This window comes from Colletes gigas, unplaced genomic scaffold, assembly GCF_013123115.1.
Source record: "Colletes gigas isolate AHSC1104 unplaced genomic scaffold, ASM1312311v1 Colletes_gigas_Sc00088, whole genome shotgun sequence".
Classification (NCBI taxonomy): Eukaryota; Metazoa; Arthropoda; class Insecta; order Hymenoptera; family Colletidae; genus Colletes; species Colletes gigas.
In genome coordinates, this window is record NW_025106716.1 from 1 (window position 1) to 50,986 (window position 50,986).

Consider the following 50,986-nt stretch of genomic DNA (forward strand, 5'->3'; position numbering starts at 1 on the left):
AATAGCCTGACCACCGCCGACAGCCGCTAAACTCGTGATTTACGCGCGTAACTTTGGGATGCTCGGTCGAACGATATTCATAAAAGGTGTTCGCGCGTACGCCCGTATTCGCAAACGGTAAACCAGTGAGAAAGGAAGAGGATGTCGTCGTGAGTTCAAGGTAGAAAAATGTATTCCTTGAATGCGCAGGTGGTTGGCTTGAAGAGCGTCGGTAGCAACAGCGACATTTGGCCGCTGGAAAGGCCAGAGGGAATGCCAGCCATACAATCCCTCGAAGTGATGTGCGGAAAGGATCATATGGACGTGCATCTTTCGTTCTCTCAACCCTTTGAAGGCATCGTATCGTCCAAGGGCCAGCACGCCGATCCGCGATGCGTCTACGTTCCACCTTCCACCGGGCAAACTTTCTTCTCCTTTCGGATAGCCTACGCGAGGTAAGACCGTGAGATTTCTCGATGATCCGTCGGGATGCGCCTATCTATGGAAATATCTTTATGGCCATGCTGTCTCTAACTCTGCACCTTAACACAATCGAAAGATTCATGGCACGCGGAAACGCTAATGGCTCGAGATCCGTTGCGCCGAGCAATTTACCCATGGAGAATCGCTAACTTGTAATTTCAGACAAAGGGTAGTTGGATGACTAGAAATGGTTTTATTAATTTTATCATTCATCCTGCCGCCTACACTAATTTCTCTTCGCTTACATTTAACTCTGGCTCTTCACTATACCTGCCGCTTTGACCCCTAACCACTATGCACAACTATGCACGTCGTTCTTGACGTTTAACCCTCGCACGACGAAGACTTTGCTCTCCGGCGATTCAATCGACGTTTCTATTTGAGAGAGAAGAATCAGTATTTCTTATGACTAATTTAATTAATTATATTACATTTTTCTCGACTCTGGTTTTAATATTATCGGTACAAAATCTTCCACAAGAATCCTAACTTGGGCAACGGTTAACGAATGCGATACAAATCGAGCACAGGTCGTCCGTTTGTTTAAATTTTGATCTAAAAACGTGGGAATTGGATCTCTTCAGACGTTGAATTCCTCTAGCATCGCACGCGATATCACATACGAATCGATAGCAATGAGTTCACACAGTTTTTGCAGGAGTTCTTTACTGTTCGTCGACTCGAACGACTGTTCGTCATCGTTCAAATCCTCTCGGCCGTCTTTGAAGTATCTACAGCACTCAAATACTTCTATAAGGGACATACATACAATACTACCATAAACTTCTTTCAGCGTCTCAAGGATTTGTGCGACCGTTTCCTCAAGTTTAAAACAGAGTTTAATATTTGCTTTTTACTCCGTCGTGTTTTCGAGACAAAGTCCACCAAAGTACCGCCGCTAAAATGTCAATAACTTCTGGATGCGTTCGTTTTTGTTGAAATTTTAAGAGTCGAGAGAGTTCGTTCGTTCCTTTTCTAGTAATGGATTTTGAATACATTCGATGTAAGAATACGGACGTTTGTATTTCATTTCTCAAAATTATATTTTCCAAATTTCTTAAGTTCCTGTTGTAATATATTAAAGAAAGGCTTCAACGTGGTCTGAAACATTAGTGAATAAATTTACATACGTAAAAATTGTTCTCCCTATCAAAAAGTATCTATGTGTATCGAATATATACAGGGTGTTCGGCCACCTCTAGCAAAAATTTTAATGAGCGACAGTAGAGGCCAAAATAAGACGAAAATCAAGAATACTAATTTGTTGATGGAAGCTTCGTTAAAAAGTTATTAACAATTAAATTCAAAAATTTCAAATCGTTCTGGAAAAATTATTTTCGGTTGCGGGGGTCAACTACAATCATTTTTGGTGAGTACACATACCTCCGAAATCCTATCTACTTTCGAGAAAAAAAATCGAGTAGGTGCTGAAATTTTTCGGCGAAAAAAAATTTTTCAAATCGTTCTAAAAAAATTATTTTCGTTTGCGGGGATCAATTACAATCATTTTTTATCATTACACATACCTCCGAAATTGTACGCACTTTCGAGAAAAAAATTCCTTACTGAAAATCCAATTAGGTGCCTAAATTTTTCAACGGAGAAACAAAATTGCAAATCGTTGTGAAAAAATTATTTTCGGTTGCGGGGGTCAATTACAATCAGTTTTTGTCATTAGACATACCCACGAAATCCTGCCCACTTTCGAGAAAAAAAATAGAGAAGGTGTGAAATTATTCGAGAAAATTAAAAAATTGCAAATCGTTGTGAAAAAATTATTTTCGGTTGTAGGGTTCAATTACAGTCATTTTTGGTGAATAGACATAACCCCGAAATCTTGCGCATTTTCGAGAAAAAAATTCAGTAAGGGCGGCACTTTAAACGTTAATAACTTTTTAACGAAGCTTCCATCAACAAATTGGTATTCTTGATTTTCGTCTTATTTTGGCCTCTACTATCGCTCATTAAAATTTTTGCTAGAGGTGGCCGAACACCCTGTATATAGAGGAAACATATATTTAATTCTAAAATTTTTATAATTAAATATAATACCATCGGTACGAAGACTGAAGGAACCGATAATGTAGTGAAAAAGACTAGACTCTGTTCGTTTGATCGTAGATGCGGCACCAAGCCAGACATGCACGGACAGTTCTACGAGAATACCGTTGTCGTTCAGTACGACAAAGATCTGCTCGAGGTCTGGGACGAGGCCAAACGATTGCGATGTGAATGGTTCAACGATTACGAAAAGACCGCCTCGAAACCACCGATGGTCATCGCGGATCTCGACGTGATACAATTGGATTTCAGAGGTACAGTTTCCGATCTTATGCATGCAAATTCCAGCGTCGACGGTCCTTGGAGGATAAATAATATTCGGAATACCTTAACGTTATTGTGACACACGAGTTTCTTAAACGTTCGCGTGAGACTGAGGAAATGAACCGTAGAGTACTTTAAGCTCCGTGAAACGGAACTGCGGATATATCGACACGACAGAGCAATTGCAAGGTACTCCGAGCCCGATGTACGTACGGGCGGTTTACGTCAGCCACATTTTACCGTGTACGAGTCTACGGATATGTAGCGGATAGGAGAAACGATGATCCCTTGGTACAAAGAGTTTAATACGAGGTAAATGATGGTACCGTATACGGTAACTCGTGCACTCGCGGTTGACCACAGGTGGAACCGCAGCCACGCCACTTAATTTCAATTTATGCAACATGTATAAATTGCACCTGGCACGTCGCGCCTAGAAAGCGACCGCCTACCTCTGGGTCGCACAAATACGAGCGTGTCGTTCTATTGATATTGCAGGCGACAACGTAGATTGTTGGATGGAAATTCAACACGGCAAGGGACCATGGGCGCCACCGGTCTCCGGAATAGTGCCGCTCGGCTCCACCCTCACTCTAGTCGTCGCTATAAACGATTACCGAGGTAACGACCAACACACCTTTCGAACCCATACTTGCTGGAACAAACGTAGCGATCTCGTGAAAACTGCTGAATTAATAACAACTCAACGATACCCCCTTTTTTATTGCCTGGCAGAATATTACTACTCTTATCCTATAAAATTACTTACACCATCGATCCTACAGATATCGCTAAATGCACTCTGAACAATTACCCCGTACTCTGAATACTTTAATAAACTTCGCGCAAAATGCAAGACAAGTTGCGGAATGCAAAGGGTTAAAGACCCGAAACAAAACAAGCAAACGCTACAACCAGTAAACAGTACATACGATCCTGCAGCCAAGAGACCGCTATCGCGCAGGGAAAAACCTATTTAGCGGTTTGTACCCAACAAGGGTATCGCTTAACTCTGTGCTGCACAGTGGCTAACTCGGGTGACCATCTAGAAAATGTCCGTTCAAGCACAGTGGTTAGCATCGGTGCTTGCTACAGAATGTACTCAACGCATTTGCATCGCCTCACAGAAGCACCATATATTTATGGTTGATCTAAAAAATTCTACAAACGTTGAGTCTCCAAAAATATATCTTAAGCCAACGTTTTGCACCTAGGCACACAAATTTCTCATGTGCATTTCGTATCGACTCACGGACTACAGTTAAATGGATCGCTACGTTTGTTCCGTCGACTTTTGTGAATTCTTAGCAAAGGAACGTCCGTTAACGTAACTTTCCCCGACGCAGGGGAATTCGACATGCGGGTCAAGTCGTGCGTGGCCTCCGACGGCGGTGGACACACGATACAGCTTAGCGACGAGTTCGGATGCGTGCTCAGGCCGAAGATGATCAGCCGATTCCTGAAGGCGCGGGGCTCCGACGATCGAGCGACAGTCATCACTTACGCCTTCTTCCACGCTTTCAAGTTCCCAGACGCGCTGAGCGTGCACATCAAGTGCAAGGTAAACGACGCTCGGCCGATGTACGATTCGATCGGGAACGAAATCACTGACAGCTAAATTTATTATTATTACGTGCCGCGAAGGTGCCGCGTTAGCTTCGAGAGTCGTCTCGCTAAACTATAGGACAAATATTTACCATCGAACCGCTGAAAGAGTGGTTCGAACGACTCGTCGCACATTATGCAAATTCGCGCGTTACAAACAAAAAATGAACGATGACTAGGAGCATCGAGATGATAGGTTGTTTTGGTAATGTCAAGGTCGAGATCTGCCGTCACGGGTGTTTGGATCACTGTCAACTGAGTGGGTCTGTTGGCCACTACATTCAAGAGCGCAAGGATCAGATACGACCGCAGTACTCGCAGACCACAGCACCGCCCACCGTTCATAATGACGACAATAACAGCGCTGACAAGGATAACGAAAACGGAGGAGGAGGGGCCGAGCAACCAGACGGCTCCCTTTACGACGACATCATTCAAGATGGTGACGAGATGACCTCGATAGGCGGTCACTTCTTGGGGGTCGAGAAGTCAGTTCCAAAGGCGCAGGCGCAGATGAGCAACCGATTACCGGCGCCGGTAGTCGAGACACCCGACGAAGAGATCCATCCAGACGACGGTGATCTCTCGAGGCCATTTTTGGTAAACACGAACACTACATCGACGCTCGATAATTAAATTAAATTCTGTAATTGCGAAAATCATTGTAGATGCAGCCTAAAAATTGCAATTTGTTTTAATTTGAAAACTGATGACAGTTGTTCTAAAGCTTGAATCTCTGTTTTAAGGATCCATCGAGAGTGACGCGATACAAGAGCGACCAAGATCAGTTCCCGCACGGGCCACGTAATCTCGAGGGAGACAACACCGCGGCACCAGTGACACCTCTCTCGTCTCCGAACGGCAGACGAAAGAGGTCGGTCGTAGTGTCCGACAGGAAAATCCGTAGCGCCGACGTTGGTGTGAGCGGTTTGTACGAAGTGATTTCCGAGGCCGATCTGGCCTTCAGCCCGGACACTCACGCGGAAGCGGTAACGGTCTTCCAAGGTAGAATACGCGAGGAGGTGGTTTATGGTATCTGCCTGCCTATGCCCGGTTTCAGCGCGTTGTTCATCGTCGTGGCACTGTCCGCGGTCATTTCTGCGCTGGTTGCCGGGGCGATGCTGCACCGGCTGCAAGCGCAACGCGAGGCGGTCGACAGCAGAAAGAACAACAGAGCTGTGCACACGACCAACGGCTGGTTGCCGTACGGGTTGCTGCGCGTGCGTTGCACGATGAGACCAACTCATCCCGAGCAAATCCAACAAAAACAAACGAGTCCAGTCGCCGCGAGTCCCTCGGTGGAGAGAGGTTGACGATTCGTGACTGTTGTGTGCGTGACGGGAGGCGCGTCTACGCTCCTCGAAAGACAATGTGCAATAATATGCTGTACAAATTATTTTAAGTGCGTAAAAGCGCGCGCGAGTTTCTCACGAACTGTTCCGAGACGATCCTTCGGTGTTTACTTAGAGCGAGAGAGAGAGAGAGCGCGAGAGAATGAGAGCGAACGAGAGAGAGAGAGAAAGAGAGAGAGTTCAACGGTGCGCTTTAAACCGAGCTCCTTCTAGAGCAGTGGTTCTTAACCCCTTTTTTTCCACAGACCCTCCCCGCCAACCCTCCATCCCGTTGGCAGTCTGCTGTTTTTAAATATTAGTTGAATCAATGGTCATCGATCAGTGCTCCATTTTAATAAATTTTTATTCAATAAAAGAAATCTATTAACTTGTATTAAATATATTTATAAAATATAAAATAACTATAAAATAAATATAATAAAATATTAATATTAGTTAAATTATTATTTGTATAGATTTATATTATTGTTTCCATTGAATATATTAATATTTAAATGTAGACTATTACGCGTAAGTCTTCCGATAATTTTCTTAGCTTGTAAAAGGTGTTTCGCTGCTCGAGAGGAGCCGACAAACACTGATTTAACTGCACAAAATAAAATTCATTTCATTGAAACGATAACTAATTTTACTGGAATACAAAGTACAATACAGGTATATGAAGGAATATAAATTTATTATATAATTGCTATTGTACATGATGTATCTGAGTCGAATAAGGACATTGAACTGTGGAGTGTCGGGCATTCAATCTACTTCGATGGCCGCAAATGTTAAAAATCCTGAGTCACGCAGATATCTAATGCCAAACAGGATTAAAGCTTGTATAGATCATTCTGTAAGACGAGAATAGGCTTTTAGAATTCAAGACTTTACGAGTTAAATCCCAATTCTAACAATGTTTTGGTCTTAAATCGAGTTCACTCGTGGATAGGCCCGCACCTTCGATCAAATTTATATTAGATAGAAAAATATTTCATTAATTCCTATACTGTTCCCAGACGTTCATAAATTCCATTTTAATCTTGGTAAATTACTTCCGTCAGCATTTGAAAGATTGCAAAGGTGCGAGCCCTCAACCTTTTCCTCCATATTGGCAACTTAGCCAAGAAATTAATTCCTCGGTATAAAAGACAATGGTGACTTTAGGATATTGAATCGAAACGTTCATCATAGTCTACTGTCTATCGTAATTATGAAACATCAAAAGAATAAAATTGATATTTTAAGATATGATGTATGCACCGACAATAAATATTTAGTATTCCCCTCTGTGGACCCCGGGTTAAGAACCACTATTCTGGGGACTAAGTTTTCGATAGGCGTTCTCATTTTTGTGAATTCACGAATGAAAGCATTATAGATGATTATTTTTGCAAAGTTGGTATTGGGTAAGTAAGCAGTATACTTGGAGAGAATAGTTGATATATAGAACGAATTAAAGAAATTCGCGAAAAGGGAAATCAAAAGGTACGACGTGACGGCTTTCGCTGTGAATATCGTAAACGTGTCACTTTGTCCTTGAGATTACGAATGATATTGTTAGCAACTATGTTCTTGTTGTTTTTTTGTTCGATATTACATTGAGTCAAAGACGATGGGAGCGAAATGACGCCGCTTTCGATGGCTGCATCTCTTTCCTTAGATAATTCATAAACGGAAGGAAGTATATCCGTGGAATATAAACTCATGCGGTTTACGAGATTCTTCTTCTGTATGTAAATCATCGCGTTTGTATGCCGTATAGCATTGCGCGTCTATTATCTACATATTTAATGATCGATTTGCTAGAGATGCTGCTATGAATTGTACTTAGACAATTACAATCGAAGTCAAACGACGGCAAACAATAATTAAAACAACGTTCTATCGTTGGAAGCAATCGTGTTTTTCAACTTGTTGTTCGAAATATTTTTTCACTTCGTGGCCCTTGTATTCGTTATCGAAAGAATTGTTACTTGCGAGATATCGATTACGATTGATCTTCGATGCTAGCTTAAGTTTAAATCTTTTAGTAGTCGTCAAACAAGAAATAATTTAATTTAAAAATAAATGCTTCTCACAGAGAGATTATTATACTATATTAGCATAATTATGTACACAACGCGAGATTTACTTGCACGAAGATTAAATTGAATCGAAGCGGTCAACATTCTTTCGTGTAAAAGAAGAACTTTGTTCTCCATTTTCACTAAAATCATTGAGAAAAATTGCAACGCGTTCGATTATCGAAACTTCGATCGACTACGACAACTGTCGATCCATAGCGATAATAACTTCGAAATAACAGCACCTCTAGATCAAGCCCCAAAGAGGCTGACAATAACACCTAGTTGATGGTAGGAAAGCAATCGTAAATATTATCGAAAAAATTGAAAAACGCTGCTAAGAAGCTCAAATCTCTTTTATTTTAAAATATGTATATCGTTACGTTAGTATAATACGAAAACTCAATATTTTTAGTGACATTTAACCTTCCGTTGACACGCCTCAGTAGCAATTGCAACGATCATAGAAATGATTTTATAGACCTGGATATTCCAAACGAGAATCATTTTTATTTTTATAAACTTCTTTGAAAATTATTCACCACATTAGAATTTTCCTTTCTTTCGTTTTACGTTCTTATCCTAGGCCGCGTCAACCGAAGGTTAATAATCGAATAGAAATCGATTGGAAGATCGATTGCCTTCGCGGGCCTTTTGAATTACGCGACTAGAGCATAGGAAGAATTATTTAAGAAATCCCTAAAGCGTAATACGCATTTAAAACGTCCAGGAAGACGTTTGGTTTATCATGGATGCTGATCCTGAAATACCAGACATACGTAATTACACATATAAGTAGGAAGTGTGTATCCGGAGAACATTATAGGAGAAAAGGGCTTGTCACTTTGGAGCACATGTACGAGTATAAAAAAAAAAAGATACAAAAAAGGGGGGAAGCTCTTTGTACAGGAAAACGAAGCTTCCTCGTGTTTCCTTTGTCTTTGTAATAAAGAAAAAAATGCCTGTTGTTTTCCTTCTCCAAAAGAAAAACAAATTAATTAACGATGCGGTGGTACGGATGAATATTTGTTTTATTTCCTCGCTCGTCCAAACGTTTTGGGAAACGCCAGAACAATTTTAGCTCGTTAGATTATTTCCTAGAAATAGTCTGAAAGATACTGTCGTACAGCAAGTGGCAAAGAGGATGTTAGAAATAAAGACCAAGCAACCACCAATTGCTAGCACAACGGCGTCTAGTAATGGATGAATGCTGCTGCCTCGCGCAAAAGGAACAAAAAAGTTAAGTCGTTTTTTTTTTTAATCGAGAGGTTGTGTGTTTATTTAACATAAATCAATGATAATGCCAATAAATGTATTTACAGCACCTTAACCGATTTCCACAGACCCGACGGTTTACTTTTTTCCTGTGTTATCGTTCCCTGACGTGCAGACACCCGAGCACAATGATAAAGTTTCTCACGTCTCCACTACACGATAAAATTGAGAATGTTCGTACAAAGAAGATGGCAAATGTAATTATAAATTTATTATCCATATATAAAAGTTTAAGTACTAACGTTCTTGTAAAAAGTACATTATTTCATCGATGAAGAATAATTTATAAACGTCCTTATGTCTACGTGCTTACGTTAACATTAAATATTATATTATAACCTTTTATATACCATTACAAGCTACTGACTATTGCTTTATACATTTGATCTTGGTATCTTGTATATTTCTCCACCAATTGTATTTATGAAAAATTTGGCGTTTATTACTTAGAATTTTACATGTATTGATTTCTTACGTTAAAACAAAAATAATTTCTTTAACAATTTGAACTCGCATGTTTACAAGTGCACAAGATACATCGTATAAAGCTGAAGAAATTTGGAACATTCTATGCAACAAATAAATAACAATATGACGACAGTGTTGTCAAGATATTAAAAAGAAACGCTTTTCTTTAAAAAAATATATACTATTAGCTCGCAGTATTTCAGCCTTAGTCGTGCCGAGTTACGTATTGTTCGTACGCAACGGGCAACAGTTAAAAAAAAAAAAAAGAAAACCCAAATACCATGGCCCCGAAGTAATTGTAACAAGGAAATCGCGAGCGCATTGTTTGATTATCTTTGACTAAATTTCCGGGAGGGGGAGGAGTGACTATACACAGTCGCCTGTAAGGGTTTGAGCGTAAGTTTTATCATGACGAAGCACAAATCCATATCGGTTTATCGTTCTGATAGAACAGACACGATACACGTAGCAGAGAGTATCTAATTTATTTTATTACGAACTATACTCTGTCTGGTACGTGCTGGTATACAGAATCGTGCTTACGACATTCTGTAGCCTCTACAATACCTGGAATGGAACGACCAGGAAGACCGGTTTGTGCAAGATTCAATGAATAAAACTTAAGTGTTTTCCGCGATCACGAAGATTCGAAAATGATCGCGAAACGATAACCTGGCTACCAGAATTTCTACTTTGTACCATTTGAAATTCGATAACCTTCATTGAGCAACTCTATATCGAAGTAGACTTTATATTTCGTCTACATCCTGAAAGGAAGAAACCAACTACACTGACAATGATTCGTCGTTCGTGTTTACTTCGATAAATAATTTAATACTACGAAAATCGTCGAACCAGTCTCGAGGAAAAAACCCGCTTAGTTAAAAGATAAATAATACAGCCCACGACAAAACGATAGCACATCCCAAACTTTGTTCATAACGTGAAAAGAATTAAGAAACTCTATTCGTCGAATTCATTCGCTATTAAAGATTTGTTTCAGATATTCTGACAGCTAGAGTTTGTCAAATTGTCCAGCATTCGCTAGCAAAAATTTGAATGCAACGTCAATTTACTTTTGTAAACACTTTTATTTTGAAATTTCAAAGATTATGCTTACGGGGTTAGTGTAGTAGAACCTCGTTTATTGCACGAGAGGATACACTGAGTGTGATTACTTCTCATTAAATTGATTACCTTGATTATCGCAGAAGTTTCCAGCTCCGACTTTCTGCAATAATCGAGATTCTACCGTGCAATTCTTGAGGCATAAATTAATAAAGGTGCTCAAAAATAAACAGTCTATGGAATATAAAATTAAGAACAACTCTTTATATTCGTAAACACCACCAAGGCAAATGTTTGAAAGCGTGTGCTATCATTTTGTCGGGCACGATCTTCAGGTTTTCATTGTGATTATTAGTAAATTTTTGTTCGTGTAAGAAACAGTGGGTTTTATGTTTTTGTTATTATTAATGAAATCTGTACAAAGTGTTCGAATAAATTAGATTAAAATTAAAATTAAATTGAAAGTATGGTATGTGCTATATTTTAATCGTGAACTCTATAACCGATCGACGACCAGGGATGAGCACATTCGAATAACTTTTTAACCGGAATACGTCTAAAATACTAAATATATAGATTCGATATTCGGAACAAGTGACGGACAAACTGACATATTGTATTTTGCAGTGGTGAAATATCAACGTTCACTTGCATTTTGTACTCGTTCAGGTTGTCGAATATTAAATACTCTTGTAACTTATATTCGACGATATCGTTGAATATCGAATACACTATTTTGTATGTTTCACTGACAAGGAAAGAATATATCTGTGTTTTAGGTCACGTAAATCTGGTATTAGTCTGATGTTTGTTCCTCAATCTTTTCATAAATAAATAGATATACTTAAAATAATGTGAATTCTTTACAATTTTTTTATAAATCGTAAAGGCTACTAAAGATATAAAAAATAATCATTAATATTAAAAATACCATGATCGTATTACTAATGATACAGGAAGTGATCGTTAACGCGTTGAAGACCGAGTTATTCTGCTTCGAATTATACAAATTATTATGCAAAAACTGGAAACATTGAATACTCAAATGTGCTTTTTATTTTACAGTATTCCCAATGGCATTAATGTTACGAGTCTTCAGAAAGCGATGTATAGGTCATCCGGTGACTGACGCGACCTGAACGAAAAGGCTAGCGGCGGACACCGGTGCCCGCCACGGTAATCAACGCGTTAATAATGCAGAAAAGAGGCATTACTATAATGCATTTACATAGCTACCGAATACAACACGAGAAAACTTATAAGCATTCGACTACAAAACAGAATACAAATTGGTAAGGTCGTCGTTCGAGTAGTTTTTGAAATACATTTTGCCCATACCTGGTCGACAACAATAACCTGTACCTCTTTCAGAATGCTATGTCCGTTTGTACTTATGAATAGAAACACGTCCTCGTCGATTTTTTAGGAGCATTCTGTTCGCCGGAATAATACATGGCCGCCTTCCTAGCTTTTCCTGAGAACGGTCTTAGACGTAGGCAGAGGTAGGTAGAAAGTATACACGAGGAAAGTAACACAGCGAGAAGTACTATGAGAGTAACAGCGAACCCTGGTGTGGTCATGCAGATCATAGCCGAACTCGCGGTGTTCTCGTTTCGGACAGGAAACACCATAGTCGGTCCATTGGATTCCCCATTGTTGGAGTCGTCGATGGAGAACGTTAAATCGCCGGTCGAAACCACGCGTATTATTCGATTTACTCCGACCGCCTTCTGCGGAGACGGTACTATTTCTCGAGACTTCCTCCGCCTCTCATCCCGAGGACGACCAGCGGTCGCTTGCAAGTACGCTTCCAAAGGAAGCGGAATAGGCGGTGGGAGACCGTAGCTAGAATCGAGATGACTGCTGGACGAATGATGATGATTCTCGAGAAGACCCTGAGACTCCAGCAATAAAGGCGACTCGGAGCACTGTTCGGGACATTGGTACCGACAGATCTGTATGGTGCACTGGAAATGCACCTCCATCGAGTCCGGGAATTTGAATGCCTGGAAATGGGCGTAGGAGAGGACCGACGCCGAGGCGCCGAAGTTTTTGATCTTGGTGAACCGCGACATGAGCTTGGGCCTCGTGATGCATCCCCTTTGATCCACCAACTGTATCGGGGCCCGTTTGCCGTCGTGAGCCATGCAGTTCCTCACGAGCATATCGAACTTGGAGTCGTCGTCCTTTATTGCTAGCACCATCGTCATCGTTTGACCGATCTTAACCAGCCCGGAGACCTCGGAGGCCCATGGACCCTTCCCCACCTGTATTTGCATCCAACAACCGACGTTATCGCCGGCAAAATCGGCTCGTACCACGTCCAACATGTCCACGGGGAACGGACGGAACGTAACCGACTTCTCGTACAGATCGTGCCAAGTGCAGCGCAGCTTGCGCGCCTGGTCCCAAACTTCTTGAACTTGAGGATCGTATTGAACCACGATGATGTTCTCGAAGTACGTCCCCGATCCTGATTCGGCGCCGTAACCGTACAAGCCATTCTCCGTATTTCCAGCCGTGCCACACGCGTGTATGCTGATCTCGAAGTTGACCGACGTTCGCCCCAAACCCGCCGGCAAGTGTACGCAATTAACGTTGCTGTAATGGCCCTTGCTGAAGACTATGCCGTAGAAAGGTTTATCGAAACCGAGGTAGACCTTCATCAGATTCTTCTCGCACTTCACGTCCAGCGAAATGATCTTGGGCATGTCGGGCGTAGGCGCTGGCCAGGGTTCTGCGCCTACCGCTGTGCTGATACCGCCGCCCGTCGTGTAGATCTTGTCGATGGCCTCCGATGGCGTCTTCGAAGGCGGCAAGGGCGGCGGCGGACCATGATAAGCAACATTATGGTGCGGTCTCGGATGAGGCAGTCCCAGACCACCTCGACTCGGAGGCAGAGGAAGGGGATGTCCTCGCAGACCACCCTGTTTGTAATGATTGCTACCGGTGTCTTTCTCGCCTAATGACTCCAATGCCAACTGGTCGGAACTATTGATGTCGTTGTCCTGACGGTTCAGGGCCGAATTGTCGTTTCGATTGTCCTCCCCTGGGATCGCCTCGACCACCTCCACATCCTCCGTTCGAGCCAGCTGCGAACAAAAAGACAAAACGCGATGTTGACAGGAAGGTTCAACGAATTATGTCCAAACGTCACTGCATTGACACTGCGACAAAGAGATATAGAAAAGTTTAATTGCTCTTATCTATATTCGGGGAAGAAATGAATAAGAGCAACAAAATCAATTTCTGAATAGTGGTAGAGTACAATTTGCATTAAAATCCACAATCTGCTCGTTAGTAACTCGAGTGACCGTCAGTCGCTCGACAAAGGTGACGCCAAAGTTCACTCCGTGCCAATAAATCCAGGAAACGGCAAGAATAACTCAGGGACGTTACGTCAGTGAAAAATTGTGACACTTTGAGAGGATCCCCCTTATATTACCTCGCAGAAGACGTAGCGAAATATTTTGTAGACCTTCCGTTAAGGGGAAAGGGATAAACGGCGAGAAAGTGTGAAAGTAGATTGACGTTGTCAGGCTACATAATTTGCAAGACGCGCGACTTCTTTAGGAACGGGCCGCCTTTATCCCGAACGAGCTCACCAGTGCAATCATCGAATGTCCGTACACGCATACTCACCTAAATTATCGTGTAACGATCCATGAATCGCCGTACGATCCCGACGAAAGAATTACCGTAAATCAGGCATGCCAACGATGGGGCGCGTCAAACGCACGGAAACACAATACTCTTCCGTCGAACAGTCTTGTTTAAAATGGAATTTCGCTCTTGGAAAACGCGTTATCACGATGTTAATCAAACGCAATTCGCAAGATTCTCTACTTGAGTTCAGGAAAACGAGTTTTACTATTAGGAACGTTTTATCATTGGCTGCCTTGAAAACTTCAAACTTACCATTCTCATAAATAAAATATTCGATAACGAGGCACCTAGTGCTCCAATGACTGATGACAGAATTAAAATACAAGATTCAACCTCGAATACTGAGTTCTGTTCGTAGATAGTTAAGTAGAATCGCTTCAACTATTCCAATATAGAATTCGGGCTTTGAAAATTGTTTTCACGCGTGGAATCCATTGGTAAAGTGGGTCCCATATGGTACGGGACACCCTGCGGAAGTCTGAAACGAGTTAACCGCCAAAAATTGGGATAAAGAGGTCTCCGAAGTCTTGTACAAAAACAGATGCAATTTTGTGTCCGTGGCCTCTGGTCGCGAACCGAAGATCCGCTCAAAGAGCTATCTCCGGTCGTGCGCATTCCTGATGGCCAATACGGGAGACAACAGTCTCCGATCAACAAACCCGTTCTGACTGTTCGACGAATGACGGGTTCGGAGAGCCGAGGAGGGGCGACCAAACGTTGGAATAGGAGCATCGGACCTGTACGCCAGGCGTAGTGGCTGATTACGTCACGCGTGACCCTGGGGCATAACGGACCACCCGTGTCTTTAGCCGCAGGTCAATCGGTCAGCCCAGGCGCTTCGGATACACGGTTCGGGTTTCCGTCTCTGCCCTCCGCCGATTCCTGACATCTGCTTATCTCGTCGCGGCTTTCCAAACTACGCGTTCCATAATTCGACGAAAGCTTACTGGGTCACCTGTGAACGAACTCGTGATGGATTTCGATGACGGCGTCGCGCGCTCGGCCGGAAAAGACGATGACCGTCCTTCGGGTGAAACGGCCGCGACGATTTGCATGTCACGTCGTTCTCGTTTTGATCGAAGACGACGGTGCCCCGCGTCGAATCGTTGCCAGGCGAAGTCACCAACAAGAAATCGCCGATCGTTTAATCGTTTCGCGGTAACGACGATAACGTTGCCCTTGCACCGGTAACAGTAACGACGCGATCAATCCTCCGTTACGTCCGAGCCCCCCAGAGATCCAACGTCGCGTTGAAAGCATTCGACAAAAAGGGAAAATTATAGTAAGCTACCAAGAGTAATAATTATCTTCTGCTCGGAGCGTTCTCGTATCCCGGAGAATTTCTTCTATCGGCTTAGACGGTATTTCATTCATCCCATCTCTGCTCCATTCACCGCGTCCAGCCTCCGCAAAAACTATTACGTCTTGTTGTGTAACGCGCACAAGTCTTTTAACATTCGCCGGTAAAATAACGAATGAGATCATTATGAATTTAATGGAAACCAACACCGAGAGTGCACCGGGTTTCTTTTTGCACTTGATAATAAGAATTGCAGAACAGAATAATTGAGGTATGACCAAGAAACCGTTCTACGCGTCTACAACGGTTTAACTAGCATTGCAGGTGTGATTAGAGAAGAACGTTAAAGGCAAAGCGTTATTTCCAGACGGCGAGCATGAAGAATTGGTAGAACACTTTGTACGTAGCATACTTTAGACCGTAAATAAACATGAATGAATGCCTCGTGGTAATTAGTAGAAACTACTTCATAGTCTGCGGGATTAAGGCCAACCCGGTAACATAAGAAGCGTTAGAGATCTCAATTTCTTTGTAAAATGAAATGTTTCTACCGACGTTGCGATAATAATTATTACTATTCGCGTAATATGACAAGAATTAATAAATAAATTAGATAAGTGTTTTCGTAAACTACTAAAAATTATAAATCTATATGGAATCGCGGAAGAAATAGTTTCGTGAACGACTGCTTGTCATTTTACGACCATCGCTTGGCAACGATTCGTAAAGCAAAGAAGAGGAATAAATGAGTTCCACGCGAGTTGAGCGACGTTCGAAAGTTGAAACGGATGGATATAACTACTTCGTGACCCCAAAAAAACGAGCAAAATTCGTGTGCAGCGAATTCTATACAACGAATGAAAATATTCAGAACAGTCGAGGAAAATATTGTTCGGTAAACGTAAACAGAACTTCGCTGTTATGTCTTTCGTTCACCTCTTTAAGGATACTGGGGCACACACGTTACGTACGTGTACATTTTTATCGATAGATCGACCTAATAACATCCACGGAGAATAATAATATTATATTTGAAACGGTCCCGCGGAATGGACGCTGTTCGAAGAGAAAAGAAAGGAATCGAAGTCGTATCGGTCCCCGAGTACACAGGATGGGAAGGTAGGATCACGGAACCGGTAGTTTGGTGTGCAATTTTTGCGCGTAATCTTGTAAGACCGATTCGTGGTGAAGGCCCGACGGTAAAACGTTACTTCGTAGTAGACGTGGATGAGCCGGATCGAAACGCCGCGCACCATTTCAAGACAGCGACCGGGCCTCGAGTCGCCCTTAGCTCTGGGTCAGAGCACTGGGTAACGGCATTGCAGGCTATGTACCCACCGCGTATCTGGGTTATAATGTAGTAATTACCCACGCAGACATACCGACCTACCCCCCTTCAAACACTGCCGCGTGCTCTTCTTACTTCTGGACGGTTTTTGACCACCGATCGCGATAGTTTGAGCACGCTTTTTCTCGACCGTCAGTCTACTTATTAAAGGTTAAATCGACCGGTACAAGAAAACTTTTCGAGAGTGCATCGCGAACAGCAATGCCCTCGAAACGGATCGGGGTAAATCGTCGTTCCGAATGGTATTTCGAAATGGTAGAATTTATGGAAAGCGATATTTTCATTTACCCCGACAGTTCGATCGTTTGTTCTGGCCCTTAGACGGGGAATAATTTTAAAAAGAAAAACAAACAGATTCGTAGAAATTCTGATATAATACTAAATAAAATGTGTACAGCATAGCAAAATTCCTTGAACCTATTAAAATTCAGATGAGACATTGTTTTTGTCAATTGTGGGAAGCCTTTTGGACCCTTTGCGTCCGCCATTGCTCTTGTAATTAGACATCCAACTTCTATCTCGAAGATAAACGATTATCAGACTCGTTTTTATAATATCCTGTCTGGTTTACATATTTCAACGAATACTGTACGTATCTAAAGATTAATATGTGTACACAGTAATAGGAATAATTTTTGTAAACTTGATGACATTGTATTTTGTATTGCTTTATATATTTTTTTAACGAATTGTAGTATTCTGTCCAAAATATTTTCAACCATGACTGACCAGCAATTTATTACTTACAGGATTATCGAAACTCTCCTGTCCATACAATAATATTGCAAATATAATAGAAAGTCTACGTAAAGTTCTGCACTGATTATATATAGAATTTACGTTGACCTGCAGGCGTTACGTTTGGCAAGTTTTTTTAGTAATTTTAGTTCAATACGTTATTTTCTATGTTATTTTCACCTTCGTGAAATGATAAAATAGGTGAAAATATAAGCCCTTTTCATGCACGGTGTTGCAAACGAAAGAAGTTCGCTGTGATTTAAGGCTTATACTCTGAACGAAATTAAAAATGTGTTTACTTACCCCCTTTAGTAGGAGACAGGCAAAAATGAAGATTCGCCACCGCATGCTGTATTAGCGTCCACGGTGGAGCACTATAAACACACTGCTGAAAGAACACGTTTCTTTCATTCATAGAACCATCAATACAATCCAAGTTATACTTAATATTCTAAAAACATATTAATTAATCAGCTAACTATTTACAAACGTACACGTACCTATGACAATAATCCCGCGTGCTTTATTAATCCGACCCTTCCGACACAAATTCTATCTGTGCAATCGAAACGAACACGTGTCGATGAAATTGTTCGGAATTTTCCTTAACGAAGAAATTGACGACTAGTCGATCTGCAATACAGCATAAAGAAAAAAAACCATCAAAATCATAAACTTGCGCAAGAATTTGAAAACGTTAAACGCAAGATAATCGAGATCAAATTAACGGTAAAAAAGATAATTAAGAAATTAGTATGCTCTTACGATCGATTTACGACTTAATAACAGTAAGTAACATTGTTGGCGGAAAGAACAATATTACGTTCGGTCGCAGATCTGCTAGCTGGATTCGTCGGTAAAGTTTATGTAGCAGATTCTGCTTCGGACGCGACGCTATTAATCTTTTGAACGGGGTGCTCGTACTGATTATATACTAATAAATTACCGAGTAATTGGTCGCATCGAAGGCAGAATTTGCTGGGTAAGTCTCACCGACGAATGCAACTAGAAGATCTAGAACGAAACCATTACGCGGTAGGATTGCTCTTTGCATCAAAGACATCATTTACCGCTCCGCTACGAGTTTTATTCGTCGATGGTCTGTGCTCGTATGGAGAACACCTCGAATGAATTAGTATTAACATTTCATTTTACGTGAGTGCATGTATTTCGCGTAATTTTTTCATAATCTCACGTAAATGCATAAAATTCAAAGACATGTGTTCTTTTTTTCTCTGAAACGTTAAGCGGTCCATAGCCTTTCTCGATGTGCTAGAGGTCTCACGCAGCATTCCCGACTGTACAAATGGATCGTCATAGTTAAAGTTGTTAGTAGAAAATACTGAACACTGTGAACGGACGAACCGGTCCATCATTGGACGCCTCGCTCGTGTTTAATCGCCAATTATCAGACACGTTCGCCTCGTGCGACCACTGGGCCACCTGTCCCAAATTCCTGCCGAATGTCCGGGTTTTCGCTCCGTTACCTCGTTGTACTCATGACACCCGACTGCCACGATCGACATCTATAGGTATGAACTGAATCCGTCGAATGGCGGCCCGGGAAAATCTCGAATCGATACCTTTACCATCGATCGTCAAACTTTTCTTCGTTTTATCGTCTTTCCTTTTTTGTTTTTTTTTTCGCGAACAAAGAGTAACAAGGACGAGAAGCAAAACGGGATTTCGCTATCGAAATTATCGTAATCGACGAGTGAAAGAATCGAAACCATTAATACTCGAACTTCCTTTCAGAACGGCTATTTAGGTCCGCGGACTCTCTCCACGGACGCTCGACGGCGAATATACGCGGTGTTCTATTTATTCGCAGCCCAACCGAAAGTAGGATGATTCTGCGTTTGAAACAACGTTAGTCGAAAATTTGGAGTAAAATTTCTTTGCAATAACGCGTGTCAATTTCGTTTGTATTGCTATTACCTCGCTAGGTTAAAATTGTTATTCTCCATTTATTAATAATTCGTTTATTATTAGAGAAAATTACACGACAAAATTCATGCAACATCTTTGTAAGAATATCAATTATCTCAATAAGTTTTGGTTTAATATATCACGTATTTTTCTCTGAAAAAGAAATATTTGCAGGTACTGTCCAGGGACTTAAAAACGCACCTCCAAGAAAAATTCAGTTCAATGGATCTCGTTACAGATTTTTGGTATACTTGTATACAGCCTAAAAAATTATACTCAAACAAGTATTTTTATAGTGCATCTCGCGAACGGAGCCTCAGAGAGATGTTATTCCATATTATCGACTAATTTTTGGCTGATAAATCGGTCTACCTTCGGTTTGTACTATGAATTACGGAACACCTTGTACAGTTTTCACCTATAGAGAAGAAGCAGAGGTCGTGAAGATGCGCGAGGTGGTTGTGTTCGTCGGAATTATTCAGTAGGTTCAAGGTGCACGTGAGACACAGCGCGAATGTAGGCAAGTAGGTTTCCATCTATCGGGCTTCAACGTTCGTACCGAATCCACTTACACGGATCCGAAGCTAAAACCGTCCCCGCCAATGGGTTCTCGTTCGATTCCAGCTCGGACAATAGACGATACGTGCGACAAATCACCGATTTGGGAGCTGAGTGGCTGTTTGTCTGCCATTTCGGTGGCAGCGCGCTGGGAATTTCTAAAAGACCACGAACAACCCATTTCAAATCCTTTATTGATCTCTGTACGCTTTTGGGTTGGATCGAGTGTATTTCCACGCTATTTCCATTCGCGTGACGGCGCTCAAGAAATTTTTACGATCGCGGATCGAAACGTTACGTCGAAACTGCGATTAATGCGACAATAATGATACCATTACTATCTATCTCGCGTAAATGTTTTAAGCAGTTAGAAAGATAAATCCATCTTTTTACTCGTAAAATCCGTTGCTATAATAATGCTGTTTACGCGATATGAAATCCTGACCGATAGCAAAGGAATTTGTTGTTCGTTATGGGCGAGTATCGAGTGGAAGGCAGGCAATTACGATCCACCGGTGATCTATAACGAATTCCATTAGCGCGTCAAAGGCACAGAGCTTGTTTATTACTGGCATACATTAGTTATTATTCCGCTTAGCGATTCGTGCCACGATAGACCGCGACACCTGTTCTTTCTTTCACCGCGAGGCCGTGCTTGAATAAAAATCACTGCCGGCTGTTTACACGTCCGTTGTTCCATGCTAACCATGAATCGGGCACGCCGAAGATGTGGCGTGGTGCCAAATACATATAACGGTTCTGCCGGTGTGGTAATTTCGAAGTCAGGCATTCGCATAATGAGTGCGTACCTAATAGTGACCCATATAGAAAGGAGCCGAAGAGTCTTCACGTTCCCCTTTCTTTCGGACGGTGACACTTACGAACCAGCGGTTGAGTGACTTTTAAGCAGACAGGAACGCGATACAATTTGAAGTTAGAAATCGATAATAGCTGATCGAGATAAGTGGTACGGAATTGATTGGTCGAAGCGTTACGCTCCTTAACCCATTTATGCCGTGCGTTCTACATACGAACCGCCTTTAAACAATTTTCTTCCGCAGAGAACGATACGGTATCAAAATAAATAGTATAAAACAATAAATTTGTTTTATAGACGATCAGAAGCATCTTGTCGGAAATGTTTACGAATAATAAATGTCCTATTAAAACTACAGTGTCATTTAGTATTGTTATAATAATCTTGTAAACGATATTTAAGCAGAATCACGTTGATGACAATTACGCTACAACAGTGTCTGGTCACAGCAAATAATTCAAATTCTTTAGTAAAAGTGTCGATACCCTTGATTGACCTGATTGTAACTACCCATAAGAACAATCAAATTCTAATTATAATACTCAAAAGCACGTTAAAAATCACAGGACATTCGAATGAATTCGAGTAACGGTAAAAATGTATTTTTCCGAATGTCCGCTAAATAGGGTACTTAATCTGTTAATCGAACTCCGAAATAAAGGATCTTTATCGCTCGTTGGGGCGCTTTATCGATCGTGAATCGTTACCTACAAACCCGCTAATAAACTCGATGTTCGGTTAACACGAAATTTATCCTTATAGAGAGATACGTTTGTTAGCGATGAACCGATTGGCATGCTCGAGGAATATACGATACGTAGATAATCTGCATTACTTTATCGTGTGTAACCCAGCAAGCGCACGGTTATCGAGCGTAACGAAACAAACTGACAACTTGATGACAACTCGATGCATTTTCGATGTAAAGGTGTTGGTATTGCCGATCGATCGTGCAAGATACAGTCAATGGTGCTCAATGAATATCGTCTACCGTTAGTGCTGACTGTCGATCGACTCTCCTTATTTTCTACGCGTTGGGATTTTACGACCACCGTCAATCACGATTTAGTTACTCTAACACAATCATTCCCCCTTGTTGCCCTTCGGCTACGTCCATTGAATAACGACGCGAGAAATTACGTAGTCAAGCGTGATTAATCATTCGATGACGTCGAATAAGAGAACTATATCAATAATTAACGATCGTGTGGTTCTGCCTATATGGATTTTCAATGATATCGAACGGACGCTATAGAATTCAGAACATTCATTTTTTCTTGACTTGGTTTCATTAAAAATTGTCAACGATAGCGACAAAATCTGTTTAAAAAAAAATACCCAAATATCGTATCGTACCCGTAGAATTAATCGATTTGTTTAATTTACGAGGCAAATTAACGTCCGATTCGAAAAACAATTCGATTTTGGAGCGTAGAGATACGTGCATAGGGACGGAGTTGCCCGACCGCGTTCCGGCGAGAAGAATAGGATGTTTCTCGTACATCGTCGAGAAAATGGACACAAATCGAGTCGTAAGGCGTACATGTATACGCGTGCATCGTTGATTCCCGAGCTGGGTCCGCGAGATTAGCCCCGACCGACGAGCAGCCGCCAACTGTTGCGGCAATGTGCATTCGATAGAATGAAAGCGGTCACCACGTGGTCGGCTATAACGCGTTGCACATCCCAGCGGCGCGTCATATAATTTCTCCGTACGAGGCTGCAGCTCCTGTCATTACCAACGCATTAGAGGGACAAACGACGACAGTTCTGCTGCAAATAATAGCTTAATCAATGGCGCGACGATAATTGGATTACCACCTAGCACGCGAGATAATTACTCGTTAATCCGCGGCGTCGTATGATAAATGCGTCCGGCGAGTACGCGATCGTTTATCCCGGTGTAATTAACGGTCCGGCGATCGAGTACCGGAGTATCGGCTACGCCGGATAATTGGTCGACTCGGTAACGCGCGTAACTAAATAGAATCAGGTGAAAAATTGTCTTACGTTTCTCCAACTAGGACGTCTAGGATAGAGGCGAGCAGGCTGATCTCTCTCCCGTGTCCCGTGTCAAAGGCATACGACGAGGAGAAAGAGGACTCGAGCAACGCACCGCACTGATCGAAGCACCATGTGCCAAGAAATCTCCGCGTACCCGCGCGGTAGGAGGCTCTCTAAAGCACAGACGGTTGATCTCGGCCGATTTCAGTCGCGAAAACGAGGACGAAATCGACGAACAGCCGCGGAGATAGGACCACGTACGACGTTTGAATGCCACTTGTCGACGGCTGGCACCGTGCTTCTTCCCGTATAGCACGTTATGCGTCGTTCGGAGACTGGCCGCGCGACTGATACCCGTGTCTCTTAACCGCGATGCGCCGCGATATCTGTCGCGGCAGCTAGAAAGACGCGTTGCGGCGTGGCTGCGGCTCGATGGTGCACGCGAGAACTCGTGGAGTCGGAATGGGGTACACCTGTCCGATATAGAGAGTATACTATAAACGTGGCGGCCCGCCCCCTGACCCAGACACATGGTACAGTTATATAGGTCCCTCGCGGGCCGGAGGATATCTCTTGTCGTTCGGGCCACACTCCTGACGACCACGACCACGACTCGTGGACGTGGTCGCGGTCGCACTCCTATTCGACGTTCTTGTCCTTCTCGTTGTCCCTGTTGCCGCCGCTTGTGTGCACGCGACTTGTCAGACATACGACGCCGTCGCGTCGTTAACACGCGTCCCCGGCGTCTGTGTACCTGCCACCCAGTCTGCAGGTGAACGATGATCCGTGATATCCACGATGCTCTGGAAATCATTTTTTACACTCTCGTATTTACAAATTCCGCTTACTATTTAATAGTAACCCCTCGAGACCTCGAAAAATAAATTCTTCAAATAAATGATCTAGGTATAGTTAGTTTTAGTACCTACTTGATGGTTACGCAAATACAAACTACTTGTATACTGTTACTTCGTAAAATATCGAATACACCGATGTTTCATATTCGTTTTAACAATGAGTACAGAATATCTTCATAGTTTATTTATTAACAAATGTTAAAGATAGTTTCATCCGAACGAATGTATAAGTAATGATTCATTATTTTTAGTTGTATATTTCTGCGTTTTTTGTCTTAAAATTCCTTTTCAGGTCACTTTGTATCCCATATTGAAGTCGCCATCTTGAATTTGAAATCTTTTACTTTAGATTCGGTATCAACGATCTCGAAAATCTATAATTACCAAGTTTCAGAAAGATCTAACGAAGTCATGACTTTTGTTATTATTATGATGTGGCCTTTCGAATAGAAACCCCATAAGTTGCATTCGGAAATCCAGTAAAAAAATATGAATTTTTTTTTAATCTTCCTAATGGGAATCCCCCCTTAAAATATTCTAATCGAATCGCTTTTTGATTAATCGCATCCTTGTAGAACATATTTTTATTTTTACTAGGCAAAGATTGATGCATTCAAGCAACAGAGATAAAGCTGTATATAATACAAAGCAGAGACGCGATGCGCATTAGCATCAATAGCTTTCTCCCAGCAGGATATTAAACGTTGTACTCCGTGTTTATAAAAATTGGTATTTTTAAATTTTATACAGCGTTCGTACGCTTAAATTACTGCTCCGCGATTCAAGAATGTTTTGCCCCATACAAAGTGCTCCGAATGGCGAAAAAGGTGATCGTCCGTTGGAGAAAGGTTCAATGAATATTCGGCCGAACGTTGTCGTGAAAAAGGACGGGTCCGTGTCTGTTAATCAATTCGAGTTCGTTTCGGATCAATTTCTATTCGTTGACAATACGATAATGTTCTTATTGTTTGACCCAGATTATAAACAAGTAATTAATTATACGTTTCATGGATCAAAATCGTTTTTGGTCACAACATCATTTTCTATATTCTAACCAGATATCAAGAAACTGTCATGGCGGCAGCCCCTAAATCTGCTGCAGAATCTTGAGTTGTTTCTGGGTTAGCTTTCGCCATAACTCTCAATGGATTTTCGTTTAAAACGATTTTAACCAGCTATTCCGAATTCATTTTTAAAAGTTATTATGTTTGTTCAATCTTTATTACGACGTACTCGGATTGCTATTAAAGTTGAAGATCGAGTTACATGGTTAACTTTACCACTCTAACTTCGTCGTATAGTGCACTTTCATCCTAATTACTGTAGACAATGCACGCATATACACGTGCTCAGAGGTATGAATGTGGTAAATGGGTGAATCAGCCGACAATCAACCGACCAACCGACCAACCGACCGACCGACCGACTGACCGCACACACATTGCTGACCTATAGGTGTGTAACCAGCCGGTACTCATGCCTCTGTGTGCAACAATGGATGGAATCTTATTAGCGACGATCATTGTTCGGTTTCTCCTCCGTGGATATGACGAGTCGCATGTTTTCTTCGCAATATAAGCAACATTGAATTAACACCTTCATGCTCCATCGTCTCATTTTCGAAATACGCACATTTCAATTTATATTGTTATTATAAAATCAACAGTATCCGAAAAAATATTCAACTTTAAGGTTGATGTACTACTTATATTCATGTTTTGGTAATTTGCTTTATACAGGGTGTTCAGCCACCCCTGGGAAAAAGTTTAATGGGAGACTCTAGAGGCCAAAATAAGACGAAAATCAAGAATATCAATTTCTTGACTGAGGCTTCGTTACAAAGTTATTAAAAAATTTCAAATCATTCTGAAAAAATTATTTTTGGTCGCGGAGGTCAATTACAATCATTTTTGGCGAATAGACATACCCCCCAAATCCTACCCACTTTCGAGAAAAAAATTCGGATAGGTGCTGAAATTTCGACGAAAAAAAAAAATTTCAAATCGTTCTGGAAAAATTATTTTCGGTTGCAGGGGTCAATTATAATCATTTTTGGTGAATAGACAGACCCCCGAAATCTTACCCACTTTCAAGAAAAGAATTCAGATAGGTGCTGAAATTTTTCGATAAAATTAAAAGATTTCAAATCGTTCTGGAAAAATTATTTTCGGTTGCAGGGGTCAATTATAATCATTTTTGGTGAATAGACAGACCCCCGAATTCCTACCCACTTTCGAGAAAAGAATTCAGATAGGTGCTGAAATTTTTCGATAAAATTGAAGGATTTCAAATCGCGCTGGAAAAATTATTTTCGGTTGCAGGGGTCAATTATAATCATTTTTGGTGAATAGACATACCCCCGAAATTACGGGCGTATCTTTAAAAGTTAATAACTTCTTAACGAAGCCACCATCAACAATTTGGTATTCTTGTTTTCGTCTGATTTAGGTCTCTAGAATCTCCCATTAAAATTTTTCCCAAGGATGGCTGAACACCCTGTATATATTTTTACATGCCCACTATGTTTGTATTAAACCAGACTGACGTGAATTGGAAAAAAAAAATAATGTTCACTGTAACTAGCTGACGTCTTCTTTTTCTGCGTATCAGAAATTGAATATGCAGCTAGAAAGGAAAATATCTATGTTGGGGAACATAAGTATTGGCACGAAGCGACTCTCGAAATAAAACTAGTTGTAGACGAGAAAAAAATCGTTACAAACATTTGATTTTTATCGTAGTATTTATTATTTCATATACAAGTATAATAAGAGACAACAAACTTCCATGTATTCGATAACGAAAGAATAATATAAATATGTTTTATGACAAGTTTCAAAGTGAGCATAAATGTTAGCACTGTCCTAATCCCTGCTGGGATTGAGCGGAAGCTGGTAGCTCCTCCTTCTCGTGACCCCTGCTGGTAATGACGTTTATGGTCGCATTACAGCCTGCAACGTCGGCTATGGGTAGGTCCAACTTGTCCTATGATCCGCAAGAGGAGGGCAGGGTATTTCTAAATTGTGTGTACAATATCTACGTACGCCGTTCCCTTGTAGTGGCCAACTAGAGAATTAAGGTATTAATTAAAGGTTAAACAACTTTACTTTCATTTCTTCCTGATAATATGGACGAGTGAACACGTACACGGTTTTACTAAACTATTTAATACGCCTTTCTGGTACCACGTTATTGCAATAATCAGCGATTCTCTGTTACTCTATTTCAGTTTTAAACTTGCCATAAAACGTAGGTAGATTGTTTTATTACCGAATACGTAAAAATTTATTTTTCTCCTATAGTTTAATTCGAGATAATAAAATCATATAGTGAAATTATTGAAAGTTCATAATGATTTTTTCCACGTCTACAACTAACTTTATTTCGAGAATCGTCCTGTTCTAATTACTCGTGTTCATTACTGTACCGTGAGAATTCAATACATAAAGAAAGTTTCCTGCTGGTTAATGTAAACTTGATGTATATTGCTGTGTGACGGCAACTTAAAAAACAGACACATTTCCATACATGAATACACTATTGATACATTAATATATTACATGATTACTGATTACTACGAGATCACAAACGATAATTTTGTGCACGCCGCTGTCGAAATGACTGCCGTTAATAAGCGATTAATGCTATCGCTCGAATAATATATTTACAATTTGCATTTACACAAAATACCTACATTTCTTTCCTGCGTATTTACATTAAGTTTACGATACAAATAAAATACACCGTACATTGTAATTTGATCATTCAATTATTCCTTCAACTCTGCGACGCTACGATTGAACGACGCAGAGGCCTTGCATCTACGGCAATCGCACTTCAAACCGCGACTGAATAGCGCATCATCTTTTACAACATGACTTATTAAATAGATCGAGAATCGCGAAATGCAGAGTTTCGAGCAGCGTTAAGCCGTCGTTTGTTGTATTACACGGTACTCTTTGCCGCTATAATTGACACGTTGCGAAATCGGTATTCCGCGCAACACCTTTTAAATCAGATCTAAACGACACGCGGTTAGAACATCGTGCCGAACACTGAACATAGCGAGTGTTGTGAGCATATAACTTCTACGATACGTAATGTGTCAATGCAAGACAAACCTTGCACTTACATTAATTGGTTAAATTTATATCTGGTTTATATATAGCGTAACGTCAAATCATTGATCCATATGGTATGTCGAACTATAACTTTCATATTGAACATGAAGTAGTCTCTAAAATATAAACTGCGTCCGTAGAAAAACTTAACGATGATGCATTTTAACTTCGAACCACCTCTTTGTTTTTCATATTGTCTTCGATGTATTACGCTATCTTATCACGGTAAAGTTCTAGAGCATATTTTTAGAAACCATTAGGATTCGAAAATCCAGTTTGATTTTCATTAAACTTTGTAGATACTATTCAACATTTGTCTAACGATGGATCACCAAGATATATTTATAAGTTTTTCGGTTTATCCATACGATTCATTCAATTGTTGTTATATTTTACCAACGCTTGCTTGCTTGTTTATACTTTGTTTTTCATCAAGGTGCTCTTTCCTTCTATAAATTAATTGAAATGAACAATACCACGTTAACTGTAGATATATATATATACATAGAGATGTATATATATATATACATATATGTGTGTATATAATATATATATTTAGCAACATAATTTTGGCAAAGTTTCTATAAATGTATATGATCGCAGTGGACCAGCACCGAAAAAAACATATAATACAAGATCAATAAAAATATAATGTCGAATTAAAAAAGAAATGTTAAAAATACAATATGTTATAAATCTATGTGTTTCGTATAGCTTACTTAAAGCTTTAGTAAAAATTATAATTAGAGTAATATGCAAAAACTATTTAATTTAGAAAAAATAAAAAACAATTTGCTACTCGTTATGATAAGAAAACCGAAACATTATCCGAACATCAAACTTATGAGTGTTTTGGTATTACTAACTATATGTTAGAAGCTTTCTTATTGTGAAATAATCCTTTTAGCATGCATCTCAAAATATTTTGTCATCGAAAATTTTTAGTACAATCACGTTTACCATGAAAAACAGCTTACAGTGAGTCCCTACATCGTTCACTGAGGTAAAACAAATATATGCATATAATATATTGGTGTTCTTATTCTTTTCTAATTATTAGCAATAGTGCACAAATGAATGCAGTATTGTGTTATGCGAGAGCAGATGCTGGTAGGGAACTATGCTTAGGTCTTGTTTTATTTAGAAAAACCTTTATGCACCCATTGAAATCAGCGCTTACAAGAACGTGTCCGCCGCAGCCTTTAGTGCGCTGTTCAACCACTGGATCAACTGGAGGAACATCTACGGTTGAACTACCTAGATTTTTTACATCTTCCTTATTTTCCCGCCACTGCTCTCTTTCTTCGATCTGTTTAATAATACTATCTGGATTTGGTGCAAATACTGCGCATGTTACTACAGCGTTATGAGCTTTTATACCTTCCCAAAAGTCATTTCGATCTCTACGTACACTCGAGAATTTCGAGTAATCGTGATGAGTTTTCCAAATATAAATGCACTGATTTTCCGAACCACTAACTATATACTGTCCGTCAGGGCTAAAACTCGCTTTAATTTGGCTACTAACATTAACGTAACCTTTGTATTTGCACGATAAATTTAAATCTCGCAAATCATACAAGCGAATACGACTATCGTTCGACGTAACCAAGATTTTATCTTCGCCTGGCATAGGTTCGATACCACTTATTTTTCTTCCTGTTGAATTTTTCCCTCTTGTAGATCGAACGTGTATTTGTGTATGATACTTCAACTGATCCGTATTGTAAAATATACATCGACCATCATACGAGCCCACAACCGCGAATTTTCCATTCTGACAGAAGTTTGCGGCGGTAATTAATTTAGTTTGTCCATCGACTTCGTTCCACACGGCTACTTTCTTGTCTGGAATATTCCAGAGACGGAGTTTACCGTCTAAAGACCCTGAGAGAAAGTATCGATCATCGCGGGGATGAAATACTATTGCTGTAACAAAATCAATGTGCTGGAAACAACACAAGCACTCCTTTCGTGATATATGCCAAAGTCGCACGGTTTTATCCATTGACGATGATAAAACAAAATAATTTTTAGACCATGAAACATCAAGTAAGTCCGAGGTATGGCCTGCGTAAATGCAAAATGGCTTTGGCATGAAAGGGCATTTCGTCCCTTCTATTTCACTGAAGGCACTAGCCACAACATCAGGATCTTCCATGGGTTGTTGCAAGACCAGAGATTCTTGCGAAGGGGTTGGACTAACTTTCTCGGCATTGTATTTCGTTCGCATATCTTGAAAGTAAGAAAAAGCATCGCGTAGAACCCAAATTCTCAAAACTCGATCTTGCCCTGCTGTAGCAAGTAACCGTCCACAAGCAGAAAATTTCATACACCAAACAGGACCCACATGTTCGCCGCGTAAGTCTTGAACATGTTGTAACCAACTAAACTCGTATGGTCCTTTATGACTATTGGACGCTTTTAATTTAATGCATTTCTGTTCGCCAGGATAAACTTCATCTGGTATTTCCATAACATCTTCTTTATGCCCTGCATGAGACACTTCTTGCGCGATAGATTTTGCTTTGTCCATTGTCTTTTTTACGGTAGATCCTAAGAATCGTTTTAACTTTTGAGTTTTCTTTCGAACTCTACCAACAGTTACATCTTCGTCTGGTGGTATATTGGACATTTTACTGTCCACGCTTTCCTCGTCACTTTCTTTTTCTTTCTCCAGACTAGAATTACTTATATATTCTGACGTGAGTCTCATTATGTGAAGCGACAAAGGATTAATACACTGTGGTAATTTATCTTCCGCTATACTTAATGGCACTCTTTCTCCAGTATCTAAATTTAATACAGTTACTTGCTCTAAAATCTCCTAAAACAAGATGGACAATATCGCCATTAATAACCTATAAACACTGAAATGCACTATACAGTGATGCCTTGGATCTTGGCCGGTTGTGTTAGCCCCATCAATTCTTCCACGCACCCGTTTGGTTGTCCAGGTGGCAGGGGAGGTGAACCCCTACGTGGCGCGTCCCCAGGTGGCGGATAGGGGCAGCCGCTGGGATGGGATGCGGGGATGGGGTCATCAGCCTGAGAAGGCTGGTGGCCACATCCTCGCATGGCCGCATCCTCGACGGCCAAGCATGTTTATGTTTTTAAATCTGCGAGATATCGATGTTCCGTGTTTCTGAAAAAAAAGATACACGGAATTTCCTGGAAGATCTACCTTCCTTCAACTTTGGCCAGTCTCGAACGTCGGCCAATATCCAAGGCATTACTGTATCTAACTTTTTAAATCAATGTTATACCATATCTGTTAAACGTTTTCCAGAGTCTGTTCTCGTTCTGACAAACATGTTTAACTGTTTGATCATATCTTGATCACCAGCAGATTTTCGTCTTTCTTTTGAACCTGAAGGACTTAAACCCGAAAATTTATGAGGGCCTAAAGAATAACGGCCAATGCTATTACTAGACATGGATCCCACTGGACTACTTGATTTATTGCTTGATTTCAAACTCATTAATTCAGTTTTTGCTCTTTCTATTCTTTCCAATTCTTCAACTGATGGTCCTTCCGCTTTCGATTTATCTTCATCCTAAAAATAAATAATAGGAATTGTAGTGATATTAAAAATTAAGCTACATATATATAAATATATTATGATACGGACTTGTGGTTTAACAACATATTGTCCTTTTGTAGCAGATCGAATATCAAGAGAATGCTCAAATTCTCTAGTAATCGATTCAATAGTGCTTGCAGGACTCGGTAACGGCGAAGCAGGTAACGCCGACTCCGTTGTAGACGGCTAAAATTACAGAACCATTTTTATTTTGCGTTATCAATTTCTGGCGATCTTAGAATTTCTTTTATGATGTAAATTAATTATATTAAAATATATCATACAGCAAGGTCAGTAGGTGTCTGAGCTTTTGTCTTTTTTTTACGTCTTGGTGGTGCAACAGGTATTCCAACCATAGTAATGTCTTCGCTTGATTTTCCATTGTTCTTTGTACTAGCAATGACATCAGGCTCTTGAAGTATAACAGTCTTATCATTTTGTGAATGAGAAGTATAGCTGGACCTACTGTTAACAGAGGATTCCTGTAGGATATCCTCTGATAACGTAAGGATGCTGGAGGACTGGGACACCTTACCAGATATCGTGTCCTCATCTTTGCTTGGTATACTAGCAATCGAGGACATTTGACTGTCGCGGGTAAGGATGGCAGAAGGGGGACATTGAGTTACATTTGTTACAAGTACAACAGAAGCATTGTCTCCAGTTCCAGCTAAAATTCGACCCACTCGTCCTAAAGATGTCATACTTTGTAGACTAAGAGTATCATGTTCTATGATCCTAAATGGATGAGTTGTTTTTGATGGAGTAGGATAAACACCCTCGATAGATGATGTTTGGCTATCTGGAGGGGAACTGTTAATTGGGATATCATCATCCTCTGTTTGCATACGCTGTCGAAGTTCACGAAATCTCCTCCTACCCACGATCTTATCACTGCTTGATTCTTTTCCATCTTCCTCCTAAATAAATGTGTATTTTTTATTAAAAATATAAAATAACATTAAAAGTACAATATGCCAATATCAATAAATACTTACAAGTTTATCTTTACTAGGTATACATTCTATGGTTACATGTTCCTTTGGTTCTGCAATTGGTTTAGGTTCAGCAGGTTTCACAAAAACATCATCATCTGCTTTTTTGGAAGTGTCTGATGTGTCCTTAATTTGTATCTCATTGCTGGTAGAATCATGCTGTTTATTTTTCCTATAAAAATCAAATACTCATTTCATAAAAAAAAGCATAATGTTTTTAAACCAAAATATAAAATAATTTTTGTAGTACTTTAACAAATGATCAAACTCTCAAAATTGAATTTTGTACTAACAAACAAAATTTGATATAAAAAAGATTAAAGAGTAGAAGTATAAACTCATAAAAAATAAAATAAAATAAAATATAATCATATTTAAAAAATAATTCGTTATACGATTCAGTAAATTTTTAAATATGTAATAACAAGACTAAAAATCTTTTTCTCAATATTCTGAAATTACAGTGCCAACAATTACAATCTTAGAAAATTTGCAAATGCCGGCCCTGAAATAACTGCATATAATCATATAAACGATTGCACGTAAGTGCTCAATTCCGAACCTAACCAAAAATAATTAGTCAGGAACATAATACACAAAAATAAAAGTGCGTAAAAAAAGATAGACACAAAGAAGTGATCTGAAACAAACTTCCGAGTGTAGAAGAAATTCAAGCGAACTACGAGTGGAACAAAATGAAAATCGTGAATCAAATTTTTATAATAGCTATTATTCAATAAGTGTCCGTGTTCAAATAGTTATAGAAGCTACAGAGAAGTGATTTATAATACCTATACAAAGTAAATAAAATATTATTTAAGATTTCGAATAGAATCACACGACAATCAAGGACTAGTAAAATTACCGTGAATTGCGGTGGAAAGTATCATCCTCCGCATCAAAAAATTCTTCAGAATCGCTACTTCCAGACATTGTCGTCTGCACTGAATGATCAGTAATAATACTATTATCCGCATCGGTACTGTCAAGGCACGTCACGCGTTTCGCAAAATCGCGAACACTAGGATCGAACAGAAACGGCTACAGGATCGCGAGCGGCACGAAGTCATGATTTGATTTTTAATAGCGGTTACACAAGTGCACAGCTCCGTGCTGAATGTGCTCGTGCGTGTTTCAATTATCCTAGTTCTTTCAAACGTAAGTTAACGACGGTGAAAGTGGTAACACTGCACGAAGCCATCCAATAAAGAGACCGCGTCATGGAAAAGAGTTGTGTGATTGGTGAACAACGAATTTGGAGTCTCGAACTCGTGCAGCTGCCCGCTCGCCAGCATGCCTGCTGCAAAGGAGGCGAGCCGTCACACAAAAGCAAGATGGAGGATCTCACAGTCGAAGTATGCGGCGAAAACGGAGCATATTATAAGGTTCGTTCTGTGAAAAGTATACAAAAAACAGGGCGGAAGATTGAGGCCGTGGATAGACCAACTCACGGCCCATGGCGCGGTTCTAATCTCACGAAAGAGACGCCCGTACTTCGCGAAAGCGCGGCCCTCAAATGTTCGCGAGGTAACGCGGCTTCCTCCGACGCCATGTCTCGTTTGACAGGGCGTGATTTTCGTCAGCTTTTGATGTTGCGTTTCATTTCAATGTTCTCACGATTCGTGAAAACGCATTTCCATTATGTCGGAATTATATAAACAGCGATCTTGCTGATAGCCCGAATGCATCGCGATATTATGCCCGAACTTCTTACGCCACTCGCTTCATTCCCTGATACCTAAACGAATGACTTTACATGCTTCACGTTTCATTTTTTTCAGGCCTTTGTCACCGATGTTTTTGAGGACGAGGTTCTGGTAACTTTCGAAAATGAGTAAGTTGTATGTCTACTTTTCATTAGCAATGAAATATTAGAAACTCTAAGGGTTCACTATGATAATCTGTGCTAACACAAACAGTGCAGTCTCCTGGGCAAAGAAATTATATTACCTTTATTCACTCTATTGGGTATAATGCTTTCATTACTTGATCTAATGATATCAAAAGATCTGCTTTTATGGATATTATTTGTTATCAATATTTGGATAGCTAAAATTTTCATAGATTTTTCATAATGTATTCTTTATTTTTATATACTAATGATAAAAACTTTTAAATTATAATATAAATGCTCTGGGGGATTTTTAATTTCATTATTTATTTTTTGCATACAAACAAATGCTTTTATTGTGTCTATCAAAGACATTGAATAAGAAATTTAGCATTCAAATGCAATATTAAATAATCATGTTTTTATAATAATACATTTGATAGCATAAAATTAATACAAAATATAATATACATATACATGAATAATGAATAATATTTGTCAAGTTTATTAAAAAGTAATTACACGATAATAATACTATTATTAAATAAAATTATTTTTTTCAATTGCATGATATATTTTGCATAAATACATATATTTCAATCAGTCATATATGTCTATGGGTTTTGTTAAAATTTATTATAATTCATGGACTAGATAATTAACAACAAAAGTAGTGTAATATTATGCAAACCATTTGTATGTATTTCGTTTGCATAATACAATAAAAAATTATATATTATGTTATAGTTGGCAACCGGAATCAAAGTTTCCATTTGCACAAGTACGGCTACCCCCAGAGGATGGTCCCACATCTGAATTTCAAGAGAAGCAGGAGGTTGAGGTATTTTCTAGGTCCAGTGCGCATGAAGCATGTGGTTGGTGGAAAGCCATAATAAAGGTTAGTAATAATAAACTTTTTTTATTCTTCCTATGTATTTCTTATACAAAAATGTAATATAGATATATATAATTTCCATACTTGTATTTATTGTTATACAAATATATTCTGAATTTATACATAGTAATTATCAAGTTAGATTAAAATACTATATTTTTTTATTTAATATTTATTAACACATTGAGTATTATGCTAGTACATACCTACTGATTTTTCATTTGTGTCGCGGGGGCACTGATGGTTCATATTGCCATTTCTATTTTATATATTTGTAAGATATGTTTTGTAATGCTTATAAAATTACATGATAATATATGTTCAATATTAAATATAAAATTAAATATTATTAAATAATTAATCCTCCAGTCACGGGCGATTTTCTTCTAAGACTGTGCCTCTGACAATGTCTCAGACGTCAGTTGAGACTCAACGATTGTAGCACTTAAATATCATAAAAATTCTAAGCTATGTTAATATTTAAATATTATGATATGTTTGATAATAATGTTTTGTTGCATAGTAGAAATATCAAATTACCCCCCATAGCCATGCTGCACTCAATATGTTAAAATTGTATTTTAATATATTTATTGACAAATTTTTTTCCAGTTTCAGTTACAAAAACTATTTATAGATTAAAATGTTTCAGATGAGCAAAGGTGGTTTTCTAGTAGTTGAATATACAGGGTGGGAATGTGCGTATACCGAAATTGTAGAAGGCGAGCGATTGAGGGTAAAAAATCCTAATCCCCCCATCGATAAAAATACATTTCACAAGATCGAAATTGATGTACCTGAAGAACTAAGGGAATTGTATGTATTAGATTCTAATTCTATTGTGTTTATAATTAAAAAACAATTCGGCAAATGTATATTATTTTATGAAAATATATTTTTTTGTTTATAGTGCCAAAATGGATAATGTACATAAGGAATTTCAAAGAGCGATACGGGCGGCAGTGTGCCGATATGTGCCTGAACGAGGAGTATTGCTGGCCATCTCCCGTCATGAAAGTTTACATCGTAACATTAACATGATCCAAGAAATGCATTTTAGAAACTTATCACAAAAGGTGGGTAATGAAATTAATTCGAGTTGATACAATTCACTGTGACATAAATAATAGCACTTTACAATTTATTCAAAATACTTTCAGTATGAAGATACAAATAAACTGTATACGGATATAATATTCTTATATCTGTTGTTTCTATATTTCCTGTAATAGTTTCTATCTATGTTACAGGTATTACTTTTGAAAAGAACCGAAGAAGCGGCACGTCAACTTGAGTCGACTAAACTTCAAACGATCGGGGGGTAAGTAAAAATATTATTGTTGGTGTTGCAATTAACAAAAAATCTTGTGACATTTAATACCTGCCTCTATCCATACATTGTCCTGGTTACCATCCTGTCTGTGGTTTGCATTTACTGGCAGAAAAATTCACAATATTTCCAATCATTAATTTATATGTTTGCTTCTGAACATCATATAATTTTCATGAATGTCATTATGTAGTCACACTACAAACGTTTATTATACATATCGTTTTCGTTTCCACATGTTACATTTGTGATTGTATATAAAATATTTCATACATTTAACATAATATATTTTCAAAATCCATAATGCAGTAAGAACTCGTTAGTTGCGTGCCGAACGGACCCGCTAGTTGCACGCGAGTTATCCCCAACACTTCTTGGAATTGACTCGAACAAGCCACTCTCCAGGCTGCCAGTACTCGATACTTGGAATTGACGAATGATAGAGTCACCATCATTCGGTTGCATGAAAAATTAAATTTGTATAATTCTTTATTATGAGACATCATAGTCAATACAAGCGTGTATTTATTATTATTTTCTAAGCGCTGATCTTACAGTTTAAAACCTTCTCAGTGAGAATCGATAATGGCTATCAAATAAAAATACAAGATTCTTAGAGATGATAGGAATGCATATAAAAAGGGAGTTGTATTATACCAAGAATACGCTGGAGAGAACAGTTTGCGAACAACACGCCAACAGTTCATGAACAGCTTGCGAACAGTTATAGCCTACTGAAACTTTGAGTTCGCGCATAATCTCTTTGTTGTATCGCTTCCCGAGCGAACAGTGTTCGCTGTTCGCGAGAGTCTCCACACTGTTAGCAAGCACAGCCGCGAGCTGTTCACGAACAATAGTCTATTCTGGGCATAAAAGAAAAATTAGAAATTTTATTTTAAATTAAAAACACAATAGTAGTAAGAATTCTGTATTGTTATTTGATAGATATTATCGATTCTCATTGAGGCAGACCTAAATTGTAAAGTCCAAAGCTTTGGAAGTAAAAATAGAGACATACTTATATTTAGGGATGGGCAAAATGTATTTGATCAACGATTTATATTCTGGTTGTAATCAAATACTTAAAAGTATTCGCATGTTGTATTCGGTAGCTGTGTAACTACAGAATACTCTTATTTTGTTCCATTATTGAGTACAGAATATACAGGTATATTGTGATTACCTGGTCAGTGAATGTCAGATTTATTAGAATTTTATACTCAGTAGCTGAGTAAGTGCAAAATACGTTATTCATATTTAGTATTCATAAATATAAATATAAAATACAAGTGAATGTTGATACTTGATCATCACTGAGTACAATATTTCATTTTGTTCGTCATTTGTTCTAAGTATTTAAATATGTATGTTCAGTATTTTAGTTGCTCATCCCTGTTTACTCCGGCTACGATATCCCCTAATAATTATTTTAAATAAACAACGATTTACACGGATCACTTTATAAGTTTTATTTTGATAGGAAGGGTTTTAATAAACTGGCAAGATTTTTCTGGTAAAATTGAGTCCTTACAGAAGTAATCCAAGCGACGACTCATCGTCCTCTAAAAACTTTACTTTTTTAGTGTCTTATTCTCTGTCAATTCTTGCCCGTTAACGTTGGCTGGTGTTTGTTGTAGCGCGAGCTAAATTCGAACAATTCCTAGGAGAGAAACTCGCTACGTATTCGTTAGTTGCGTGTCGCCGGACCGGGACCGCGTGCAAATAACGAGCTTTTACCGCACGAGTTTTTGTGTCAATTATTTTTTTCTTTTTTTCTCATATTTTTGCCAATCACAAGAGCACGATGTGCATATAGTAATAAATTTGCACATGATGTACCTTTTCATCATCTGTCTTTTAGCAAATGTCACTTTCTGCTGACATACTCTTTTATTTATTTAATAATATTGTTGTATATAGGGTAATGCTATGCTTTTCGTTATTTGCTGATTACAATTATCAGCTATATAGAATATGATTAGATCAATTTTATTTCATATATTTGGTAATACACTTCCGTATATTAAATGTTTTAAATATTTTTACTGCTATTTATTGCTTTTCTATATTGGAATATTATGTTTGTAAGTCAATGGAGAAATACATTTATAAAATCCTAGAAAAGTAAGAAGTTACTGTACGGGGTAGAGAAACTATAGAGGTAGTACTTTACTGCAATTTGTAATAAATGTGGTTATTAATTACATACAATTGATATCAGTGTAAATAAGTGTTTAAATCTAAAGTTCTTCAATACAACACTGTTACAGATAGTTTAATATACATATATGCAATAAAAAACGGAATAGATATGTATATATTTTCAAATTTATATATTCTTGTTTTAAATATATTTTAATGAAATTATTATTATAAGAAAGGCCTTAGCTATTCTTGTTAGTGAAAACAAAACTTATTGAGCCAAGATGATTATGCATTAACAGTCATATAAAAATTCAAAAAAAATTTCATAATTTTAGATGCTTCACATGTTCCTGAAATAAACGTCACTATATATTTCAATGAATAATTGATATAATTAGGAAAGTTGCTTGCACTCGAAGTCCGTTAATCATATAACATTCTTGATCGTTAAAATCATTTTTAATGAAATTATATTTTTAGATTGAGATACACAATATTCTTCAAAACATTCAAGTAACGGGTTTGTATGTTTTTTTATTAATTAGACAGTAATATATAATAAATCTTAGTAATTCAGTAGAAATTAAGGGATAAATTTTCTAACACTAACTCTGGATACCAATTCATTTTTATACAGGTATGTTTCCGAACAAACATTAAATATAGTAAAAAGGTGAACAATAAATGTTTCCGCAGTGTTATGTCTTGTTTTAAATTACTAATATACTAACAAAATATACATTTAAAAATATGTAGGATTCTTTAAACATTTTTTATAACACATTTCATTTGGCATCTTCAGTACCTAATTGCTTAACATCTTGGTCTGGGTATAAGGACTTTACCAATTATTTATTTCATTTAAATATTAATGGAAGTGGATTTAAAATAAAATGTTGCAAATTTATTGGTGAGGAGCAAACAGACAGAATGGCAGGGACACAGGATAGGGCTATCATACATATGAATTTCCACTGAGTTACACCAGAGTTTCTTTCTCATTTCAGCAAATTTAGATCTTCAAACTTTATATATCAGCGTGTCTCAGACTTTGAGGCAGGAGTGAAAACAAATTCAAGGTGAGATCACAGCAGCGTGGTTTAGATTTAAGTTTAGCTTATTGTATGACAAATTACACAGCTGAATTTTTCAAATGAAAAATTAAATACACTATAAATGTGCATGCTTCGGCGTTGTGTAGATTATTCACCGAGACCCAAATGCTTTAAGTACACCGACATAAAATTTATTATTTATTGTTTTCCACTTATTATATGTTTTGTAGCAAAATTTTGCGTAATTAATAAAATAGCGAACCGATTTAAACGTGTAGCTGTGATCAGTTTCTATTTCTCTTTTTTTACGTTTATGTGTTTGAGTAGAGTTTTTAAGTTCATTGATCTGTCCCATAAAAGAATTATATTATAGTCTGCCAATGTTTGAGAAACACTGATATATTAAGTGTCTTGCACAAAAATTGAATAACTGGTGGCTCTATCCCATATATTTTTCAATGTAAATAATTTATTTACAAAATTATGATGAGAATAAGTAAATTATATTTCATAATTAATAGGAATTGTTATGGTATTTTTAATTTTCATTTAATAATGGCACTACTTGGTTTTCATATTTTATTTGTTGTACTTCTTTCTGTTTTGTTTTTACAAAACATGTAAATAATTTATACTCCATTTTCGTAATACTTTGTATAATAGTGCTTGTAAACAAATATTTCACTTCTATAAGAATAAAATTGTAGTAGCATAAGTATCTTTAATTATATAAAAATAAAATTTTATATGCTTATTTAAAAAATGATATGCCAATAAGTTTTAGTGTAAAAATTCGTATGTCACTTTTGTATACAATTAGATTGTATACTTCGTATAAACAAAATTGCACTAATTATTATGCTATAAATATTACAAATTTATTCACACATTACAATTATCTATTATAATTTATCTTGATACAATAGTTTGGAATAATAAACACTTTTATTTAGAAAACAAAAATTTCTTTAAAAGTCTTTTTCACATTTTAAGTGATAGTTGAATCATTTCAAAGTTTTCAAAACTCCAGATTACAATGTATTTAAAAAAATAGTAGTAATTTGTTTATTTTTGTAACAAGAATTCATATGCATGTTTCATTTAATGACTTCCATGGTTTTATCATTTTGAATCTTAAATATTTTCTTCATTATATCCATGCTATTACATTATATTCTTGAATAATCTGTTTGTGTATTTATTTGTTATATACATTTTTACTGCATCAAATATATACTTTATATGTTTACTTCAACATTTTGTATGCGTGTACGTGTGTGTGAATGTTTTAAAAAATAAATTAAACATGTATTGCACATTACATGTTAAATTTTGATTTTAACTTGATACAGTTTGTGTAAACTAAATTAACAACTGTTTAGGGTCATTCTTAATTTAGCAGTAGTTTTGTAAATTTGCTTAAGTATCACCTATTATGCACATTCAATATTCCTGATAAAACATTTTTCATTTTTCAAACATTCATTACTTTTATCTGCCAGAATGCAAGCCACTGATAGGGACTTAAATTTTATTAAAATATATTGTGTTTGTCTAATTGTACTCTAATGTTGTAATATAATACTGCATGTTATTAATAAAGACCCAAATTTCATATTACTAAAATTTAAAAATTGAACATTATATATTGTTTAGATATATTAAAAGAATTGATGTATATTAACAGTCCACTATGTTACAATATTTATAGTATTTGCAGTTAAATTGATATAGAACTAATATTAGTATTTAAATGATACACATTAATATACAGTATCATGAAATTGATAACATTAGTTTGATTTCCGTGATCATTATTTAATGCATATATGTTTATTATAATTTCCTGCATATCAGCAGGAAAATGTATGTTGTCAGTTATATTTGAAGTTAAAAATTTAAAAAACAAAAACGCTTTATTTTTTAGATATACAGATGAATTTAATGTTCGAGAAGACCTGATGGGTTTAGCAATTGGTGCTCACGGCGCAAATATTCAGCAGGCGAGAAAAGTTGATGGTATAACGAATATAGAATTAGAAGAAAATTCCTGCACATTCAAGATATCTGGAGAGGTAATTATTTGAAGTAATTTGAAAATATAGAATATGAAGTTTTTACTAAAAAAAAATACATCTTTATGTGTACATGCGAATGTATAACAGAAATATTAAATGGTATATGTTTATTTGGTTACAGACACACGAAGCTGTTAAGAAGGCTCGATCCATGCTTGAATATAGTGAAGAATCCATACAAGTCCCGCGTGTTCTGGTAGGCAAAGTAATCGGGAAAAATGGTCGCATAATACAAGAAATTGTGGATAAAAGTGGTGTAGTAAGTATATTTGTACTATTATTTAGTACTTTGGTAAGTTACAGATATATTATTGCTACAGTATTTTGAATTTTTATCTTAATTTTGATTTGGACATATTTTTTTAAACAATTATAGTAATTTGATTTTATGCAATTGTTTTATTGTGAAATATATAAATGATAATATCTTTGGAAACAAATTTTAAGATATACTTTTTTTCTTTTTCTATTTCAATTTTACACTATGTCTGGTTTAACACATTCACGTTGGCGTATACCACCGGTGGCGTACCATTGATGGCGCACACTTAGATAATGACCATCAAACATGTAGCTCGTTGAATTTGTTCAGTAACTAAAAAAAATTGGCATATAGTTGAAAATTAGAATAAGGGAAATTTAACGCAGCCGTCTAATTGCGAGATACTCGAATTGTAGCGCCGACATGAACGTGTTAAATATGTATATACAATTATTTCTTAAACTATTGCAGATATAGAAAAGTTGTTTGATTTGAAAAGGGGAGGGATATAATATTGTATAAAATATAGTATTTGTAAAGTATAATGTAACAAAACATAAACAATGCTCTAGGTCAATGTAGTTGTTCTTTTAGTAGTAAGTTGCAAATAGCGACTAAGTCTGATATTTGTTGCTACTGAAGATACAAAAAAATTGTTCAATTTGAAGGAGGAAATATATTCTACTTGAAATTTTTGTAATATTCTTATTTGTAAAGTACAATGTTATCAAACATAAGCAATGCTTGTAGATCAGTGTAGTTGTTCCTAAATCATAAGTTGGAAATTGTGATTAAGCTTGATATTGATCGTTAAAATACAGTGATGCCTTGATAATTAGTCGGGATTTTTCCTTGAAAATTAGCCGGTTGCTATACCCACCAGTTCTTAGAACTGGTTTCCCACTTGTCTCAGAGGCCAAGTATGTTTACGCTTTTAAATTTACCGTGTTTTTCGTGGTCTCTGAAAAAAAACACGGAATTTCATGGAAGATCTATGTATCTACCTCCAACTTTAGCCAGTTTCGGTCCCAAACGTCAGCCAATATCCAAAGCATCACTGTATTTGTTTTGAAATGCTCAATAAGATAGACGGTAATACGTGATCAAAATAGTTAAGAATGTAAGCAATATTATAATAGCAGCAAGTAATAATTTCATCAAAAATTCAAGTTCAGTATTTTTTCTTTAAGATTGCAGGTGAACTTTTCGAAAAAGTGATTCTTCACCGATTTTTATAATTTCGAAATATGTTGTAAAAGGCGTCATTTTAAACAACTTTTTTCTTTATTTTCGATTCTAATTCTGACCACACGTACGCGTCCACAGCAGTGTGTGCCTAAACGTGTAGCAGAGTTGTGTGAACTCGCAGTTGCGGCTTGTCTTTTGTTTATAAAAAAGGTATATCGGGTCATCTTTAGAGACGGACATAATTTTTATCCTCAACACAATAAATGAAACAGCAGTGGTGCACATAAAATATAACCAAACCTACTTTGTTTTTTCTTATATTGTGTATATTTTTTTATTATAATATATCGATGTAAAGCAATTGGTCAGCCGCAATATTTCTATAGAAACAAAAGATAAGCTGCAACATTCAACTCGCAATGGACTCCGACAGACCTATTACATATAGGGTAGAATTTAATTATGTAGTACATCCTATAATTTTTTGAAAATTACCCGGAAATGAAGACCGATTGCATTAAATTGGTAAAGGGAAACATGGTTCAAAATAATGCCTTTTACAACATATTTCAAAATTATCGAAATTGATGAAGAACCACTCTTTTGAAAACTTCGCCAAAGTTGTATGATATTCGTATATAATATCTAATATTTATCATATTTAAAAAATAAATTAAGATAATAGCATTCACAAACATAATTTATTTGATTAAACGTAAATATTTCGACCATATTTTTAGGTTTCCTTTGTTCATAGATTCTTTGAACTCTATTTAAAAATTATAACGTATAATTTGTACATAAGTCTTAATTAACGACCTTACATTTAATTTTATGTTCTTTTTGTTCATGAACTAGTTTTTTTTCTTTATTTTTTATTTTTTAACAAAAATTATTGTGTATATAAATTATACTGAAATGGGCCTAAACATAAAGTCAAAACGTTTATGTTTAATAAAATGAATTATGCTTTATAAGTAATATTGATGTAAACAATTTTTTGTATCTTCAATAGTTGTAAAAATTATTGCATAAAATCGGACATACTGTACGTGTATTTTCATATTTACTATGCATCTTTTAAATACACTTGAAATATAATATATGATTTTTTAAGTAGATGTAAATGTTATTGTTTAACTAAAAATTTATGTCTTAAAATTTGAAATTAATTTGTTTAAAAACATTCTTAAACTCGAAAAATCAATACTGTATTGAAAATGGCAATTATTTGTTGTGGGCTGGGTATATGTTATACATATATTGTTTGTTCTCGGTAGATAACGACTGGTTCGAGTGGGAATATGTATACTGATAGAGTAAGTATATCATGTTCATTGTTTTTGATTTTTTTCACTTAGCTCAGTCAACTAAATTATACATTGTTAGAAATACTTTTAAATTTTATATAACCCACTCGAGCCAGTCCTACCCAGTTATAAATAATGTCCTTTTTATCTGCATTATTAGCAAAGTTATACCTTATGCATAGGTCACTCATGTCCATGCATTTGTTTTATGTCAAAAATTGTTTGGATTTTAAAATTGTTAATTGTTTTAAAAAAGAAAAAAAAAATTGAAAAATTATTTTGTTTTGATTAACGTTCGGGAAAAAATGAAAGTAATCAAAGTAATTTGTTACAAAACAATATTTAGAAAAATTTTACAGACTGATCTCCAAATCAATTGATGGAACTAATAAACAAGGGTGACTGAAAACTGATGGTATGGATGTGATGTAGGATTAAATAATTCATAGACGAATTTTTATCATTAATACTGATTAACAATATGATTCTGAATATTAAACATTTCAGGTACGAGTAAAAATAGAAGGCGACAACGAACCTCAACCAACGATTCCAAGGGAAGAAGGTCAGGTGCCTTTCGTCTTTGTTGGTACTGTTGAAAGTATTGCTAATGCCAAAATGTTATTGGAATACCATTTGGCGCATTTGAAGGTATGACAATATAATAAATATATATTCTATTTTCTATATTTCATACTTCCAATAGTATGCTTTAATTAACCTTCGTACGGCGGATTTTTTTCTTGGAAGAACTTTTATTGCAACAGTAAATATTTGGTTTTTTTTTTTTAAGTTAGTATCAAGACAATAATTGAACACAAAATTTATATTTACAGAGTACAAATAAATAATATTTATTTTCTTTTTGTGAAATGCACGCACAAAGTACTTGTTTCATTTATTCTATAATTATCGCAAATATGAATTAAAATCACTTTCATAGTTTTTCATTTCAGATTCAACGTGTTATATATTTTCTAAAATTTTATTAGTATATCAGTTCACTAAAAACGTAATCTTGATTTATTTCCTGCTTATACATTGTCAATTAATTACTTCGTTTCCTTTCTTACTTGATCGATAATTTTACTTTATGCATAAAAATAATTTCTGACAACAAGAATGGGGACGAATATACATGTTATTCTCCGGACGAAGGTTAATTTTTTACATACTTTACATAATTTGTTATTATTTATTTTAAAGGAAGTAGAACAGTTACGGCAAGAGAAATTAGAAATTGATCAACAGTTAAGAAGCATGCATGGATCAACCACAGGACCAATGCCGAACTTTCCTCCAGCAAGACGAGGAATGATTGTAGGCCCCGAAGAAGGTGGTGGAGGTCGTGGAGGTCGTGGTGGTCAATCTCGTGGACGTGGCAGGGGTAGGGCTCCTACCAGACACAATGCCGGTAATACTATTACTGACTATATCAATAATGCAGAGAACATACAAAAACGTAATGGCAGAAGCGGTGGGCCCAACACCAGAGACAGTAGAGAATCTAAAGATTTTAAAGATAAAGGGCGTCTTGCTACAAAGGAGTTATTATCATAAAAGATTTATAGTAGAAACTCGTTTGTTTGGATTTGACGAAATAATATTCAACCTGTATAAACGCAAATCTAAATTATTCAATATCATCTACTACCATTTGTTTGATGTCTGCAACATTAAAATATATAACATAAACAAGGTTGTATAAACCACAATAATTAATTCAAGTTTTACTACGTAATAAACCGCGAAGTTTTAATCATTAGTAGAAAAATGGTATATGTTTAAATATTTTCTTATATTTAAATATTTATTGAAAAAATAATAGACAAACCGTACATTAAAAAATATCACTTGAAAAATCCTTGATTATTTCTTTTATTAATTTTTTTTAATAAATTTTGTGTCCGCGTGTTGTGTACGCATTATTTATTGAAAGCAAATCGACAGTAATTCATCCTTATAAAGTGTACTTATTAACTTATTATATATATAATATATAATAGAGATTTTTATAATAGGTATTTCGATAAACGAGTTTTTACAGTAATTCATCCTTTTAAGTACTTGAATAGTGTATTCACCAGTTACTTTAAAAAGAAATTAGAGGTTTAAAAATTTATAAATTTATCGTTAAACAAATACAAATAAGATAATTGTTTTTCTAATGCATTAATATATTTGATGTTTATTTACTTAAAATATTTCTTTTGTTCAATTATATAAACTTGAAATTTCTCTAGTTATAAAACTGTTTCAGCTATTAGTTTTTTGTTTGTACGTTGTTATTCGTAATTCATAGTGTTTTGTCATAATTACCTTACATTGCTTCAACTAATATCTATAGATTACTAACAATTCACATTTGTAAACTTGTTATTATGTAGAAAATGGAATTATAGTATAATGGTCACTACTAACTGTGGAACTATATATATTTGCATGTATGTGTTTAATGGAAATGCATGTAGTAATTAACTAATTTACAGCGTGTAATGCATCTGATTTATTAATTATTACACATACTATATCCTATGAGTGGAATATTTTGAATATAATTTTGAATATTTGATTAAATTTTATAATACGCGTATTTTAGAAGGAAAGAGAAAAGATCTAACTTAACACTCCATTGAATGTAATCGATTTCATTGCCTTGACATATTAACATAATTAAGAGTGAACGCTATAGATTGTTTGCATGTTAATAAATAAAAAATTAAGAAATAATTATATTATTATTTTTATCAATGTTGTACTTGTATGTTTTGTAATAAAATTTATCTTGTAAAATACCTCTACCTGAATCCAATTTTTAACTTATAAAAAAATGTTACATAAACTTGAAAAGTATTTTTATCTATTTTTAGTAAGTAAGTACGTACCGTAATTTCATATTCTACATTGATATTTAATTTCTCATTTCGAATTATATGGATTCATAAAAATGTAAATAATTATTTTAAAAATATTGCATTACGAACTACTTAAAGGGAAATCAATAAAATTAGTGTATTTATTTTCCCAAGATGCTTCTACACTTCTCATTAATAGCCTTAATTCTTATAATATGGAGCATTAATGCGTTAGATACTTCATTGATCATCACGAACGACAAGTAAGAATACAAATCTTTCAACGCCATATTTATTTTGCAAAATGATTCAAATGTTTTGTATTAAATATTTTGCGTTTATTTACGAACTTAGTTTTTTTTTTTATAAATGTTATTTAATTTACAGGGTTACGTCGAGATACCTTAGACGGTAGCGAAGACCGAATAAGAGATCTGCCTCCAAGGGGTGGCCATCAAGGAGGTGCAGGAAATTCAGGATACATGGGTGGTAGACAAGGTCGTCCTCCAGCTCAACGTAGAGATCGTAGAGATGAGCGTCGTCGAACAACTGATGATGAAGATACAGTTCTCGATAGCCAAGACGTTTCAAGCATTGATAGAGGTAATAATATTTTTCAGATAACATTTTATAATGGAACAACCGTTTCGTCCTAAGGAGAATAGAATATTAAATTTAAATGCTTTGAGAGTGGCATGGATTGCAAAGCAAACACTTGTGACCATCTAACACTAACAATGTCAATGACGATTACTAATGCACGCTACTAACATATGCAGTAGCTTTCTATATAGTCGGTTAAGTATATTTACATTTTGGGTTTTATCATAATATAATATGAGAAGATGGTCACAATGGTTCGTCTATGCATAGAGTCTGTATCAAGTGTGGAGGGTGGACCTAAAGGCATAAGGCGAAGACGGCTTCGACGTTCTCGACAACGTAGTTCTACACCGACAAATAGCGAGAAAGGTAACTATATGCAGGAGCTCACACGGTATTCCTTTAGGACGATCGGTTTTGGCAGGATGTAGGATTTAAACGCACTATTAAATATGCACTTCAAGACAAATCTTAATATTTTTGAATATACAAAAATATTCAGAGTTAATATATACATTTGTTTAGGCAGCAATGCCGGCCCAGGAGACCAGTCAACCGTAATTAGTAAAGAAGGGACACCAGGAAATGACATTTCTGCATCTAACAACAGTTCCCAAGGGCCTAAAGCCCAAAGAGAATCACGGTTTCGTCATCCTCGTATACAACAGAGCAATAAGCCTAAAGAAGCTCTGGTTAATGGTACCAGTGGCTAAATAACCATTATGATCGTCAACTGCTACTTATGTATAACACTACACCTGATGAGAGCTATTAACACCCAGCACATAACATGACGCATACCTACGCAAGGACTACACGATTATGGAACGCGACATGATTAGTCTACGCTCGTTGTTAAGACTGTTTGCTACCGATAAGAATACGACAGTTGTTTAAGAAATCGTCATTCTCCTTAAACACATTTAAGGACACACATTAATATCCATGCATGGTTTAGTTTAATGATAGTAATTATGCTATCATGTTTGATATATGGATACATTCATTGGGAGATAGTAGAAGCATCTGGTAAAAGGAATCCCCTGATTGTGAAACTGTGCCTCATTTTTATACCAAGCTCCCAACTTGCGTGACAGTAATTTCGACGTACTATATAGTACCTCTTAATCACTTGTGAAATGATCCAATAATAAGCTGGATATTCGTGGCTCGTACGTCAATTATCAATTTGAACAATTTTCGTCTAGATGTGTCGCTATATTCATGACAAAAGAACACGATACGTACGAAAACGCAGAATGTAATCAATTTCAATGTTATTTCTATTCCCTTGATTAATTAAATGTTTGTTGTCTGAAGTTTTTTAATACTTTTAAACATACATTCTAAGTAGAGGTACGATTTTTGTGTTATTTTGTATTCGTTTTTTTAAAAAAACGAAGATTGAACTCACTGGATATAACTGTTCAGCGACATAACTAGGACGAAACTGAATGTGATGTAAGAAAAATGGATTTCCGTTGTTAAATATAACAATGGTAGGCGGCAGCTGCATGAAATCTGGGTTAAAGGTGTTCCCAATGATGTTCCTTCTATTTACTTCACAAGATTGAGTTTTTTTTTGGTTTACAATTACTAGTAGAATTATTTAACAACACTAGATTTTTATGTTTCAATGCTGAGTGTTGATTAATAATACCATGATGAATGCTAAAATGACTTATTTGATTATAAAAAACACAAATGGGTGTGCACAAGAAGTCGGTTTTTATTTCCGGGTTCCACTTCTCACGTAATTTAGTCTTTTTTTTTTTTATTACAGTCTAAGCATACTATATCAAACATTAGAATTTGATATAAAGTTCGTTTCTGCATTGTTTCGCATGATTTAAAAGGAAAGTAAACGTATACTTAGTAATACCAATGTATGATGTGCCAGAGAAGGAATGATACATGTTTTATGATATCTAGCTGAAGTGCAGACTTAGCGCATACCTTTATTACTATAATACTACTTAGTCGAAATGTGGATGTCTGAAAAAATAAATTAGCTTTACTATACTAAGCTATAAAATAGATATGGCTAACTGTTTTAAATTGATTATCAGTAAATATTAAAACTTAACTGTCAATTTAAAGCAGTTGCCTCTTCTTCCGGATATGACAACAACTAATCGGACGTGTCTCATGAATTTTGCAAAAACGCATGGCGGTTAATGCAATACTTGACACCTAATAAAACAGCTGCCATTTTATCTGAATATTCTTATGGCAGCCAAAAAAAAACTGAGATATCCCCCAACTTGCTTGTTTCAGATACATTTGTATTGATTGCAGTTTGTGCATAATTTAAGAATAAAACATTTCTGTACATAGAGCGGTCATTAGTATGATGAACCACAATTTTTCCAAAACATTAATAATCATTTTCTAATCTTGTCAGTCGTTTTAAAATGCAACCTTCGTTCCTATCCTCAACTTTCATACATTATTTTGTATTGTAACACCAATACTGTTCTATTTGTTTTTCTGAGTTTCTTAATTTGTTAAAATATGTAAAGTGTAGTTTAATATTGATCATAAAACTTTTATTCGCAATTAGAACAAATATATTAAAAAATTAACGAATATTTATGCTTTAAAATTATTTAATTAGACATTTTTGCGTGGAAGCAAATAAAAATGTGTCGATTGTGTTTTTTTTTTTTATATGTTTTACGTATTTTTACTTTCATAAATATTTTAAGTTTGAAGCATTATGGAAGATAAAATGATTAAAGTATAACATATAACTGTATTCACTATGCGCTTTTAAAATGTTTTTTATGTATGTATGTAATGATTTTGTAAATAGTCTTTTGTAATTGTACTATTTACTACAATTTTCAAGTGCACGAGTCAAAATGGTAACAAAGATTAGATTTGGATGCAATAACGATAAGGTAATGTATAT

The 50,986-nt window shown here is 36.7% G+C and overlaps 4 protein-coding genes across 6 annotated transcripts; 2 read left to right on the top strand and 2 right to left on the bottom strand.

Annotated features, from left to right (window-relative positions):
* Nucleotides 1-237: 237 nt before the first annotated feature.
* LOC122403995 lies at nt 238-5,705 on the top strand. Its single transcript, XM_043407846.1, has 6 exons — nt 238-434; nt 2,584-2,777; nt 3,286-3,408; nt 4,134-4,348; nt 4,609-4,992; nt 5,139-5,705. Exons 1-6 carry the CDS (start codon nt 253-255, stop codon nt 5,703-5,705), a joined length of 1,665 nt encoding a protein of 554 aa, XP_043263781.1. The 5' UTR covers nt 238-252.
* Nucleotides 5,706-11,994: 6,289 nt separating this feature from the next.
* LOC122403994 lies at nt 11,995-18,003 on the bottom strand. Its single transcript, XM_043407845.1, has 2 exons — nt 17,959-18,003; nt 11,995-13,695 (listed from the first exon to the last, which is right to left on the bottom strand). Exons 1-2 carry the CDS (start codon nt 18,001-18,003, stop codon nt 11,995-11,997), a joined length of 1,746 nt encoding a protein of 581 aa, XP_043263780.1.
* A 10,647-nt stretch (nt 18,004-28,650) lies between these two features.
* LOC122403988 (WD repeat-containing protein 44) lies at nt 28,651-33,604 on the bottom strand. Of its 2 annotated transcripts, XM_043407838.1 has the most exons (7): nt 33,386-33,604; nt 32,524-32,692; nt 32,061-32,445; nt 31,810-31,937; nt 31,574-31,711; nt 31,208-31,498; nt 28,651-30,768 (listed from the first exon to the last, which is right to left on the bottom strand). In XM_043407838.1, the coding sequence occupies exons 1-7, from the start codon at nt 33,451-33,453 to the stop codon at nt 29,032-29,034; spliced, it is 2,916 nt and encodes a 971-aa protein (XP_043263773.1). In that variant the 5' UTR covers nt 33,454-33,604; the 3' UTR covers nt 28,651-29,031. The 2 variants fall into 2 exon arrangements, with proteins under 2 accessions (XP_043263773.1, XP_043263772.1); XM_043407837.1 differs by having other exon boundaries at nt 31,810-32,445.
* A 191-nt stretch (nt 33,605-33,795) lies between these two features.
* Nucleotides 33,796-50,442, top strand: LOC122403990 (synaptic functional regulator FMR1). 2 transcript variants are annotated; one of them, XM_043407839.1, is made up of 15 exons: nt 33,796-33,905; nt 34,302-34,354; nt 35,099-35,249; nt 35,899-36,062; nt 36,157-36,322; nt 36,497-36,567; nt 39,729-39,800; nt 41,704-41,851; nt 41,976-42,113; nt 44,585-44,623; nt 45,122-45,265; nt 45,821-46,028; nt 47,857-48,072; nt 48,343-48,441; nt 48,598-50,442. In XM_043407839.1, the coding sequence occupies exons 1-15, from the start codon at nt 33,855-33,857 to the stop codon at nt 48,783-48,785; spliced, it is 1,908 nt and encodes a 635-aa protein (XP_043263774.1). In that variant the 5' UTR covers nt 33,796-33,854; the 3' UTR covers nt 48,786-50,442. The 2 variants fall into 2 exon arrangements, with proteins under 2 accessions (XP_043263774.1, XP_043263775.1); XM_043407840.1 differs by lacking the exon at nt 48,343-48,441 and having other exon boundaries at nt 33,802-33,905.
* The last annotated feature ends 544 nt before the right edge of the window (nt 50,443-50,986 follow it).

Coding starts and splice junctions, on each gene's coding strand:
- LOC122403995 (XM_043407846.1), top strand. CDS start 253: ATGCCAGCCATACAATCCCTCGAAGTGATGTGCGGAAAGGATCATATG. Junction 4,349..4,608: donor GCGTGCACATCAAGTGCAAG/GTAAACGACGCT, acceptor GGTAATGTCAAG/GTCGAGATCTGCCGTCACGG. Junction 4,993..5,138: donor ATCTCTCGAGGCCATTTTTG/GTAAACACGAAC, acceptor CTCTGTTTTAAG/GATCCATCGAGAGTGACGCG.
- LOC122403988 (XM_043407837.1), bottom strand. CDS start 33,453: ATGTCTGGAAGTAGCGATTCTGAAGAATTTTTTGATGCGGAGGATGAT. Junction 32,693..33,385: donor ACTTTCCACCGCAATTCACG/GTAATTTTACTA, acceptor TGATTTTTATAG/GAAAAATAAACAGCATGATT. Junction 32,446..32,523: donor TACCTAGTAAAGATAAACTT/GTAAGTATTTAT, acceptor ACATTTATTTAG/GAGGAAGATGGAAAAGAATC.
- LOC122403990 (XM_043407839.1), top strand. CDS start 33,855: ATGGAGGATCTCACAGTCGAAGTATGCGGCGAAAACGGAGCATATTAT. Junction 34,355..35,098: donor CTGGTAACTTTCGAAAATGA/GTAAGTTGTATG, acceptor ATTATGTTATAG/TTGGCAACCGGAATCAAAGT. Junction 42,114..44,584: donor TTGTGGATAAAAGTGGTGTA/GTAAGTATATTT, acceptor TGTTCTCGGTAG/ATAACGACTGGTTCGAGTGG.
- LOC122403994 (XM_043407845.1), bottom strand. CDS start 18,003: ATGCGGTGGCGAATCTTCATTTTTGCCTGTCTCCTACTAAAGGGG. Junction 13,696..17,958: donor CCTGTCTCCTACTAAAGGGG/GTAAGTAAACAC, acceptor TTTTGTTCGCAG/CTGGCTCGAACGGAGGATGT.